This window comes from Vigna unguiculata, chromosome 7, assembly GCF_037176805.1.
Source record: "Vigna unguiculata cultivar grain cowpea cultivar isolate G323 ecotype 2 chromosome 7, ASM3717680v1, whole genome shotgun sequence".
NCBI classification, from domain to species: Eukaryota; Viridiplantae; Streptophyta; class Magnoliopsida; order Fabales; family Fabaceae; genus Vigna; species Vigna unguiculata.
This window is the reverse complement of record NC_140798.1, coordinates 29482342-29548177: the sequence shown is the minus strand read 5'-3', so window position 1 is coordinate 29548177 and position 65836 is coordinate 29482342. Positions and strand designations below refer to the sequence as shown.

Genomic DNA, 65836 nt, shown 5'->3' with positions numbered 1-65836 from the left:
ATTTCCCTCACCACAAGGTTAGCCCTTAATGGATTTCAGGCCTCCTGCTACTCTCACCACAGGAGTCAGTTCGCTCTAGGTGAGAGTAACTGGCTCCTCAGAGTGTCAGGATGCAACTTTACCTTGAATCCTTAACTAGTTATACAGATGGGGCACCACCATGGACACCCACTAACAGGGGCCATGGGATTACGTCCCGACCACTGAAGCGTAGCCCCGGAGGTCTCACCTAGAGACCCCAAGGAATTACACGCTGACACGGACCAACATTTATAAAACAGCAGTAGGAGAACATCAAAGATCATGTTTGCAATTCCATACCCTTCCCTGAGATTTTTTCCTCATACCCTCACATTTTGGATCCATGCATCTGATCATCACCACCCCATGAATCTAGGGCCTCATCTCATATCATTAACGTGTTCCTTTAGTTCCAAACCTCTCATACATTTCACATGCCAATAACATACCCAACCCGTCATACACAATTCGTGATTCATGCCAAGCACGCATAATACTCCATTATATACATGTTCCTCATCATACAATTCACACCCAAACCAATATCAATCATCCAAGAATAAACAAACACCCAAACAGCGCACTGCCTCGCCCAATCCCTCGCTCAAGCTGAGGGGTCTCGCTCAGGCGAGACGTGCTCGCTCAGGCGAGCCCCCCTTTCGCCTAGGCGAGGGCTCAAAAGAGGGAGCAGGGAGCAACGCGGGATCTCGCTTAGGCGAGACCCTTCTCGCCTGGGCGAGATGCTCGCTCGCTCAAAACGTCGAGCAGGTCGCCTGGGCGACCTTTCGCGTAGAATCCTTAGGCGAGCTCCCCGTTTCATCTCGCCTAGGCGAGACTGACTCGCTTGGGCGAGATTTACAAGTCTCGCTATTGGTTCATCTGGAACAACCATGTTTTCAAACCAACCAAACATACAGAAAGTTCTCAAGCATCAAATCGAAAGATTAAACCATACAAGCAGCAACCAACTCAAACACAGACCAAAACGACAGGAACTAAGCACTCTAACTCCCCGTACCTGGTAAAAGCTTGTACTAGACCTCGACACTGGACTACGGAGCACAGCAGCTCGAGAGGCGGACCTAAAAACTGGCGGAACAACTGTACAGTTGGAGGAATGAGGTTATTGACTAACCCTAAACAACGGAAATACAAAAAGGACTACAAGGGAGTAAGAACAATAAGTTTAGGGTCACTTACATGGAGTAGATAGTAGAACGTGAGCTTTGAGCGGCCAGTTCGAAACGGCAAGGCTAACCCTAGCAGAGCTCTAGTGCGGAAACAGGGAAGGAGGCGGCTGCGAAACTGAGAATGAAGAAAGTGTGAGTGTTAGGACAACTGAAACGAGTTCTTATCCTATGGGCCGGCCTTTAGGCCCAATACTGTAGGGCAGCCCACTAACTTTTATGGCAGGAACAAAATGGGGCCTTACAAAAACAACTTATTAAAATATGTTTTATGGCAAACTTTGTTGATAGATGTTACATATATAAAATAAACAGTTAATTTTCAATATAAACAAACACATACATACATAACTAAAAAGAGAAGTATATAAAAAATAATCATCATTAATAACATTCAAATTACAATATAAAAAATATTAAATTAATAAAATTTAAATATTATCTATAATGTATAAAACATAATAAAGGCATAAGAGAATTTTCCTTAATAGTTTTACGCACACAAAATCATCATTATCTTCATTTTATTGGCTTGGAATGTTAGAAACCATTTTAGAACACAAAATTTAATCAAATTTAATAATATAAAAAATCATGTAACTATTAAATAGAAAGACCCTCCATTATGGAACAAGTAGGATGCACCCTTCAGCTATTGTCCCTTAATTCGTTTTTTTTAGTGTTGCCTTAAAAACAAATATATAGAATTTAATTCTTGTTAAAGATAACTTCTATCATCTCTCCCTTTTAATTAAAAACCATTATAACAATCCTATAAGGGTTCTTTTTGTTATGAAATAAAGAATAATAAAGTGAATAATAGATAATAGAGAAGAAACAATAGAGAATAGAGAATAGGGAGCAACTCATGTATGTATTATTATTGATAGGAAGAGTCCTATTTATAGATACAATATGTAATCCATAAAGGAAACAAATCAACTTAGTTAATACAAATATTTACCATAAAGAGTAATGAATCATATGAGTAAATGTATCAAATGAATGGACAATCATTAATTCATAACACTTTTAATTTTCTCTACAATTTTTATTAAGGAAAAAAAGAGAAAAAACTAATGGGAAGTTACACAAAACACACTAAACAAGACTTGCCGATGTACCAAGAAGCAACATGACCTCCTCTAATATTAGTATTAGCTAGTATTCATCAAAATTGGTTGGTTTATAACAAGATAAGACTTGCATGTAACCAATCATTTACTACAACTCTTAGTTTTAAATTAAAAAAGAAATGCATTATGATCAAAAAGGAGGTGATCTTAGAGATGTCCCACTAAATGAATGAGCATTGAAGCTAAATACTTTAGATGGACAAAGATCCAAATCTAAACCCTAACAGATCCAAAATGTTCTCGGCTTCTGAAAGCATAATCTAAAGAATCATTAATTGATATTTTTTTGGATAAAATGATGAGGGTAATTCATATGTTTGAATTTTTTTCATACAAAGAACACAAAAATAATTTAATTAAAAATAGCACTAAGTGTGGTTTACAATTTTAGATTTCATTAGAATTATAGTTACACTATTTTCGCTCGCTTCATCACTTCAAAATGTTCTCCTCTACTAACTTTTGTGGCCACAATTTTTTCTTGTAAAATTGAAGAGAAAGTATATTGCAAATAAAGCAAGAAATTAGAACATAAAGTTTACATGAAAACTTATGTAGTATTACCATTTCATCCATTTTTCTCCCAGGGCTATGAGATCTACTTGAGTGAGCAATTAATTTTGCCCTATTCTCTTTATTTTTTAGGATATTGTCCTAATTATCAACATTAATAAATTAATTTGCCTATATTTTTCTAGCAAACTAACTTGCATTTTAGTTTGAGGTTATAATTTAATCCTTGTGAAATTGCTATTTTCCTCATATATGGTTAGCAAAAGATTTGAAGTTAAATTCCAATTTGGACTTCGGGTATACGGGAAATTAAAGCAAACAAATAACTCTTATAATTTCTTAGTATGCATTTGTTATTTGATTAAATGTTTAAATGTTTTATACCATATTTAAAATGAAGACAAGCTGCCTTTTGAATCTCAGACGTGAATGAACAAGAGTGAGACGTAAACCAAAGACAAAACCATGCACCAACTTAAGATTTTGATGTGACTAAGTTTTAAGACTTCAATATCACTAACTTTCCATATTTATAATTATTCGTGATCGATCTTTAAAATTCACTTATCCAATGTGTACCATTTTTAAAGTTAGTCTTTTTATCACTACTAAAAATAAATACATATTTTCTGTCAATTTTATTTTAATTATTTAAAAAAAAATACTTACAAATTTTATTATAAAACAAATTTATAACAAATTATTATCAATTTTCTTGTAAAATATTTTCATAAAATATTTTACACATTAAATTTTTTAAAAAATATTTAAAATTTTTATAATTTTGTAAAAAATAATTATTCCATACTCATTATTTCGTATAAATATGGATCATTACTTCATTTGTAAACTTGTTCAAAAATCACTTTTAACTCTTATTATTCTCAAAACCAAGCATCAAATAATTAATATATCGATATAGACTGTTCTCCAACGGTCTTAAACAATTTCGTTGACAAACTAGGAATAATCAAAGTTTATTCTTCGACTTAATGAAGAATATTAAAATAAAATATATTTAAGTATTGTATATTATAGATTTTATATGTAAGCCTTTTTTTTCTGTACTATAGAGTTTGGGTCTGGCCTTTTCGGAGGTCCAAGGCCCTGCCCTACAGAAGGACCCTATACCCTACCTTGTTCTCTCACTTTGGCTCTTGTCACCTTTTCAGAAGCAACTTTCCTCTCCATCCCACACCTCTGCCCCCTGCTAGGGCACATCAGCCACACGTCTCCCAGCTACCAAAACTCCTTTCGTGTTACAGGTAAGTGAACTTCGGAGCTTCTGGTCCGTTTACTCCCTTTTTCCTCTCTGTTTGAAAGCGTTGGTCAAGTTAGGGTTGAGATTCCTAACGTCGTTTTGTTTGGATCTTCACGTTTTCAGCCCTACTCGAGTTCCTGGAGCTGTGCTATCCCTTGGTTAAAGACTTTTTCTTTCTGTACCCAAAACAAAGGTAAGGGGAGCTAGATTCATCTGTTTTGAGTTATTCTTGGCTGTTTTTGGTCGTTGTCTGTTTGTATGCGTGCATAGTGTGCTTTTGTTGGTTGAAATGGAGTTGCATGTGGGTTTGGGAGTGGATCTGGGCAGTTTCCGCCATTGCATGTGGGTGGACAGTGGCGAACTCTGCTAATTTCGCCCAAGCGAGCTCGTCTCGCCTAGGCGAGAGTACCAGAGTGCTCCCTGCCACGGGAGCTCGCCTAGGCGGCCCTTTCCCGTTTTGAGCGACGCACAGTCTCGCTCAGGCGAGAAGGCCTCGCCTGAGCGAGATCTCGTGATGCCTCCACTGTCGCGCGTCTCGCTTGAGCGAGAATTCGCTGTTTCCTGTGAGGACAGCATCTCGCCTAAGCGAGAATTCGTGAATGGCCCCTTTATCTTATCTCGCTTGGGCGAGAATCCGCTGCATCAGGAAGGTCAGCATCTCGCCTGAGCGAGTGTGCGAATGGGTGCTATGTTTCCTTGGCTGTTAAATGATTTATTGCATGCATTATTTTGATTATTCCTCTTAAATATGACATGAGTGAATATGCTTGGGTGTTTTGGATTTTATGAACGAAATTGGCATGCTTGGTATGGGATTTATCATGGGTTGTGGTTTCGTGATGCTTTAACATGAAAATGGAATGTATGAGATGTAAGTGGTGGTTGTAGTATGAGAAACATGAAATTTGCATGTGATAGGCGTAATTCCATGAGTCTCGTGGGGAGACTTTATGGTGGCGTGTAGTGTATATATTAAGATAAGGATTCAAGTAAGGATCGCATCCCGAAACTCTAAAGGGTCAGTGAGTCTCAGGTAGAGAAATCTGACCCAAGTGGTGAGAGTAGCGGGAGGCCCTAGTCTCTGGCAGGATAATGGCCTTAGACGTTTAAAGGCTAACCTTGTGTGTGGTAGGGTGAAACCCATTGGCAATGGCTCTGCAGAGCAGTAGAGGCCACCACAAGTGCAGGCGTCCGGTGAATCCGATCTTGGTATATGTATCCGGATAATTGAGTCGTAGTGTCTTGCTTGTCTGCCATAACATGATCTATGTGTCTCTGTGTTGTATGCCTGTGGATGTTTATGCACTTATTCTTTTACACTATGATAAGTTTCATGTTACACTAGCTTACCCTTGCATTTCTGTTTGTGTCCTATTGTGTTTTCTCCTTTGCGATGATCACCATTGGTGGGAGCAGATGGGAATACTTCTGGAGGTAGGCCTGATGGTGGTAGCGGTGCAGTCTAGTGGGCCGTTGATATGGTTATCGAAGAAGTTCTATGGCCCTAGTGCCTTGTAGTTTCATGCTCTTAGAGCATTTCTTTTGCCCGACTGTTAAACTTTAGATTTGTTTTTGTTTATGGCATGGTGGCATGCCTAAATCTGTTTTCACAGTATACTTCTGGATGACTGTAAGAGTTACTTTCCGTATGTTCCATGTTTATTCAATTGGCTCTCGTTATCAAAATTTTATGACGCTTTATTTGGTAGATTAATCTATTAAAATGGGACGTCACACTTTTATGGTATCAGAGCCAGGTTCCTAAGTGTCTGTGGGCTATGTGTTTGCTTAGCTTTCGTCGTGTCTTTCTTGTAGTGTTTAGATAAGTTTCCAGTCTAACCCAGTTTCTAATGGTGCTTTCTGTGTGTCCAGTGATATGGCACCCCCTCGCGTAGCTCCTCCTCAACCTTCTCAGGGTGATGGGCAAGACCTAGCTAGGGCGATCGAGGCTATGGCTGCAGCCTTGACGCAACAGAGCAATGCTATGATGCAACAGCATGAGGCGGCGATGCAGCGCCAGGAAGCCTCTCTTGAGCAGCAGAACTTTATGATGCAGCAGATGGAAGCTGCTAGGCAAGCTGCAGAGGACGCTCAGAGGCAGCATGTGGATGCTCTCCGCCAGTTAGGGGAGAATGCTGCTGGTGCACCGATGTATGGTCCTCATCCCCAACCTCCACCCCCTGAATGGAGTTTGGAAGATTTCTTGAAGCACCAACCTGCTAAGTTTGACGGCAAGAAGAGTCCCGATCAGGCGGACCAGTGGATGAAAGATATGGAGCGCATCTTTGATGCCAAGAGGTGCCCGGATGAAAGCAGGCTTGCTTTCACTGTCTACATGCTCACTGGGGAGGCTGAGCACTGGTGGGCCAGCATGAAGCTGGTGATGGAAGAGAAGCACGAGGATATCACATGGAGAGCCTTCAAGAGGAGGTTCTTGTCGGAGTATTTCCTTGATAGCGTGAGGTACGCTAAGGAGGTAGAGTTCCTCCAGCTGACACAGGGGAACAAGTCAGTGGCCGAGTACGCCGAGCAGTTCAAGCATCTGGGGCGTTTCTATACCATGCCACTAGATGAGGAGTGGCGTTGCAGGAAATTTGAGAATGGTCTTAGAGGAGACATCCGCCTGATGGTAGCTCCACTGTCCATCAAGGACTTTGCGGCCTTAGTGGAAAAGGCCAGGGTCATGGAGCGAATGAAGGTAGAGGTGGAAGCTCAGCAGCAGCCACAACAGAGAGTTAGCGGACCATCTGGGTCCAGGCCACGAGTTGAAGAGAAGAGGAAGCCTTATGCTAGGCCCCATCCACAGCCACAGGGGTCTAGAGGCTTTTCTTCCCCGCCCAGCAGGATTCAGTGCTATCATTGCGGAGGGCCGCATGGGAAGAATTTTTGCCCGCAGCTATCAGGTTTTCGCAGGTGCAACCATTGTGGCAGGGAGGGCCACTTTGGCAGGGATTGTCCTACTCTGAGGAGGGCAGTAGCACGACCTTCACCACACACCCCGAGTCAGAGTTCAGGCCAGACTCAGCAGAGAGGAGGAGGCAGCAGGCCTCAGGCTACAGGCCGAGTTTTTGCTATGACTGGGTCAGAGGCAGCAGGTTCAGGTAACCTAGTTATTGGTTGTTGTGTGATATCTGGAAAATCTTGTTGTGTGCTTTTTGATTCTGGAGCGACACACTCATTTGTGTCAGAGTCTTGTGTGCGGGAGTTGGGTCTGCCGGTGTGTGAACTACAGTTTGATCTAGTGGTATCGACTCCGGCATCTGGGTTGGTTAGGACTTCTTCTCTGTGTTCTAGATGCTCAGTTGAGGTAGAGGGGCGCGTATACAAAGTCAATCTTATATGCCTCCCTCTGCAAAGGTTAGATGTGATCTTGGGAATGGATTGGCTCTCTGCCAATCACGTTCTCATCGACTGCCGGGAGAAGAAGTTGTTGTTCCACAGCTCGGAGGAGCCTGAGCTAATATCTTCTAATGAGGTTATGAAGGAAATCTGGGACGGTGCACAGTGTTATATGGTCTTTGCCAGGATGGGAGTCGAGAAAGAGGAAAGGATCACCGTGATACCAGTGGTCAGGGAATTTGAGGATGTGTTCCCCGAAGAGGTACCAGGTTTGCCTCCGAGGAGAGAAGTGGAGTTCTCCATAGACTTGGTACCAGGAGCCGGTCCAGTATCGATAGCTCCTTACCGCATGGCGCCAGCAGAGTTGGTAGAGTTAAAGAAGCAGATAGAGGAATTGCTTGAGAAACAGTTTATACGGCCGAGTGCTTCGCCATGGGGAGCGCCTGTTTTGCTTGTGAAGAAGAAGGACGGTGGCTCCAGGTTGTGTGTGGATTATAGGCAGCTGAACAAGCTGACTATCAAGAATAAGTACCCCTTGCCAAGAATAGATGATTTGATGGATCAGCTTCATGGGGCGTCAGTGTTCTCCAAGATTGATCTCCGGTCGGGTTATCATCAGATTTTGGTGAAGGCAGAAGATGTTGAGAAGACTGCTTTCAGATCCAGATACGGGCATTACGAGTATGTGGTCATGCCATTCGGTGTGACTAATGCCCCGGCTTTGTTCATGGATTACATGAACCGGATCTTCCGTCCGTTTTTAGATAAGTTTGTCGTGGTCTTCATAGACGACATTCTCATCTACTCCAGGACGCAGGAGGAACATGCCGAGCATCTGAGGATAGTGCTTAGCATTTTGAGGGAGAAACAACTGTTTGCCAAGTTATCCAAGTGTGACTTCTGGATGAGAGAGGTGCAGTTCTTGGGGCACGTAATATCAGCTCAAGGTATAGCTGTGGATCCAGCTAAGGTAGAGGCCGTGATACAGTGGGAATGTCCCAAGTCGGTGACTGAGATTCGGAGCTTCGTGGGTTTGGCTGGCTATTACAGGAGGTTTATAGAGGGGTTCTCTAAGATAGTAGCACCCTTGACACAGCTAACCAGGAAGGATCAACCGTTTGTATGGACTGATAGATGTGAAGAGAGCTTCAGAGAGCTTAAGCAGAGATTGACGAGTGCTCCAGTGTTGGTAATCCCAGATGTGAGTAAACCCTTTGAGGTTTATTGTGATGCCTCTCATCAGGGCCTTGGGTGTGTCTTGATGCAAGAGAGGAAGGTGGTGGCTTATGCTTCAAGGCAGTTGAAGGTTCATGAGAAGAACTACCCCACTCATGACCTAGAGTTAGCAGCGGTGGTTTTTGCTTTGAAGATATGGAGGCACTACTTGTACGGTGCACAGTTCCGTGTGTTTAGTGACCACAAGAGCTTGAAGTATCTCTTCGATCAAAAAGAGCTGAATATGAGGCAGAGGCGGTGGATAGAGTTTTTGAAGGACTATGACTTCGAACTCCTCTATCACCCAGGGAAGGCGAATGTGGTGGCAGACGCATTGAGTAGGAAGACAGTGCATGTGGCACACTTGATGATGAAAGAGTTAGAGTTGCTTGAGAGTTTCAGAGATATGAAGCTACAGTTTGAGTTGGAACCGGAGTTCATTAGATGTAGCACTTTGGTCATATCGAGCGACTTTCTGGGTTTAATCAAGGAGAGGCAAGCAAGTGATGTTAGCCTACAAAGGGTGAAAGAACTACTGGGATCGGATCAGGCCAAGGAGTTTGCCTTGGGCAGTGATGGTGTATTGAGGTTCAGAGGCAGGGTTTGCGTACCAGAGGATATCGAGTTGAGGAAGTTGATCCTTGAGGAAGGACACAAGAGTCGTCTTAGTCTGCACCCTGGCATGACTAAGATGTACCAAGACCTCAAGGAGAACTTTTGGTGGCAGGGCATGAAAAAGGAAGTTACACAGTTTGTATCCGCTTGCTTGACGTGTCAAAAGGCTAAGGTGGAGCATCAGAAACCCGGTGGAACGCTTCAACCCTTAGATATTCCGGTGTGGAAGTGGGATAGCATAGCCATGGATTTTGTTACCCACTTGCCTCGCACCGTGAGAGGACATGATGCTATATGGGTAGTGGTGGATCGTTTGACGAAGAGTGCTCACTTCTTGGCAGTGAATCTCAGGATGTCTATGACCAAGTTGGCTCAGCTCTACATCCGTGAGATAGTGAGACTTCATGGAGTGCCTAGTAGCATAGTGTCTGACAGAGACCCCCGGTTCACTTCCAGGTTCTGGCAGGCACTGCAGGAGGCTATGGGTAGCAGGTTGAGGATGAGTTCTGCTTATCATCCTCAGACGGATGGCCAGTCAGAGAGGGTGATTCAGTCCTTGGAGGACTTGCTGAGGACTTGTATCTTAGATCACCTTGGCAGTTGGGACGAGGTGTTACCGCTGGTGGAGTTTACGTACAACAACAGTTACCAAGCAAGTATAGGGATGGCACCTTATGAGGCTCTGTATGGGAGGAGGTGTAGGACTCCTTTATGTTGGTACCAGGACGGTGAGTCAGTTTTGGTTGGACCAGAGTTGTTGCAACAGACCACAGAGAAGGTGCAGTTGGTGAGAGACAGGTTGCAAGCATCCCAGAGTCGGCAGAAGGCATATGCTGACAGGAGGAGAAGACCCCTAGAGTTTGAGGCTGGAGAGCATGTGTTCTTGAGGGTGACCCGAACCACTGGCGTGGGGAGGGCTATCCGCTCAAAGAAGTTGTCTCCTAAGTTCTTGGGTCCGTATCAGATCTTGAGGAGGATAGGGCCCGTGGCTTATGAGATTGCATTGCCACCCCAGTTAGCTAATCTACATCCAGTCTTTCATGTTTCACAGCTACGGAAATACGTGTTCGACCCGTCACATGTGTTGGAAGCGGAGGATGTGGAAGTCAGGGAGAATCTCCAGGTAGTGGTACAGCCCGTGGCTATAGAGGATCGCCAAGTGAAGGAGCGCAAGGGAAGAGCCACTAGTCTCGTGAAGGTCATCTGGGACCGGAGGACAGGTGACTCTACTTGGGAGCTAGAGGAGGACATGAGGAGTTCATACCCGCATCTGTTCTGGTAAGTCTAATTTTTCGAGGACGAAAAATTTTTGTTGTTGGGGAGATATTGTAAGCCTTTTTTTCTGTACTATAGAGTTTGGGCCTGGCCTTTTCGGAGGCCCAAGGCCCTGCCCTACAGAAGGACCCTATACCCTACCTTGTTCCCTCACTTTGGCTCTTGTCACCTTTTCAGAAGCAACTTTCCTCTCCATCCCACACCTCTGCCCCCTGCTAGGGCACATCAGCCACACGTCTCCCAGCTACCAAAACTCCTTTCGTGTTACAGGTAAGTGAACTTCGGAGCTTCTGGTCCGTTTACTCCCTTTTTCCTCTCTGTTTGAAAGCGTTGGTCAAGTTAGGGTTGAGATTCCTAACGTCGTTTTGTTTGGATCTTCACGTTTTCAGCCCTACTCGAGTTCCTGGAGCTGTGCTATCCCTTGGTTAAAGACTTTTGCTTTCTGTACCCAAAACAAAGGTAAGGGGAGCTAGATTCATCTGTTTTGAGTTATTCTTGGCTGTTTTTGGTCGTTGTCTGTTTGTATGCGTGCATAGTGTGCTTTTGTTGGTTGAAATGGAGTTGCATGTGGGTTTGGGAGTGGATCTGGGCGGTTTCCGCCATTGCATGTGGGTGGACAGTGGCGAACTCTGCTAATTTCGCCCAAGCGAGCTCGTCTCGCCTAGGCGAGAGTACCAGAGTGCTCCCTGCCACGGGAGCTCGCCTAGGCGGCCCTTTCCCGTTTTGAGCGACGCACAGTCTCGCTCAGGCGAGAAGGCCTCGCCTGAGCGAGATCTCGTGATGCCTCCACTGTCGCGCGTCTCGCTTGAGCGAGAATTCGCTGTTTCCTGTGAGGACAGCATCTCGCCTGAGCGAGAATTCGTGAATGGCCCCTTTATCTTATCTCGCTTAGGCGAGAATCCGCTGCATCAGGAAGGTCAGCATCTCGCCTGAGCGAGTGTGCGAATGGGTGCTATGTTTCCTTGGCTGTTAAATGATTTATTGCATGCATTATTTTGATTATTCCTCTTAAATATGATATGAGTAAATATGCTTGGGTGTTTTGGATTTTATGAACGAAATTGGCATGCTTGGTATGGGATTTATCATGGGTTGTGATTTCGTGATGCTTTAACATGAAAATGGAATGTATGAGATGTAAGTGGTGGTTGTAGTATGAGAAACATGAAATTTGCATGTGATAGGCGTAATTCCATGAGTCTCGTGGGGAGACTTTATGGTGGCGTGTAGTGTATATATTAAGATAAGGATTCAAGTAAGGATCGCATCCCGAAACTCTAAAGGGTCAGTGAGTCTCAGGTAGAGAAATCTGACCCAAGTGGTGAGAGTAGCGGGAGGCCCTAGTCTCTGGCAGGATAATGGCCTTAGACGTTTAAAGGCTAACCTTGTGTGTGGTAGGGTGAAACCCATTGGCAATGGCTCTGCAGAGCAGTAGAGGCCACCACAAGTGCAGGCGTCCGGTGAATCCGATCTTGGTATATGTATCCGGATAATTGAGTCGTAGTGTCTTGCTTGTCTGCCATAACATGATCTATGTGTCTCTGTGCTGTATGCCTGTGGATGTTTATGCACTTATTCTTTTACACTATGATAAGTTTCATGTTACACTAGCTTACCCTTGCATTTCTGTTTGTGTCCTATTGTGTTTTCTCCTTTGCGATGATCACCATTGGTGGGAGCAGATGAGAATACTTCTGGAGGTAGGCCTGATGGTGGTAGCGGTGCAGTCTAGTGGGCCGTTGATATGGTTATCGAAGAAGTTCTATGGCCCTAGTGCCTTGTAGTTTCATGCTCTTAGAGCATTTCTTTTGCCCGACTGTTAAACTTTAGATTTGTTTTTGTTTATGGCATGGTGGCATGCCTAAATCTGTTTTCATAGTATACTTCTGGATGACTGTAAGAGTTACTTTCCGTATGTTCCATGTTTATTCAATTGGCTCTCGTTATCAAAATTTTATGACGCTTTATTTGGTAGATTAATCTATTAAAATGGGACGTCACATTATATATATATATATATATATATATATATATATATATATATATATATATAATATTATATTCAATTAATTATTTTATATTTTTTAAATATAAAGCTTTTCTCTAAATAATATATTTTCAATGAATTATTTTACTTTTTTTGTTTAATATTTATTTAATATGAAATTTTCAAGTCACGTGTTTATTTTATCATTGTTCTCGAAAGATAAAAGGATGAAATGATTCTGAACTTGAAAGAGTTTGTGTATTGTATCTTTCCACATATTATGCAAGGACTAGAATGGACCATAAAATTCGATTACAGACAACAGACGTTTTAACCTTTTCGTCTTATAAAATCTCACATTTATTTTATTTACTCTTTTAAATTTTAATTTTAAAAATATTTGTTGACAATTTTTGAAGATTAGAGAGAGAGAATTGCCTTGCACATCGGTATCGTAAAAAACGAGTCAAAAGCTTGAGAGAGAGTTGCCTTGCGAGAGAGAGAATTGCTTTGCACATCGGTATCATACAAAACGAGTCAGAGAGAGAATTGCCTTGCACATCGGTATCGTACAAAACGAGTAAAAACTTTTGTCCGAAATCATTTTCGTTTTTCTTTATACTCACATCTGACCATTTAAACCCATTTAACTTGTTTCATTTTATTCATCATTATCCTGAAACTGCACAGAACCAACCCATCTCTTATTTTTCAATGTAGTTTGGATAAATGCGATCAGGTCTGCATTTTTTCTCACTCCTGGTTCAAATTTCTCACTAATATGTTTCTTTCTTTATCGTGTCTCTTTCGATCCTTTTATCCATAGTACTTTTAATTTACTTGAGAAATTGTCTGAATTAAAGTTAATTTTCAAAAATTATTAACTTTTAAAATATGTTACATAATTTTAATATTAAATATATTTTAACAACATCGAAGGAATTCACCATTAATGGTTACTTAAGTTTATTTTGATTTAAGAGAAAATAATTTATTTTAGAAATACTAGTGAAAACATGTATGTGTATTTATTTATTTTTATGATAGTAAAAAATAATAAAATTAATAGGGTAAAATAAATAAAATAGTAATTTTAATTTAAAAGGTAAAATTGATAAATAAAAAAATATGGACATAAAAACGAGATATCCTCTTTTATTTAGCTAACTAGTGCTATATCGTACCCACGGGTGGTGAGTTTTCTTTATTTTTTTTTTAATTTTGTATTTGTAAAATAAAAAAATATTAATTATTTATTGTAATTAATATTTTTTCATATATAATTATATAATATTATTGTTCATACAAATAATAATAATAAATATTAGAGTTAAATATTATTAGAATTAAGATCAATGTAATTTTAATTTTTGTCGTTATGATTTTTAATGGAATAATTTAAAATTGGTTACAAATAACTTTAAATACTTTGTTACTTGGAATAAAAATATATTATATTTTTTAATAGATTATTTTAAAATTACTTACAAATAATCATAGATATTTTTTTCAGATGGAATAACAAAATTTTATGTTTTTTAAATTGCTTACTAATAAATAAATTGGTTACAAATAAAATTATGGTTATTATTATTGTGATATTTATGTATTAAAATGTCACATGATTAATGGTTATTATAATATTTGGAGGGATATATTAATTAAAAGTTTAGAATAGGTACAAAAGTGAGGAATTGTTTTTTTTTTTTTATATTTTGGAATACAAAATTACAAACATTGAAACATTGAAAGTAATATATGAAAAAAAGGATGTCCTAAGAGTTAAAAAGTTTGTTTGGTGGATTTGTTTGCCTTCAAAGAAAAAGTTTAACGCTGGGTGGAAAAGGAAAAGACAATTTCATGACTGTATCAAGAAGATTGTGCAAGATTTCCAAGATTTGTTACCGTGATTTGATCTGGACAAATAAGTTTATTTCTAAAATTCGTTATCGTGATTTCATCATAGAAAAATAAGTTTGTTTGTATATAATATAAAATGCATTGGATTGGAAGACGATCCTTAGTTCAATATTTTTATAATTATTATTATATTTAAATAGAAAAATTATATTAAGTGTTATAATTATGTATAATTATATATAATATCTAAATAAATAATTTGATAATATTTAGATGTAAATTTATTTGCTTTAAATTATAAAATTGATTAGTGATGTGTAATTAAAAGGTGGAGTTTACACTTTTACATATAAAATATAGACATAAGATATTTTAGAAATCCGAACAAAATAATAATAAGAAGAATAATAATCACAATAATAATAATGATAATTATTATAATACTAATATAAAATAATTATACTATTATTAGTAACATTAATATTAATAATAAAAGTAATAATAATACTGAGTATTTATTAATACTAATATTTACATTGATACTACTAATATAAATAATAATAATTCAAATAATAATAATAATATTATGGATCCCGTAAAAAGGAATAATAGTATGAAAACAATTAAATAACCAATCACAAGTATTCTTAATAATAAATAATATTTATTTCAGAAAAATAATAATAATAATAATTTTTAATAATATTGTTAATAATAATACTAATGTAATACAACTAATAATAATAAGTAGTAGATCGTATTGAGACATATGCATGTGTACAATTATTATTATTTTTTAAATTATATTAAGAAAATTAATATAATTACAAATAATATGATATTTTTTTACTAATATATAATCAAATAATGAATGTTAGTTGCGCACACATACATATATATAACTTGTAATTTAATTATATGTCTTAGCCTATGAAATTATTTTTAAAAGTATACTTTGTATGATCTATATAATATTTTATGATTAGATTAGATAAATTAAAGTTAACTCCTTTATACCTAAATCCTGTGCAAATGATCCTAAGAAAATTTCTCTGGTCAATTAAATGTCAGAAAAATTTCTTCGGTCAATTTTTATCCCGCAAAAGAAAAACATTTTGCATTCATATCTATCTTTTAATTGTAATTATTATTAGAACGCCATGAAAATATGATAATTTTGGAAAACATGTGACTTTGTCACTTTTCTTAGTAAAAGATTCCTATTACGTAATTCAAATACACTTTATTGTGCTATAATTAGATCTTCAATCCAGATCCGTATCTTTCATTATGCATGCTCTATAAAATATTTTTTAAATTAAATAGATCCACACTAAAGTATAATGAAAACAACACTTTAATATTAAATATATTCACAGTAAAGTACAGTAAAAATAGTGATTTAGGAGAGAAAAAAAAACTCCTAACCAACTTTAGTGAATGCCTTCAAGAATGCACCCACAGTTACATGATCAAGATTGATGGGTCGATTTATGATGACTTAATGATTGCAATTTATATGCATGGAAACGTAATGATAGTGTGGAATTTAAGGGAATTTGGCTTGAGTGTAACTCATTTTTGTTTTGTTAAACTTTCTTCGATCAATGAAATGTGCTTTAGATTATTAGGGAGGAATGACCCATGTGTTTGCATATTAGCAGGGAAATGTAGTCTAAAATCTGTCATATTTTTTTGTGAAGAAATTATTGTGATAAGTTAATCTTGAATAAAGTGTAAGTTTTTTTTTTTTTTTTTTTTTTCTCTATCATGATTTTAGTGTATTTTGCCATGATTTTGTTATTGTTTATTTTTTACTTTAACAAATATTCCATGTGATAGTAAATGAAATATAATTTCATAATGAAATTTCATTTGAGACTATAATTTTATATAATTTACTATTAAATTTAAATAAAAATATTGTAGCAAAAATTAAATATTAAATTTAAAATTTATTTACGAATTTATAAATATTAAATAAAGATTTAAATAGAATCAAATATGTTATCCAAATTTAACTATCAACATTATCTATATAACTTTTGCTATGTTGGCTTCTTGACACGTCTCATAATATCTCTAAGATTATTTACAATTAATGATATATAGGAATAGTTTAAACATATTAGTTTATTACTAATAACAATATTAATAATACTAATAATAATATTAATAAGGCCAATTCTAATTTCAATGTTGATAATAATAACAACAATAATCATAATCATAATTATATTAATAATAATAATAATAAAATACAAATAATGATTATAGTAATAATAATAATAATGTAAATCATCTTGGAACTCTATTGAAATTGTGGAGAAAAACCTATGATACAACAATCCACCATATTTCAAGTCCTTCAATTACTCACCCAACTTTATATTTTGGAAACAAAAGAACACATAGTGGAAAAACTTTTCCTAATCCTGACAAAATCTTTCAGATATAGATACTTTATTTCATTCCATACCTCTTGAAAAAAAAAAAACACATAGTTGGAACACTTTTATTGTATTTGATTTTATTTTATCTTAATTTATATTAAAATATTAATGTAATATTCTTATATTCAAATAAATAATTATGAGTAATTTTTATATATAAATTTTAATGATATGAGAAAAAGATAAGTAATTAATTATGAGTACTTTTTATATTATATATTAAATAAAATTAAAATTTATAATTAAATTTATAAATTATAAATTATATTAAAATGAAAGGTATTATATGGATTGTTGTTAAATTAAGATGTAAGCATATTATACAATACAACATAAAATTGATGTTTAAATTTTTCAATAGAAGCACACACGTGTGTGTATATATATATATATATATATATATATATATATATATATATATATATATATATATATATATATATAAACAATTTAAACCAAAAAAAAACATAGAAGAAGCGTTTGTTTAATAATAATAATAATAATACTAATAGTAATACTAATAATAATTATAATAATAATAATAATAACAATACACATAACAATAATAATAAAAATAATAATAATAACAATAATGATAATGCTAATTATAATCCTAAGAAAAATAATTTTAAATAATAATAATAATAATAATAATAATGTTAATATCAATACTAATACCGATATATACAATAAAATTATACCGATAATAACAATAAGGGTTAAATATGTTTTTTATCATTTTATTTTGACTGAAAATTTAATTTAGTTCCTTTTGAAAACATTGAACCAATATAGATTTAGTCATTTTAGCCAAATTTTATTAAGTTTATTTGACATTTCAAACACATTTTATTATAATATTTTAGTTTGTTTACACTGTTTGACATATTTTCTCTTCAAAGTTAATTGACAAATGCGTTTGAAACGTCAAATAAACTTCAAAATAATTGTTTATGTTTTAAAGACTGAATCTATGTATTTATAAAGATAAAGAACTAAATTGGTTCAAAGTTTCTAAAAGGGACTAATTCCAATTTTCACTAAAAGTTAAACGATCAAAAACATATTTAACTCTAATAATAATATCAATATTATAGGTAATAATAGCAATACTATTAATAATACAAATAATTATTAAAGATGATAGATGGTTGTTCTTTATTTATTTTTTGTTATAAATTAATTAAAAATAAATAGTAAAAGTAAAAGATGATAGATTATAATTAGTAATGCTGTTATGTAAATTAAAAGATTGAGTTTTGATTTTAAAATTTAACATATTAAAATTAATTGTGTTTAATATGATAGTATACTTAATGTTTAATATATTATATATTATAACGTACCGATATTTCAATTTGGATCATTTATCGTGTGCGATATATATCCGTGTTTGATACTTGAAAATATTTAATATGTAGTATCTAATCTATATAGCAGTAGTACTTTTATGATGACAATAATTTAAAAAAAAATGTTGACAAAAATTTAATACATACGATTTTAATTTAGATTCACATAATATCAATCATATACTTATCATGTTTTTAAGAATTATTTTACACTTTTCCATATCAATTTATACAACCATAGATCGTGTGGGAGTGGAAAAATCAAATATTTAATTAACATAAATATTTATTATTATTAAAATTTAAAAAACAATTTAAATTTTTGTATTGTATTTAAAAAATTAATATCAATCTACATTTAAACTTTGGTGTTTCGGTTATTAAAAGCATCATATCAATGGATTACACAACCATATATTATATGATAGTGTCTAGCATGAATTCGGAGCTTATTAGAGATCACGTGAGAGCACAAAGATATTGAATTATCTATCTTGTAAATTTCAGTTCATCTGATTAAAATTTTGTAAACTCACGACTAACTACTACTATAAAGAATTAGAGAAATTAAAATTGAAATTAATTTACATAGAATCCAACAGAGTTCAACAATTCAAGAAAAAAAGATGAGAAAACCAAACAATTCTACATCTATGCAAAAGTGGAATATAATCAAAATAATGAACTACCAAATTGGTTAGAATCTAAAATGAATTGCAATTAGCAGTTTCAATTGAAAATCTAGAGGTGTAGATACAGTATAAATGCAGAGATTATATGTAAATATAAATGAGCAGAAATATAATTAGGGGGTTATGTGTAAATATACAAAGCGCTCGATGCACTTTACCCTTTGGCACAAATGTAATGACAAATAGCTCTAATTACTATCAACCTAAATGTAGTACCAGCCTTCAGTGCACTTATTAATTCGATGAATAGTCATCAAAGGAAGCTACCAATCCCAAGACATGATTAGCAAGGTTGCACAACTTTCTATGTTGTCAGTGGTGGCACCTACCTAACCAAGATTTGAAAAAAAGTAATAACCTATTTTACCGTGTAAACATATCAATAAATTTAAAGATGCAATAAAAGGAAAATTAAGTTATTGAAATGAGTCTCTTAGTAATTTTAAGGAATAACCCAAGGTTATCACAAAACCTAACTAAAGTAATCATAGCCCACCCTAAAGCTAATCCTGCTTGATATTTCTCCGTACGCATATTGAGCATAAAAACTCAAATCAATTCAAATATATAAATTTTGAAAAGTTTTGTATCTGTATCCAATACTTCGTAATACCATTGTTTCTTGATAATGATGAAAATGAATGGACCATAAAGCTTGCCAAAGACAATATAAATCTTACCTACTCTAGAAAGATAAAAACAACCTTTAAATCCTACCTAGCTATAAACTGTCATGGTGTTTCCATATCAATGAGGTTTGTTTATTTATTTATTTTTAATGAAAGAATCCTCATTCAAGAGAAGGCTAAGGATCAAGGCTTTACTTTGTTAATTTCACGAAGAGCTTCTCGAACATCCTATCCTGAAATATTGCCTCATGTTATTAACGACATCAAAACAGAAAATAATGCAGTTAAGAAAGAACATCATATACCCAAATTCTCTAATTGTCACTTACTAATTGAGTTCAATTTAACTCTTGAGGTTGCATGTTACCATAATCTTAATTTAACTTTAAGATGATGCAATGGAAGCAAGGCAAACAGGTCAAAGAAGCCAGATCTCATAAGAGGTAACAACAATCTCAACCTCCAAGCTCCTCTATTGAAACACTCGTGGCATCAAGCAAGGGGTTACAACCCATTATAGACATAAGGATCATAAGGATGATGCTGAAATGATCTAACATAACTCCAATTCATTCAATATTGTTTGATTCCCATATATATATATATATATATATATATATATATAAAGAAAAATATACCATTTGAAGATAAGCACGATCAGATGATCTTGGTTTGGGACTTCGATTTATGGAATGGAACCAACATGGGAAACCACCTCAATCTCACTCTGAAACAAATCAACAATAACTCATCATTTGGAATTCTTGTTCACCATTTTAACCAAAATATGAAGACCGTTTTAAATATACACCATACGAACTTTGAATTTGCAATAGAGAACATATATTTCCTTTTCTTGTTGTCATACTACAAAGGCAAAAATAAATGGCCATCATGGATTGAGATAATAACTTTGACATGTCTTTCAAACTTGAAAATCATAACAACAAATTGTTGAAGTTTATAATTGACAAATGATCCTGCATATAAGCAGGATGAAGTAAAGAAGTGAAATGAATTTCAAATATGTAATTCAAGATATTTATTAAATGAAATGTAAGCAGCAGAACAAAATCATACATCACAAACTACGATTAGAAAAGGATTAGCAAAGGAAGGCTTTTTAGAGTAAAGAAACTTGGTCACAGTAAAAGTTTTAGTAAGTGAATCTATCAGTTATAATAATATTCCATATTATGGACATTTGAATAGATTAAATCATGGAAGAGATCAAAACTATCATGGAATTTGCATGACAATGGGTTATTACAATTATACTATCATCAAAGACCTTTAAGAGCTACACTATATAATCACATACTATAAAAAAAAGCCCATGGATAAAATAAATACAAAACAACAATGGTCTATGATGGTTAAAAATTAAAAGAAGGCACTTGATATAACTAAATGCAAATAAAGAACAACTAAAACAAAAACCCATACTATTACCTGATTCTCTTTGAGTTTAGAACACACAAATAGGATATTCTTATCTGAAATAAAAATCAAACATGAATGAAGAAAACACTTACTCCTAAGCTTTAAAAAAATAAACTTTTCTTCTCTGTGATGGTTAAAATTAAAAGAAAGCAACAAATTTTAATGTAACTAAATGCAAATAAAGAACAACCAAAAGAAAAGTCCATAGTATTACTATTACCTGGTTTTCCCAAGTTTAGCACATACAAACAGGATCCTCCTATCTGAAAACAACATAACTTAAAAATTGTAAAGGGAATAAGAAAACCTAAAGAATTGAATAAACATGAATTGAAATAACAACCCTATATTCTTGGAAGCCAACCATGCAAACATGTTGTTTCCCATCCTCCCCTCATGAAAAGTTTTCTACAAAATCATAAGCTAATCAACCAAATAACTCCCAAATTAGATACTTATTCCACTTCACATGATGATGACGACTTACTTTCGATCATCGGGGAGATAAAAAAGTTTTCCACCATATATTTCGAAATTTCGAAGAAACTAACAAACAATTAGAATTCCAGTAGGAGTGGTGCATTAATCTTAAAATATCTTACGAAGCTTTGAAAGGCAATGGTTGCATAGTATATGTCTTCCCACTGCCTATATGATAAAGTAATTTCATATCAGCTAAAATGTTAAGTATAGGAGAAAATCAAGACAAATGAAATGCTTGTGTTTACCAACCTATGATGTTTCTTTTGGAGGTACATGAGACCAACATTTATTTTATGGTTGTGGCTTTAAGTGATAACCAAAGACTACTTTTATAGAGAAGTGGTTCCCATGTATCATATTTATTCACTTCGAGAGATTTATGATTAAAAGCTAAATGAACTAATCAGGTTAATCAGATAAATATAAATGAAGCGTATTATATCAGATAATTATAAATTAATGATCTAATTTGTATGTAGATTTATGGTTTACACATATAAAAGCTAAATGACAAAAATGTTATGGTTAAAGTTGAGATTCACAAATAATGTGGATCAAAATCCATATTAAAATTATAAAGCAAATTGAATGCTAAAACCTTGTTTCATCATCACGATCCATAGTATTATGCAGTTCCATGATGTGATGTAGAAAATTTATCTCAACCTTAAAATGACAACTCAAGAGATTCAACACATTAATTACTATGATTATTTGTATCGTTTCAAATTTATATATTTTAACAATGAAATTAGAGAACTATGCAAGAAATAAGAATATGGATGTATGTGAAATAATGAAATGTTATTGAACAACCAACACCTCATGTCATTGACAATAAAAATTGAGTAGTTTAAAAAAAATATGGAGAAAGAATATTCGTAGATAATCTTAACATACATAATTATCTTGAACAAATGGCCTATTAGTATATAATAAAGGCAAAAAAATGTATGCCTCACCAATTTAAAGAAATTGTCTTAACAAACCTGCTAAACTTTCCAACTCATACAACATCAGCTCACAAATCATATTTAAACAAAAAGAAAAACTTATACTATTAAAAATGCATTCAACTTAGAAACAATTTTAGAACCTAAATAAATTTAAAAAATGTGAATGCGTACACATTTCTAGATGAATGAACTACAATTTTAGAACCCCAAATAACTCTAAAAAATTTAAATACATGTACATTTTTAGATAAATAAACTAAAATGTGTACAAAATAATAATATCAACGTCATTAAAAAGTATTTAACATTAATATGCACAATTAACAAACCTGCCCAACTTTCCAAATCATAAAACATCAGCTGACAAATCATATTTAAACAAAAGAAAAAACTTATACTATTAAAAATGCATTCAACTTAGAAACAATTTTAGAACCTAAATAAATTTAAAAAATTTGAATGCGTACACATTTCTAGATAAATAAACTACACGTTTAGAATCCTAAATAACTCTAAATAATTTAAATACATGTACATTTTTAGATAAATAAACTAAAATGCGTACAAAATATTAATATCAACGTCATTAAAAAGTATTTAACATTAATCACTACTAGAAATTTACGATTTAGTTGCAAAATTTACTGCGAAAGAAATCCATAAAAATTTCATGCAAAATTTACTAAGAATTTACTTATTATATGATTTTTTCTTACTGATTTTGATCCGCAGAAAATTTCACAAAACTTTCTTATATTTGTTACGATTATTTTTGCAAATTCAAATCAACAAGTGTATATTTAATAGATTTTGAAATTTGGCAGGAAACTATTATAAAAATTAAAAATTTCCTGCAAAAATTTACTTAATTTATTTTCGTTGGAATTTGATAAAAAATTATTGAAATCTATTTTACTTTATGATTATTTTCATACAAAGTCTTAATTCGCAGCAAGTTTATACTTTTTTTTATAAATTTCTTTATAGATTTATATTTGTAGGAAGTTAAGATTTGAAATTTCGCAGAATACAAAACTTTCTTATACTTATAGAATTTTTGAAATTATTCGCTATCTCCTCCCCTCCAACGACTACAAGTAAGTACGGTGGCAACCTTGAGGATTCGAAACGGAAAGCACCCCTTTATCAAGCTAGGGTTCGATTAGAGGTAGAGGAACGAGGGCTTTCGACTTCAACATCGCGCTCAACGATTTCGAGAAGTACGTTTACCGCGAACACGTGAAGGAATCCGGAAACTCCATCGCCGTCGAAGAGTATCAGATCGACTTATATCCTGCTGTCAACGCTTTCATCCATGGACAATGATGACGTCGACCGTTCCTCCACCACTTTTACCTCCTTTATCCACAACGAAATCAACCTTTGCAACGCCAAGGAGCAAATTCTGCCTTTGACCTCGATTCTTATGGTAACTTACCATTTCTCTCTGCTCCACTCTTCTTTTAGTTTAGGTTAGGTTTTAATAAACTGATTTCAGTGCGAAGTTTGTGCACTTGTCATTCCTCTGCTTTAGGCGGTTGCAACTCGAAGAAATGTGATAGAATGAATCTTCTTGAATAGATGTGATTTGTCATTTATGCACGCTGAAATTTGTGATTTATGCAAGTTTAAATTTGTTAGTAATTGAATGATTGAATATGGTGATATGCTAAAATTGGTCATTTATGCATGCCGAACAAAGTTTAGAGTTTCATATTTTCAATAAAGCTTATGATCCTCTTCCTTGGAAAACTAGACTTAAAAGAATACTTAGAGTAGCCCAAGGGTGAACTTATATTCATGAAGAATTAGAAATTCAGGTTAGAGTTTAAGAAATATGATTATAGATTATTCTTGCTGTCGCAACCGGAATCGCGACGGGAAGGCGAATCGAAAAAAGAAACGGGTTTAAAAAGATTTAGGAGTCGCCACCATAGTTATTCTGGAAAACTATGGAAAACCATAAAGATAAGACAAGTCTGCAAAAAACCATATTTTGGATTTGGGAGTCGGTTACACGTAGGGAAGGTGTTAGCACCCTACCGCGCCCGCCCAAGGGCGGTACCTTTAATTAAAAAAATGCAAAGTTGATGTGGTTTTCAAAATATTAATTTTCCCCAAAAATAATAAGACAAAAATACTAAAAAGAAACAAAAATAATTTTTTTGTTTTTTGGGCCCGACAAGGATTGACCTTGGTCCTACGTATTCTCATTAAAAATGAGAAATCAGGGTTACGTAGTTCTTAAAAAGATATTTGAAAAAAAAAACAAATGAGAAAAATATTTGATTTTTTTTAGAGGTGAACCTGACAAGGGCTGACCTTGCTCCTACGTATCTCACGGTGGAGAATTAAGGATCACGTAGTTCTATTCAAGGACTCTTTGTTTGAAAATGGTGATTTTTTTTTTTATATTTTAAAAATTTTATATATATTTTTTTGTATTTTTTGAATTACTTGAAAATACGTGTCACACGACGCGGACGGTCGGACAGACACTAAAAGGGAAAGAAAACTATTTTTGGTATTTTTTAAAAAAAGAGTGTCACACGGTGCGAGCGACCGGACAGACACAATAAAGTGAAAGAGAGTATTTTTTCGTTTTTTAGATTTTTTCTATTTTTTTTGTAATTCTTAATAATTTTCGAATATTTGGTTTTCTAGGAATAAAAATAAAATAAAATAAAATAAAATAAGAAAAAACGAAAATAAATAAATAATAAAACAAAAATAAAACAAAATAAAAATAAAAAAATAAATAAAAAGAAACAATTTAATTAAGAAGGATGAAAGTGGAAAGCAAAAATATGAGGGTACATGAGTAGTTAGTGGGGGTGCACAAAATAGATACAACAACGGGCCCAAAGACAATAAACAAAGACGAAGGAGGTGCAGGATTATCACATGTGGGAGTGCACAAAGTAAAAAAAAGGAAAAGTATAATGAGGTGTGTTTAGTAGAGATGGGAGTGCAACAAGTAGAATATAAAACAAGCCCAAAAGTGACAATAAAAATGCAGAGGGAGTGAGTTCAGTAAACATGATGCTGCAGGAAGTAAACAAAACTAAACAAAAAAAAAGCGCACAATGACATAGGAGTGTGGGTTAGTAAAAATAGTGATGCCATCAGCAAGGAGGTGCATGCATAATAAAACAAGGGCTGAAAAAGTAACAACAAGGGTGTGAGAACATTAAAACAGTGGTGTAGAAAGTTAATAGAGGGTCCAACCCAAAACAACTCTTAAACACAAAAAGCAAAACCCTAAAGAGAGTTTCTTCTCCTCCACACCACTCTCACTCACGGCCAGAGAGCCTCACCCACTCACAACACCAACACCCACCTGCGTTGCACCATTTCGGCGGGCCAGGGACGCCGGTGACGACGCCGACCATCACCCATCGGTGACACATCTCTTTCTCCCTCTCCAACGCGCACGAGACCCTTCCTTCTCGTCATCGCCCCCCATCTCTGCTTCAACACGCCGCCGCGCAACTGGCATGCCGGCGACGCCAACCGGTGCCGGAGACGTCGACCTCCTTCGCGAGACGCAACGACTCCATTCTCGCACACCACAGAACCAGTCGGCTAGTGCGACTTTCGCGACTCTGACGATCAACCAACGCCGCTGCCACCAACTCCGTTCCACACCGAAGCCGTCATCGAATCGGCCACCGTGATTGGGACACGCGAGCACCATGGAAACCCAACCCCTGGCCTTTGCGACCCAGATCGCTTCCGCTGCGCCCCAAGCCTTTCGTTCTTCTTCTCACGCGAGTCACCAAGGTTTGGAATCCGCATCACAGAACCCCACTACAGTGCTCCCAACCGTGACGGAGTTGCCCTCATTCAGCCCACTCAAAGTCCGACTCGCCGGCGGCACTGTTTCTCTGTTTTGGAATTTGGATTTTTTGGGTCGTGAGACGCCAGGGTTTGGTGTGTTGTGAAAACGTTGGAGCGATGGCTAAGGATAGTGAATTTGTTTTTTTTTTTATTTTTGTTTTTGTTTTTTTTTATTGATTTTTATGCAGGTGAATGTGAGAATGATGATGGAGGAATCTTGTGTTTGTGTTGCGCAGAAATAATGGGGGTGGAGTGAAAATGAAAGGATGAGTGGACTACGAAGGATGATGGAATGTAGTGTGTGAGTACTGCTTTCGGGTCAATGTTTTATTTTTTATTTTTATGCATGTGTGACGAGAAAGTTAGTGAAATGTGTGAAAATGTGTTCTGCAGAATATAACTGTTGGTGAAATGTTTGGGTTCTGGTTTGGTAATTTTCAGCACTCATTCGGACAGCAGTAACACCAAACAGGAACATATCTTAACAATCAAAAAAAAATGAAAAAAAAGAAGAAAACATTGTGCTCTGTTCTTTACTGTACCCAGGTGCGATGGGAATAAACAAAATGAATAACAGATGTAACTATGCTCATCTCAAACCATCTTTCATCTATACATTCATGAACATCAATATCAAATCAATATCAAATCACGTGTTAACAGAAGCTCTAATTCATACACCCATGAACATCAACAGCAACATCAAGTCATGGTAACATAAGCTAAGGAGGAGTTAAGAACACTTACCGTGAAAATAAAACTTAATGCACTAACAACTTTGCTTCCGTTTTCAAATTTAACTCCTTCTCTCCCTCACTGATTTCTAGTGCCCTCTCCCCTCTCTGTAGTAAAAAAAGCCCCTTCCTCTCATGAATCTTCCCCTTTTTATTATGTAACCCTCTGCACCTTCCAATTTCGAAATTTGGGACAAGGCTGAGAGCAGATGTTGCTTCCTGCTCCTTTAGCCATCATGACCATGCCACAGACCCTTCCCAATACAAAACCATGATAGCATAGCATGCATGGGTCTGACAAAAGAGAGACCTTACGTTACCTCTTTCTTTCCCCTTTCCCTTCTCTCGTTTTTTTCTTTTTTTTTTCTTTTTTTTTTATTAAACTAGAATGAGAGACGTAAAATAAAAAAAAAGGAGTTGTAATAATAGAAAGAAAAATAATGTAATAATCAAAATAATAAGCCCAAATAAACAAATAAATAAATAAAACAAAACTAAAATAAAGTAAAATAAAAATAAAAAAAATAAAAAAAAAATAGATAATTATTTTTTCTCAAACCAAAACATATTTTTTTTTCTTTTCTTTTCTTAATTATTTATTTATTTATTTTTCTCAATTGAACTTTAATTAATTAATTAATTATTTTATTTTATCATTGTTACCCGGACGAAATTGGGTGTTGACAGCTGCCCCTCTTTACTTAGATTTTACTTGATAGTATGAAATTTTAACTTTCATAGGTTATCAAAGTAAAAGATGAGTAAAGATAAAAACACTAATTTCGTTTGGGTTTTAAAGGAAAAGAGGAAAAAACAAAATAAGCATATACAAAGACCAATTCAAAGAAAAGGGTCGTGATCAAAAGAAGAAAACAAACTCGACCATTCTAAAGGAGAGGATCATGTTGTGACAAAGAAATCAATGACCATTCCATCGGAGAAGGCCTTGATGTAAAGAAAGAAAATCAATGACCATTCCATCGGAGAGGACCTTGATGTAAAGAAAGAAAATCAATGACCATTCCATCGGAGAGGGCCTTGATGTAAACATAAGAAAATCAATGACCATTCCATCGGAGAGGGCCTTGATGTAAAGAAAGAAAATCAATGACCATTCCATCGGAGAGGGCCTTGATGCAAACATAAGAAAATCAATGACCATTCCATCAGAGAGGGCCTTGATGTAAAGAAAGAAAATCAATGACCATTCCATCGGAGAGGGCCTTGATGTAAAGAAAGAAAATCAATGACCATTCCATCGGAGAGGGCCTTGATGTAAACATAAGAAAACTAAGGGGAGAATGTCCATATATGAAAGGAGAACCCGAAGTTTGATTTTGATGTGTCAGTAAACACTGCTTGAATGCTTAACCGACAAGATTCAATCTTTAGGCAAAAGATGTAATGCGGTGAGGATGCATAAATGCATGGATGCATGGATAAAGTTCATATGAAGCTTTATTTTTTGCCTTTTTATTTACTAATTTTTTCCACGACACCCTCCAAAAATGAGTCTACTCTTAGTGAATGTACCCGTGATGCCTCGTTAGTATGCACATACTTTTATTCCCTTCTTTTTTATTCATTATTCTCTTTATGAACTCAGCGTGACATTCATTGCTTTAAATTTATGGAGAGAAACAAATGGTGTTTATTGAATGAAAAACAAAGCAGAATACAACAAAATTTGGAGACAATGTCAATATCCCCTAGTAGCACTTCCTATTAAGGAATCATCATGTATAAAACTTTTTGACCGCATCAGAATTGACCGGTAACGGTAACTCCTCTCCATCCATCCTTGTGAGAATTAGTGCCCCACCAGAAAATGCTTTCTTCGCCACATACGGGCCTTCATAATTTGGAGTCCACTTGCCCCTATGATCCTTTTGTATAGGTAAGATCTTTTTCAAGACTAGCTCGCCTTCATGGAACTCTCTAGGGCGCACCCTCTTGTCGAACGCCTTTTTCATCCTTCTTTGGTATAACTGTCCATGACACACTGCTGCTAGCCTTTTTTCCTCAATGAGATTAAGTTGGTCAAATCGGGCCTGAACCCATTCTGCATCTTCCAACTGGGTCTCCATTAACACTCGTAGGGATGGGATTTCTACCTCGAAGGGTAGTACTGCCTCCATTCCGTACACCAGAGAAAAAGGTGTTGCCTCAGTTGATGTACGTACTGAAGTGCGATACCCATGCAAAGCAAAGGGAAGCATCTCATGCCAGTCTTTATACGTGACCACCATTTTCTGTACAATCTTCTTGATATTCTTATTACCAGCCTCGACTGCCCCATTCATCTTTGGACGATAAGGAGAAGAATTATGATGCTGAATTTTAAATCCTTTACACAATTCGGCCATCATTTGATTGTTCAGATTGGTGGCATTATCAGTGATTATCTTGCTAGGCAACCCGTACCTACAAATCAACTCTGTTTTTATAAATTTAGTCACAACCTTCCTAGTCACACTAGCGTAGGAAGCAGCTTCCACCCATTTAGTGAAATAATCAATTGCAACTAGAATGAAGCTATGTCCGTTTGAGGCTTTTGGCTCTATAGCCCCGGTGACATCTATCCCCCACATTGAAAACGGCCATGGTGCAGACATTACGTTTAAGGTAGTGGGCGCCATATTAATATTATCTGCATACTTCTGACATTTCTCACACTTCCTCACATGCATGCAACAGTCACTCTCCATGGTCAACCAAAAGTAACCAGCCCTCAATATCTTCCTGGCCATTGAGTGCCCATTCATGTGTGTGCCGAAGGTACCTCCATGAACCTCCTCCAATATTGACCCGGCTTCTTTTGCATCCACACATCGAAGGAGAACCATGTCATGATTTCTCTTGTACAACACATCTCCACTTAAAATGAAACTTGTAGCCAACCTTCTTAGTGTCCTTTTATCATTCTCAGATGCTCCTTCGGGGTATTCCCTGGTTTTTAAGTAGCGTTTGATATCAAAATACCAAGGCTTACCATCTGATTCTTCTTCAATGAAGTGACAATATGCTGGCTCTTCGTGGCTCTTCATTTGGATCATTGGCAATACCCCATCTCGATTAACCTCGAACATTGATGACAAAGTGGCTAAGGCATCTGCCAATTGGTTATCTTCTCGCGGAATGTGTTGAAATTCAATGGAATCAAAATACTCCACCAACCCCATGATATAAGCTCTGTACGGAATCAGCTTCGGATCCCTAGTCTCCCATTCCCCTTTTAATTGATGGATGGCCAACGCTGAATCTTCATATACATTCAAAAATTTTGCCTTTGACTCAATTGCGGCTTGGATGCCCATAGCGCATGCTTCATATTCAGCGATATTGTTTGTGCAATTAAAACACAACCTTGCTGTCATCGGAATGTATTGGTTTTCTGGAGATATTAGTATTGCCCCTATACCATGTCCCATGACGTTAGAAGCCCCGTCGAATAATAACGTCCATTTCTTTATGTTCTCATCTTCTTGGTCATCTTCAAACAAGGTCATGATGTCCTCATCTGGAAATTCGGGTTGCATCGACTAGTAATCGTTAACGGGTTGTTGGGCCAGATATTCAGCCAAAGCACTACCCTTGATGGACTTCTGAGTGACATACACAATGTCGTATTCTGACAATAGCATTTGCCACCGGGCTATCCTTCCAGTGAGAGCGGGCTTTTCAAAAATATACTTGATAGGGCCAGTCTTGGATATCAACCAGGTAGAATGACTCAACATGTATTGTCTTAGACGATGGGCAGCCCATGCCAATGCGCAACAAGTTCACTCTAAAAACGAGTATCGTTGTTCACATTCCGTGAACTTCTTGCTCAGGTAGTATATGGCATGCTCTCTTTTTCCAGTTTTGTCATGTTGACCCAACACACAACCCATTGACTCATCGAGTACCGTCAAATACATAAGGAGTGGCTTCCCCAGTTCGGGTGGGCGTAACACAAGAGGATCTTGTAGATATTGTTTGATTTTATCAAAAGCAGTCTGACAGTCTTCATTCCACTCAACAACCTGGTTTTTACGCAATAGCTTGAATATTGGTTCACAAGTGGCGGTTAACTGGGAGATGAACCTAGCAATGTAGTTCAGTCTGCCCAAGAAACCCCGTACCTCCTTTTCTGTACTGGGAGCAGGCATTTCGATTATCGCACGCATTTTGTCGGGATCGACTTCTATCCCCTTTTGACTGACAACAAAACCCAACAACTTTCCAGATCTCACACCGAATGTGCATTTTGCTGGGTTTAGTTTAAGTTTAAATTTCCTCAATCTCTCAAATAATTTCCTTAGGTTGAGGATGTGTTCTTCTTCTGACTCAGACTTGGCGATCATGTCATCTACATAAACCTCAATTTCTTTGTGCATCATATCATGAAAAAGCGCCACCATGGCCCTTTGATAGGTGGCCCCAGCATTCTTAAGCCCGAAAGACATCACCTTATAGCAAAATGTCCCACACAATGTGATAAACGTGGTCTTTTCCATATCTTCAGGTGCCATCTTAATCTGATTATATCCCGAGAAGCCATCCATAAACGAAAATAGCGAGAACTTGGTTGTATTATCCACTAATGTATCGATGTGCGGTAATGGGAAGTTGTCTTTTGGGCTCGCCCGGTTCAAATCTCTATAGTCAATGCACATCCAAACCTTCCCATCCTTCTTGGGCACGGGTACAATATTTGCCACCCATTGAGGGTATTTTGCCACAGCTAGAAATGCAGCGTCAAATTGCTTTTGCACTTCTTCTTTAATCTTTAATGACATTTCTGGTTTCATCCTTTTTAGCTTTTGTCTGACTGGAGGGCATTCCAGTTTGAGTGGAAGCTTATGTTGTACTATATCAGTATTTAAACCAGGCATATCATTGTACGACCAAGCGAACACATCCCTAAACTCCTTTAGCAACACACACAATTCTTCTTTCACTTCTTTCTTCATACTCGTGCCAATTTTCACTTCTTTCTTTTCATCCCCCTCACTTAGGTCAAACACTTCAACATCTTCTTGATGGGATTTTATTTCCCTAGATTCTTGTTCCACTAATCTCATTAGTTCAGGGGAGGGTTCCGAGTCACCTTCATAATCATCTTCCATATTATTGACAGGGTGCTCGAAGTTAGGGATATCGACATTGTTATTTTTAAAACATTCATTATCATATCTGCATTATTTGAGTTTATAAAAAAGATAAATAAACAAACAACAGTGAAAAATGCAAACAAAGATAACAAAGGTAGCAAACACAAATTGATTATCACGCTGAGCATAAAGGAAAAGGTGTCATCCCGTTAAGTCATGAATCCTAAAGCTCCGGGTAAAGCAATAGGACAAATTAAAAATATTACATTTTAACCAAATTAAACACCACGGGTAGATCCAAAGTCTCCCAATTGTTGAGTAGCGCATTTGGAGCACAAGGCTGCACAAAAATCGAGCTTTCAGGTTCATCTTCATCTCTGACAGCTGCTATCTGACTAGTGTTGATCCATCCCGCGCTGCGGAAGCTATCTTTGATGTCGCAGATGTGAATCTTTCCTAACCCCAGTTCTTTTCCTTGGATTCGAGCCACACCGCGCTCTCTCCTTTCTTCCGACAGCCTCCTCTTATCCTCTCTAGTAGGCTTGTATCCAAGGCCGTATTTATTCTTTTTCTCAGTGACTTCTAAAGGATACATCAATCCTTGCTCGTACTTGCCTAGCCCCTTTCCGTACTCATATCCCTCTTTCAACATGACCTTGGCCGTCATAAGGGAAGTACGCGACAAGTGTGGGTTCATTGGAAAGGGCTCCACATAGGCATTTCCCACAATTTCCAAAGGTTGGAAGGCTGTCTCGAGGGCTTCCTCTGCTGCTTCAATATAGCGAGAAGATGAAGGCCCACTTACTAAAATATCTTCCTCCCCTGAAACAATCACTAATTTGTCACCCATGACATATTTTAACTTTTGGTGCAAGGTTGAAGGTACTACGCCCGCTGAGTGAATCCAAGGACGACCCAACAAGCAACTGTATGCTGGAAGGATGTCCATCACTTGGAAAGTTATTTGAAAGACACATGGCCCTATTTGGATTGGCAATTCTACCTCTCCCATTACTTCTCTTTTACTCCCATCGAAAGCTCTCACTATCATTGCGCTTGGTTTCATGTGAATACCTTCACACGGTAGCTTTCCCAATGTTGTTTTTGGCATTACATTCAGGGAAGATCCATTGTCGATCAATACACGTGCTATGACATGATCCAAGCATTTTACAGAGACATGGAGAGCCTTGTTGTGTCCCCTCCCTTCAGTAGGTATCTCCTCATCGGTAAACGTGAGGTAATTGTTAGCAGTGATATTGTTAACAATTCCCTTAAAACTGTCCAGAGAAATATTTTGCTCCACATGCGCTCCATTGAGTATCTTCATTAACAACTTTCTATGAGAGGTTGAATGCATGAGTAGTTCTAAAAGTGAGATTCGAGCAGGCAGGCGATTCAACTGTTCGACCACTTTATACTCGCTTTGTTGTATGAACTTCAAGAACTCGCAAGCCTCCTCATCAGATACTTCTTTCCCATTGTCTTTTCTTAGACCCTCGTCGGTTTGGATGGTTTTCCCTTTCAAGAGTTCCTTAGCCTTTTTGGTATTCGTTGATTCACTATTGCCAACTCCATCTTTCATCAAGTTTGGAGGCGTAAAGATTCGACCACTCCTCGTAATTCCACCGATGCCTGATATATTTTTCACCACTGACTCACCACTGCTAGGTTGACCACCTACCCGTTGTTCCTCACCCAACACGTATGCACCATATTTCCATGGGACAGCTTTCTCACTTTTGTAGGGAAATGGGGAGGGTGTTTGGATAATAATAGATTGTCTTTCTTGAATTGTCGGGGTAGAGGTGGATCTAGTGAAATGAATCACCAATGGCTCTGGCAAAGTCACACCGGGTTCCGCACCATCTTGTGCAAATACTTCATCCTCCATGTGTCCGTGACATACTTGCACAAAGTTTCTGTCTATAAGATTTTGTAGAACATCCTCGAACTCTGTGCATTCATCGATAGAATGTTTAGCACTCAGATGGAATCCACACTTTTTACTCAGGTTATATTCTCCTTTTAACAAACCTAATTTTAATAGTGTCTCAAAAAAAAACCGCTTGGAGTTTCGAATTTCATTCACATCCCTCACCAGTTAGTGTTTCTTAACCTCAATGGCATTTGTCGAAGGGTTCCCAAGACCAGAAAGGGGATTAGCCTCAACACTAGGTTTGTCTTCATGGAACTTTATCCATCCTGAGTTGATTAAAGCTTCCACCTTGTGTTTAAGGGACACACAATTCTCAATAGAGTGACCAACTCCCCCTCCGTGATAATCACATTTGGCATTTGGATCATAATTCTTGGGGAACGGAGGTTGCACAGGCTTCATTGGACAAATGGCCACCAAACGCTTTTGGAGGAGATGAGGCAACAATTCCGTATATGACATAGGAATAGGAGTGAAATGAACGAAGTTCCTCTCTTGATTCCTCCTTAGATTAGCGTTTTGTCCCGCGTTTCTGTTGAAATTCGAGTTAGGTTCGGTTTTCCAAGCATTGTTTGGAGCACGTTGTGGTTGATAAAGATTCGACGGTTGATAAAACCCTTGCTGCTGAGGTCGTGTTTGATGAACAGACACTGCATTGGCCACATAAGGAGGTTGGTTCAAGTGTGGTCGATAATTAATCGTAGGAGTCCGACTTTCCCACACAGGCATCACTGAGGCCGCTTGTACTTCCGCTTCTTTCTGCTTTCCAGGAATAAAATTAGGTTTCTTAGGAGTTGCAGCCGCGAATGGGCCATATGCAATCTTTCCACTTTTTAACCCGATTTCTATTCTTTCCCCTATGATGATGATATCAGCGAAATTGGAAGACACATTTCCCAACACATGCTCATAAAATGGTGATTGCAGCGTGTTTACAAACGTCGCCACCATCTCCTTATCAAGTAGAGGTGGCTCAACCTGAGCAGCCAACTCTCTCCACCGTTGTGCATATTCCTTGAAGGACTCAGTATCCTTCTTGGCCATGTTTTGCAATTGCAATCTATCTGGCGCACTATCTGTGTTGTATTTATACTGTTTCACAAAGGCGTCGGCCAAATCCATCCAGGAATGAATTCGAGATGGCTCCAAGTGTGTATACCAATTCAATGCTACCCCAGCCAAACTATCTTGGAAACAATGTATTAGCAATTTTTCATCATAGGCATAAGCAGCCATCTTTCTACCGTACATTGTCAGATGGCTTTTAGGGCATGTGGTGTCGTGATACTTTTCAAATTCTGGGACCTTAAACTTGTGTGGTATCATCACACCAGGAACCAGGCTTAATCTCGCCACATCACCGAACCCATAGCTTCCACCACCCTCAATGGCACGAATCCTTTCCTCAAGAATTTCAAGCTTACTCTTAGCCCCATCAACAACAGTGGATATTGCTTGGACTGTAGCGTGTGGTGCAGCTTTAGTCGCAGCATCTGCATCGATGAATGTTTTCGGAGGCTGGGGCGCCACAGTCATCCTCGGTCCTGTGAATGTGATTGTCTCATTCATCTCCGCTCCTGTCACGGGTGTCGAAGCTAACATCGGTCCTTGAGTACCGTTCGATAGTGTGTTGTTAGCTGCAGGAAAAGAGAAAGAAGTTTGTTCTGCATCTGAATATTCTCCAACTGGAGGAGTGTATCCCGGAGGCAAACCGTACATTGGGAACGGAACTGACGCGCCTAGAGGCGTACCATAAGAATGAGCATTCTCCTCGACCCTAGCGGATGAGGCCTCCCCTGAAGCCTTCAGTGACTTCAAAGCCTCTAGGATTTGGCCCACTTGATCCTTTAGCTCGTTAATGTCAGCCTTCACAGCTTCATGGGCTTCTTCCCAATCTTCCATGCTTCTATGGTTAGCTCGTGTGCGATAAGGGTGTCGTGGAAATTTTGCCGTCGTATTTGATTTTGCTCTATTATTTCGTTAAATGAAATGAATTACGAAGAATGAAAAGAAATAAAATGAATGCAAAACATTTATTCTAGTCGGAAATTTTAAAGCTGTGAGAACGTTAAGGTAAATATATCATAGAAATTAACACGAAACTGATACAACCCAACCATTAACAAGTCTTCTACATTCATTAAACAAGAAAAGAAATAAAACCTATTCCCTAACCCTGACTATCATGCTTTTCATCTCCCTCATCAACTTCTTGCAATGATTAAATAAGGCTTCAATCTCCCTTGGTGGATTGAAGATCGGTAGTGCAGCCTCTGCTTCAACTAATAATCGTGGGATTTCTTCAATTGCTCCATTCGCCAAGGAAGCTAGCTGTGAGAAACATCTCTTCCAATGTTCTATAGTCATTTCCTGCTCGGCTGTGTACTCATTCATCCGACTGATCACCTCTCGATGTTCCTTTTCCAATTCAGCTCTATGCCAACGCTCCTCGTCCATCTTCACCTCATAGGTCGACACCACCTCTCTCATTTGTTGTTCAACCTAACTAATTCTCATTTGAGCATTGTGCAACCGTCTCAGTGCTTCAGTTTTCTCTCTCTTAAATTCTTCACACAACTGATCCCTTTGGCGCTTAGATGCTGCTGCTGCATCTCTCTCTCGGTCCCTTGATTTTAATGCGGTGCTTGCTGCGGCCAAATCCTGTTTCACTCTGAAAGCATGATCTCGTTCTTCTCTTTGTTGCCTAAGAATCCCTTCATACGCTTTTGTCATTTCCTCATTATCACGCCTCAGATCCACATACTCATGTCAGAGACTTTGAAGCTCGTTAATTAATTTGGCATTTTTTAATTTCATCTTCTCGATCTCTTCTTTTAGCCCTTTCACCTCCTCAAACTCAGCAGGTTCCAATCGCCCCGGAGCAGGAGAGTCCGATTTGAAAGGTAACTTGATCATATTAACCCTATCCAGAATCCATCGTCGGTAAGATATTTTCCCGTCCATTACCCATGGCCTTGGGTCTTTTTCTGCACGCAAAACCTCACCCCAGGCACTCCTAACTCGTCGAATTAGATCTTGAGAAATTCCTTCTTCATAATAAGTCCATATGGCGACCAGAGATTCTGGAGTTGGAGAGCTCTTAATTGGACACCCAAACTGCCGTTGAGCCAGAACAGGGTTATAATTCACACAACTTCTGGTACCTATCAGAGGGACGTTAGGGAAATCCCCACAAGAAATGACATGCGACTTGGGCAGCCCAGGGACACACCATCTAATCTTTCCCCCATTCAAACCTGCACAGAATTGGGCCCATTCTTTCGCCCCTCGAATTTCAACGTCGCCATGTGGCAATTCCTCAATCTGACATTCAGCATTTACTGTACCCAAGCGGACTCGGGATATAAACCATACATACAATATAGGTACACAACATAGCATCTTCTTCCTCTTGAGTGCGTAGCACAAATTCAAACCCCCGTACACATCAGCTAGAACCGCAATGACTGGACTTTCTGAATGAATCTTGTAAGCAACAAACACATCGATGGCCGCTTGATCAACAAAATTCTCCATGTTAGGGAAGAGCACGACTCCATATAGTGTGAGAGCCAACACATCCATGAACGTCTCCCCTATCTCTTTCTCAGCCAAACGACGCAAGTGCCCTTCTAAATACCTTTGGGGGATCCCCTTCGAGTTGCCCTTGGAGGCCATTTTACTCTCTAGCTCAGCAGGGTGTACCTTCAAGATTCCTGCCAACGTAGAGATAGATGCTCGTTGCTCAGAATATCTGTAAGGGACTTTATCTTCCACCGACAAACCCAAAATCTGCTCGAACTCTTCTACTACTGGTGCCAACTGAAAATCCTGGAAGGTGAAACATCTGAGCAACGAATCATAATATTGGGCCAAAGCGGTGACTGCCGACGCTTGGACTTCCACATTCAACAACCTCAATAAGTTCCCATACCGCTTCTTGAAAGCATTCTTCTGTATAGTCTTCATTTGTTGCACTATTTCCCTTAAACCATTCAGATTGCTATCTATAACCCTGATAGGTAACTTCTTCTTCAAGGCATCCGACCCTAAATTCCCTCCGACTTGAAATCCCATGTTAATTTCTTGTGTTTCTTTTTTTTTTTCACAAACTCAATCACAGCCTTAAAATTTCTGACCTAGAATCACAAGAAATGTTATGGCATGGCATGACAAAATACATGTTATGCATGAACAAATAATCAAAATGCATGTATGATGATGCCGTGAAAGAAAGTACAGACACATGGCTTCATTGCTAATTCGACTAAAGCGAGCAAAATAAGATGAGAATTAAGGTAATGCACATGTCTTCCCTTGTGCCTTATCAGAGGTTCGATGCCTAATGGTCCTAAGGTAAAATATATGCGCTCGCCAGGATAGTTCCCTAATACTTAAGGATCAAGGTCACTAGAGCTATGGCCTACTTCTAGGCATTTCCCACAATAGTTGGTAGACAACAAGATGTGGGAGTACCAACAAAGTAAACAAACTCTAGCTGGGGTTCTCACAATGACAACTTGGGAAGTTCATCCACTGTGGCACTGCTACATAATCCCCTCTAACGCTAAGTTACACAGACCCGGGTATAGGGCCCCCCTCATGATATGCACAAAGTGTGTGTGTGGAGGGAGGATGATGCATATCATAACCCCCACCTGCAAAACAACCAGAAAACTTCCCAGGCAGATATATAGCAAAATATGCGAAACAATTTACACACAATCATTCCAAGAGATAGATATAAATAAATTAAAATAGAGACAAGAATATACAAAATAAAAAAAGAGACAAAATAATAATAATAATAATAATAATAATAATAATAATAATAATAATAATGAAATAAAAGAAAGGGGAAAAAAGAAATAAAAGAAAATAAATAAATAAAAAAGAAAGAAAAAAAAGGAAAACCACATTCAGTCCGCATATCTAATTAAAAAGCTTGACTCTCTAGCGTCCCCAGTGGAGTCGCCAGCTGTCGCAACCGGAATCGCGACGGGAAGGCGAATCGAAAAAAGAAACGGGTTCAAAAAGATTTAGGAGTCGCCACCATAGTTATTCTGGAAAACTATGGAAAACCATAAAGATAAGACAAGTCTGCAAAAAACCATATTTTGGATTCGGGAGTCGGTTACACGTAGGGAAGGTGTTAGCACCCTACCGCGCCCGCCCAAGGGCGGTACCTTTAATTAAAAAAATGCAAAGTTAATGTGGTTTTCAAAATATTAATTTTCCCCAAAAATAATAAGACAAAAATACTAAAAAGAAACAAAAATAATTTTTTTGTTTTTTGGGCCCGACAATGATTGACCTTGGTCCTACGTATTCTCATTAAAAATGAGAAATCAGGGTTACGTAGTTCTTAAAAAGATATTTGAAAAAAAAAACAAATGAGAAAAATATTTGATTTTTTTTAGAGGTGAACCTGACAAGAACTGGCCTTTCTCCTACGTATCTCACGGTGGAGAGAATTAAGGATCACGTAGTTCTATTCAAGGACTCTTTGTTTGAAAATGGTGATTTTTTTATATTTTAAAAATTTTATATATATATTTTTTGTATTTTTTGAATTACTTGAAAATACGTGTCACACGACGCGGATGGTCGGACAGACACTAAAAGGGAAAGAAAATTATTTTTGGTATTTTTTAAAAAAAGAGTGTCACACGGTGCGAGCGACCGGACAGACACAATAAAGTGAAAGAGAGTATTTTTCGTTTTTTAGATTTTTTCTATTTTTTTTGTAATTCTTAATAATTTTCGAATATTTGGTTTTCTAGGAATAAAAATAAAATAAAATAAAATAAGAAAAAACGAAAATAAATAAATAATAAAACAAAAATAAAACAAAATAAAAATAAAAAATAAATAAAAAGAAACAATTTAATTAAGAAGGATGAAAGTGGAAAGCAAAAATATGAGGGTACATGGGTAGTTAGTGGGGGTGCACAAAATAGATACAACAACGGGCCCAAAGACAATAAACAAAGACGAAGGAGGTGCAGGATTATCACATGTGGGAGTGCACAAAGTAAAAAAAAAGGAAAAGTATGATGAGGTGTGTTTAATAGAGATGGGAGTGCAATAAGTAGAATATAAAACAAGCCCAAAAGTGACAATAAAAATGCAGAGGGAGTGAGTTCAGTAAACATGATGCTGCAGGAAGTAAACAAAACTAAACAAAAAAAAAAGCGCACAATGACATAGGAGTGTGGGTTAGTAAAAATAGTGATGCCATCAGCAAGGAGGTGCATGCATAATAAAACAAGGGCTGAAAAAGTAACAACAAGGGTGTGAGAACATTAAAACAGTGGTGTAGAAAGTTAATAGAGGGTCCAACCCAAAACAACTCTTAAACACAAAAAGCAAAACCCTAAAGAGAGTTTCTTCTCCTCCACACCACTCTCACTCACGGCCAGAGAGCCTCACCCACTCACAACACCAACACCCACCAGGGACGCCGGCGACGACGCTGACCATCACCCATCGGTGACACATCTCTTTCTCCCTCTCCAACGCGCACGAGACCCTTCCTTCTCGTCATCGCCCCCCATCTCTGCTTCAACACACCGCCGCGCAACTAGCTTGCCGGCGACGCCAACCGGTGCCGGAGACGTCGACCTCCTTTGCGAGACGCAACGACTCCGTTCTCGCGCACCACAGAACCAGTCGGCTACTGCGACTCTGACGATCAACCAACGCCGCTGTCACCGAATCGGCCACCGTGATTGGGACACGCGAGCACCATGGAAACCCAACCCCTGGCCTTCGCGACCCAGATCGCCTCCGCTGCGCCCCAAGCCTTTCGTTCTTCTTCTCACGCGAGTCACCAAGGTTTGGAATCCGCATCACAGAACCCCACTACAGTGCTCCTAGCCGTGACGGAGTTACCCTCATTCAGCCCATTCAAAGTCTGACTCGCCGGCGGCACTGTTTCTCTGTTTTGGAATTTGGATTTTTTGGGTCGTGAGACGCCAGGGTTTGGTGTGTTGTGAAAACGTTGGAGCGATGGCTAAGGATAGTGAATCTGTTTTTTTTATTTTTGTTTTTGTTTTTTTTTATTGATTTTTATGCAGGTGAATGTGAGAATGATAATGGAGGAATCTTGTGTTTGTGTTGCACAGAAATAATGGGGGTGGAGTGAAAATGAAAGGATGAGTGGACTACGAAGGATGATGGAATGCAGTGTGTGAGTACTGCTTTCGGGTCAATGTTTTATTTTGTATTTTTATGCATGTGTGACGAGAAAGTTAGTGAAATGTGTGAAAATGTGTTCTGCAGAATATAACTGTTGGTGAAATGTTTGGGTTCTGGTTTGGTAATTTTCAGCACTCATTCGGACAGCAGTAACACCAAACAGGAACATATCTTAACAATCAAAAAATAAAAAATGAAAAATAATAAAAAAAAAAAGAAAACATTGTGCTTTGTTCTTTACTGTACCCAGGTGCGATGGGAATAAAAAAAATGAATAACAGATGTAACTATGCTCATCTCAAACCATCTTTCATCTATACATTCATGAACATCAATATCAAATCAATATCAAATCACGTGTTAACAGAAGCTCTAATTCATACACCCATGAACATCAACAGCAACATCAAGTCATGGTAACATAAGCTAAGGAGGAGTTAAGAACACTTACCGTGAAAATAAAACTTAATGCACTAACAGCTTTGCTTCCGTTTTCAAATTTAACTCCTTTTCTCCCTCACTGATTTCTAGTGCCCTCTCCCCTCTCTGTAGTAAAAAAAGCCCCTTCCTCTCATGAATCTTCCCCTTTTATTATGTAACCCTCTGCACCTTCCAATTTCGAAATTTGGGACAAGGCTGAGAGCAGATGTTGCTTCCTGCTCCTTTAGCCATCATGACCATGCCACAGACCCTTCCCAATACAAAACCATGATAGCATAGCATGCATGGGTCTGACAAAAGAGAGACCTTACGTTACCTCTTTCTTTCCCCTTTCCCTTCTCTCGTTTTTTTCTTTTTTTTTCTTTTTTTTTTATTAAACTAGAATGAGAGACGTAAAATAAAAAAAGGGGTTGTAATAATAGAAAGAAAAATAATGTAATAATCAAAATAATAAGCCCAAATAAACAAATAAATAAATAAAACAAAACTAAAATAAAATAAAATAAAAATAAAAATAATAATAAAATAAATAGATAATTATTTTTTCTCAAACCAAAACATATTTTTTTTCTTTTCTTTTCTTAATTATTTATTTATTTATTCTTCTCAATTGAACTTTAATTAATTAATTAATTATTTTATTTTAGGTTTAATTAATTGTAAGGTACCCAGTTTGGTACTAGAGTGTCAAATTGGTACCCGCTTTTAAAAAAGTGTCAATTGTATCCCAACTTTTGAAAATTGTTTCAATTAGGTCCTTTTCAGACAGAGTTGACTAACGCCGTTAGTCAACGTGCCACGTGTCAATCTGTGGTTTTTTTGATTTTTTTTTAAAAAAATTTAATTTTTTTTAATTTTTTAATTTTTTTTTAAATTTTTTTTAAAAAAATTAAAAATGCCACGTGTCAAGTCCCTGTGTTGACACGTGGCATTGTTAGTGCCACGTGGCATTGTAATGCCACGTGTCAGTGTCACTATTAGATGTCATTGTGTTGATTTCGATTTGGTCCCCACATATGTCTTTTTGTTTCAATTTAGTACCTAAGTATGTGTATCTGATTCAATTTTGTCCCAATTTTTTTTTTAATAATTAAAATATTTTTGTAATCCATTTTTTATAAGATTAAAAATAATTAAGTATAAATATTTTTACAAAATTAAGTACTAATATTTATAATGTTTCTCTCAATTTCAGACCAAATTTATTATTTGTATGAATGTTATGCTATTTATAAGTACTAAAATGACTTTTACTACTAAATTTTAATATAAATATCAAATACTTAATTTTTTTTAAACTTTTATACTTAATTACTTTTAATTTTATTAAAAAATATTTTAATTATTAAAAATTATTAGGTCAAAATTGAATCAAATACACATAAGTAGGTACTAAATTGAAACGAAAAAACATAAATAGGGACTAAATCGAAATCATCACAATGGCATCTGATAGTGACACTGACACGTGGCATTACAATGCCACGTGGCACTGACAATGCCACGTGGCACACACAGGGACTTGACACGTGGCATTTTTAATTTTTTTTTTAATTTAAAAAAAAATTAAAATTAAGAAAAAATTAAATTTTTTTTAAAAAAAATCAAAAAACCCACAGATTGACACGTGGCACGTTGACTAACGGCGTTAGTCAACTCTGTCTGAAAGGGACCTAATTGAAACAATTTTCAAAAGTTGGGATGCAATTGACACTTTTTTAAAAGCGGGTACCAATTTGACACTCTAGTACCAAACTGGGTACCTTACGATTAATTAAACCTTTATTTTATCATTGTTACCCGGACGAAATTGGGTGTTGACACTTGCTATGATAATTCATTGCTCAAGGGTGAACTTATACTAGTGCAGAAATGGTATATTACAACAAGATATTACAACATTTACATGCAAACCGATGTAGTACAGTGCGCGGTGGCATTTTTGAAAATACTGAGACTATTATTACATCGGTTATAAATAAAACCGATGTAACATTAATTTTTTTCGAGAAAAGTAATCAAAAAACCAAATTTTAAACACTACTACATCGGTTCTCTCTAATAACCGATGTAGTACCCGAATTAATTTCACAACACCCGCTGCTTTCCCTCTCATTTCTCGTTTTCTTCTTCGTGTCTGCTACTTTTTCCCCTGCTCCGCTCCTCTGCTCCACCACTGTAATGCAAATGCGAACTGCTCCTCCACCTCTCGCCGTCGAAGCAGCCGTTGCCACCGTCGTTTGTTGAACCACCGCAAACCCTTGCCCGCGCAACCCTCCGTTCGGCCACCGTCGTTCTCTGGTTTGGAACTCTGCTTCCACCGCACGGCCACGCCGCTGGAGCTCCGTCTGCCGTTAGTCGCCTCCATAGTCAGACCAATCGCGCCTCCATCCGCCGCTTCTCTGAGGTTGGGGTTTGGTCAGAGTGTCGCGGCCGTTGCCGCTGTTGCTGGCCCTCGCGCTGCAGCTCTCCCGCCACCGTAGCACCGCGTCGTCGAGGGGTCTCCGACGTCATTCGTGAAAAACGCTGCTGCCGCGACTGCCACTTGTTGCTGCCACCCTCTCCACGCCACTGGAGCTTCGTCCGCCGTTAGTCGCCTCCCGTAGTCAGACCAGTCGCGCCTCCATCCGCCGCTTCTCTGAGGTTAGGGTTTGGTCTGAGCGCTGCACCAGTTGCCGCCGCTTCTCTAAGGTTGGGGTTTGGTCAGAGCGCCGCACCGGTTGCCGCCGATTTCTGCTTCTTTCATGTTTCCTTGCTTCAGATTAAGCGATAGCGAAGAGGTTAACCTAAACGAGAATGTGAAGAGGAAGAAGGGCGTGGATTTCCATTTTTTGGTCAAAGAGATCGTGGTGGGTCGGGAACACACAGCGACACTGCTTTTATTTTGTGAGTTTCCTCTCCATCATTTCTGAATATATGAATTAGAAGGCACTTGTGAAGCACTGATGATACCAATTTTTAATCAAGCCTTTTGAATATTGGGTTCACTTATGAATATATGAATTAGATGGTTTGGATTCACTTATGAATATATAGCTTTTTTTTTCTCATTTGGCTTCTAACTATAATAGGATTTTGGCTTGTGAAACTTTTGGATTGTAGTATTATATAGTTTATGGTGAAATGTGAACCTATTTTAGCCAGCAGAAGCAAGAAATTGAGACAACTTTTCTTTTGTCACTTATAATGGTTTAGCAAGTTAGTGAAACGAATGACCAAGGTTTAACAAGAGTCAGAAATTGAGATATTTTTTCTTTCCCATGTTAAGAGCAGCTGGTTTGTATTCTCTGGTTTGTATTCTAAATGAAGTTATTGGTGCATGGTGCCATTTCATAATTAGATTTGCAAATCCAATTTTTAGATGTTGGATTCTGGAATAGGTTTTTATTCAAAATTTTTTACGAGTTAGAGAATATATATTTCTTCCCCTATGTATATGGTGTTGTTGGATAAAAATGAATTATTCCCTAAGCATTTTAATGGGATGTTCAACATAGTCTTTAAATTTGTAGTAGGGTCTAACTGTTCTAGTGTTTGAGCATGATGTTAATTTTCTAATTATAGGCTAATCACTTTCCTTTTAATTGTGTTTTAAATGCATGCCATTTGGTTTGCAGTTTCTACAACTCTTGATTGTGTTGTTGAATCTAACAATGCATAAAAGTGATCAAGTGGCAAGGACTTTATTAAAAAAATTTAAAACTAATGTAACCCAATGGATTCATTTGAACATTCAAAAAAATAGGGGCATGCAGATTCATTTAACAATGGTTTTTCAAAATAGTTGCGTGCCACCAAAGTGCTAATTAATTAGCTTTGTAAGGTGGTTGTTAAGGAAATCATGGCTTCTAGAATTGGTAATTTGGACAAGAGGCATATATTTGTAATAAATTTAATGTTGATGATTGTGGGTGTTATGTGTTTTTTATGCTTTTTGTTCTTTTGTTGGCGTTAAATAATATGATTAGGAAAAAATGAGGAGATATTTATGTAAGAACTTGTTTTACAGGTGCTAAAGGAGAGAGGTGATAACACATCAGGACACGGAAGGCTACGTTCTCTGTTTTACTTTATAAATTTGTTAATTTTACAAATTGCTACTTAGAGTGAGTGACATATACCATTTTATTAATTTCAATTGAAGCGGATGATGTTACGGCTTGTAATATGCTAGTGCACATGATTTATATTATCAAGTACTGTCTGCTTTGGAATCTATTTAAATTTGCAAGTTTTGGTTTAGAAAGTAGAAAAACCGATACTGTATTTAAAAACAAATAGTACAAGATATTACATCGGTTCCCATAAATAACCTATGTAATATCTGCTTTCTATATTACATCGGTTCTAACAACCGATGTAATATGTTTTCTACTTATTACATCGCCTGATATAACATTGGTTATAAAATCGATGTAATATGCCCAAAAAAACCGATGTAATATCCTTTTACTGTATTATATCTTCATGAAGAATTACAAATTCATTGTTATGATCATACAAATAGTGAAATACAATACGGTTTCAGCCTTGAAAAATAGTCAAACATATTTTTCCTTGTGAGTTTCTATTGAAGTCATTTATAACTGTCATTTGTTAGACAACTATAATTGACCTCTTGGTTGATATTCTGCAGTATATAAAGGCTTTGTAATAGAAGTTCCTCATTTATGAAAATTTTTCCTTTGATACAAAGTAATAGATGGATTTTGGTTCCTTTAGTTAGCATTATCTGGTTGGATTTTGAATTTGGTGTATTTCTATTTCCTTGCTATATTTTTTTTCTGGTGGTTTGGCTATACTTATGTTTAGTTCTTTTATAATTTATCAAATTATAACACTTAGGAAATGCAGAAGACAGTATAGAATACTTTGTCTCTAAACCAATACTTGAAAAATATTAAAGTGTATTGTATTTAACAAATGTTTGATGAAGTTGTTCTATTAGTGCTCAATTGTTTCTGTTTTATTAATGACATGTTAAACTCTAAACCTTTCTACGTGAAGGGAGTTGAACAATTTCGACAAGCTTCGGAGATTTGACTACAGTGTGTTCCTGCACAATATGGACTTGGTTTGGCAAAAGACTACATAATCTAGGAGCATATAGATGGGTGGTTTCACTGTTAGAGGTTTTTCTTTTTAATTTTTTGATTTTGATAACTATTATGTTGTTTCTTATTAAGTTAGACACTTCCATTTTTACAACATTTAGGAAACATCATTGAACTGATTGTAGGAAGCATATGAGGTTGCAAGGGCAACTGCTTATTTTTTTCATATACTTCTCATGCATTTGGAAACTACCTGCTAATATTTTTCTTAGTAATATGTATGATGACATGGATTTTTCTTCACTTGATGTATTATTCAATTTTATTTTATTTTGGAATGTTGTAACTTGCATATGCTAGATGTTATCCTTGGATTGATGATGTTCTACAATTGAAATCTAATAAGGAAGCTTTCAGTGCTTCTATAAATTCTTGGAGGAGGACCTGCTTTTTTGTTGCAAGACATTCCAAATTTTCATATCAAGAGCCAAATTTTGATACATTGTGCTATTAGTTGCTTATTTTCTATTCAGGATTATGTCTTTCTTACTATTCCCCTAAAATATGAACTGGTTCGACATCATACTTGTAGCTAGATATTTTTTGTCTTAATTATATTTCAATTTGAAAACTAACATATAAATACACAAACTATGACACAGTCAGGGAAGCTGTGAGTTTCTCTTCTCTTATCCCAACACAAAGTCAAACACATATCTTCTATCTTGTTCCGCTCAGGTTGCTATAATTGAGGAATGACCATTGAAACCAAATAGGGGAAAGAGTTCATTTCCAGGTCCAAGCTTACTGATTCCAAAATTTGTGGGATAGTCTTTACCCCCATGAGAACGGTCTACAACTACTCTAAATTGTTGTCCGGATCATGGCCAAGATTAGGCCATATTAATTAAACTAAATAAAATATAATTATATATTATCTTCATGAAGAATTAGAAATTCAAGTTAGAGCTTAAGAAATATAATTATTATGGCATTTAAATCTAAACAAATTTATTCGAATATATATATATATATATATATATATATATATATATATATATATATTATTGTTTAGGGTTTAGGCTAATCATTAGGTTTGAGATGTGTATACAATCTTCTTCTTCCTCAGGTAATTAGATGTAGAGTTCTTTTCCCTTTGGTTTTATGGTCTTTATCATGTCAGAATGATTTTCTTTCAGTAATTTATGTTTATGCTTTTCATAAGGACATAATCTAGGATCATTCTCATATAAATTTTTACTCCTATAACACTATAAATTTATACTCATATAAGTTTTTTCTCTTCTTGGTGCAAGTCCTTTCCTTCCAAGAGCATGTTGAGTTACTTGGCATTGGCTGTGGATTAGAGGTACTTGCTTTTTTGCTTACTCAACATTTGAATTTATTTTTTGTAATGATTATCTAAATAATGCAAGCGTATTGACTGTTATCTTTCGCATTAAACTTCAATAACATTATCAATTACCTTCGATTGCAGATTTATATCTATACAAAGTTTCAGAGAAAACTTTTTGTGGATATTTGAAGAGAAGAAACCTTGCACATCACTGTAATTATTGGTGTTATATATTCGCAGTGTAACTTTTTAGTTTTATTAAGAATTCATACTCCAAGTCCAACATGTTATCATTCCTCAATATAATTTATTCTAGTTATGAAAGTGAATTGTTTTCTATATTATCTGCAGAAGCCTACTCTCTTTTTTTTATTATTGATCTAAAATATTTAGATAACGTGTTCATAAATTGTAAAATATAAAATATATTTTATTTTATACAAATTAATGTGTAAAAGTTATTTAATTAAAACTACAATAAATATTTTATTTAATTAAATTGTAAAATATAAAATATATCAACATATACAGAACTCAAAATAGAATAAAATTACATTTAACATATATATATATATATATATATATATATATATATATATTAAAATAACATCATTAGGTCCCCAAAGAGTAATTATATTTTTTTTTAAATTTATAAAAAGTTTCTTGCAAATTTTCTTGCAAAATTATTGGTAAAAAAAATATACTTACAAATTACTTGCGAATTTAAAATACGTAAAAAAATTACTTGCAAAATGTAAATTTGCAAGAAAAAGTACCTGCGATTTTTTAGATTGATTTGTTTTGCAGGAAAAATTGTTGCGAATATTTTTCATAAAAAAATTTGCAAGAAATTTCCTGCAAATTTTTAAATTCCACGGTAATTAATTACCCACGAAGGTATTACCTACCGATCAAAATTTGTAGAAAAAATGGCAAGAAACTCTTTTCCTGCGAATTTTTGTAAAAAATTTGCACGAAAATTTCCATATAATTTTGAAAATTCTAGTAGTGAATATGCACAATTAAAAAGTGAATAAAATTGGAAGTAAATAACAATATTAATATAGCTAATAAAAATAAAACAAACAATCAAAAATTTGAAAGTATAGATTTTTCTGGAAAAAAAAAATATTTATTAACTTAACAAAATAATTGTATTAAGCATTCTCTCAATAAAGTAGATAATGTTGGAGTACAATAACATTTTCTTGATTCTACACTGCTTGCTTCCAATTATAAGCACTCGCAATATAACACTAAAAAAAACATTTCAATTCAAAATGGTGGAGTGTAAAACATATATGAAACCTACACTTGTATATCATTTTTTTTTTTAAATTAAACATTCAAAATGGTTTGTTCTAATTTGTTGTGCAGTCATACAATGTTGTTTTCATAAACTAAAAATTAAACAATTTTACCATGCCACGTATGCTAGTTGCATCTACCTCTCAGTTTCAAATTCAAGGAAAAACATGATAGTGAGGAGCTCCTGTCACTACAACAAAAAGTAAACAAATTCAAAATTTAAAAGATTAAATCTCATACCTTAACAATAATATGACTAAAAGAGTGAAAAAAGATTTAATAATGCTAATACTATACAAAGGAATGCAATTTCTTAAAAAAAATTAGCAACACATACCCAAGCTTTTAATTTGATCTAATATGAAGCTTTTAATCTCATGAGGTTTCAAAGCTCAAACTTTGGCTTGAGGAGCAAAACTTTGGCTTCTGGTGGGACTATTTCAACTTCCATGGATGAGTGTGCTTGACTATTTCAACATGGAAATTAAACCACTTATGCACTCATCACCACATTATGTCAACAACAGATAACAGATGCTTTGTTTCTTTATTACTATATATTTGTTAATTCTTCAATCAAGGAAATAAAGAGTATTTGAGGTTGATTTATGAACCAAATGAAAAAAAAAATTAAACATAACCTTCACTTTCATCTTCATCTGCAATGAAGATCTGGGAAGGGAATCAACCTAGTAAAGGAACACAACTTAGCCGATATTTGAAGGAACTAATACTAAAATTCAATGTGATAGTCATGTACCCGAATCAAACACAAACACTAAAATCTTACCTGATGAAAGTTTAAAAGAACTTTGCACTTGAGCCTAACATGACATCAATATGCTATCACATTCGTGCTTGAGACCAAAGAAGGAGAACAACTAAGCAGAAAATGGAAAAAGATCTAGCAATGTCAGAAATCATAATACCACATGACATTAGTAGTACGAAAAATTTTGTTTTCTTTCTCACAAATCATAATTTTTTTTTTATATTTCTAGTAACAAGAACACAAATTAATTTCCTCTATTTCTAATAATAGAAATCCAGCCCTGAAAAGAACAACAATCTCTACAAAGTTAAGCTATTACAACCTTCAGAAAATAAGAAAAATAAAAATAAGAAAAATAAAAACTGAAACTTTAGAAAACCATTCAAAAAATGAAGTCATTTCAATTATACAAAAGAAAATAAAAAAATTACAAAAGAGTAAACAAACCATACTTTAACAAAAACATTTTAAGAAAACTTTACCATTAAACCAGAACAACACCATCAAGCCAAAACAATGGCGGAAATGGAAAGAAAACAATCATCCCATGAACAAAAACAAAACCATAACAACAAAACCCATAAAGCTAAATAAACAATGTCCAAATAAAAAAAAACCACAAATCAAAAACCCATTTCGAAGATGAAAGGACAAACGATAATAAGACATGCAAAAAAAACAATCACAGTAAAATAATCAACAAAGAACTAATAATTCAGAAAAGGAAAATAAAAATGACAAAAATAGTTACTTGCATTTTGGCCTGAACAGTGGAGAAGAAAAATTAATTTGAATGTTCTTATTACATACATACAAAAAAAAAATTCTTTCTAAATGAAGAGACGAAAACTAAATCAAGAAAACCTAAACTTTGATGAAGAAGATGTAAAGCAAGAACCTTTAATGATGAACAGGAATAAAGCCTTCGATGAAGAAGAAGAAGAAGAAAACATACAAAAATAAACTTATTTCCGAATGAAGAGACGAAAACCAAATCAAGAAACCCTAACCTTTGATGATGAAGATGTAAAGGAAAAACCTTTGATGATGAAGAAGAATAAATGGAACATAACAACCCTCCCAAATGCGGTTATGCACTTAAAGAAAAAAATCAACATCAAACCATCTAAATCCCCCCGATAAACTATATGGTAAATGCTAAAACATCAAACCACAAAAATTGAATGTTAAACACTAAAACCCCAACACAACGCAGATTCACAATCCAAACGATAAAACGCACATTTCAACCATACCACTTACAAACACTAAAATTTCTTCCAGCCAAACAACACTCCAAAACCAAAAGTAAAAAATAAATACCCATTCACAAAGACAAAAAAATTTTTTTCCATAGGAATAATCGAGATCAAGAACCAAAATAAAAAACTCCATAGCAACAACAAAAAATAGAATCCACAACCCACAACCCTCAACCCAAACACGAAATCACAAACAACACAAAAAACAGAACCATAAATTCTCGCAAACCCTTAATCAACATACGAAGGGAACTCCAGATTAAACAAAACGATCAAAACCTTAAACCCTTAAAAGATCAATCAAAACCCTACACAAAAAATAACTCACAACTCATAACTCAAAACGGACACACCTTCTACAGAAGCACTGCACGACAACCACTGTCCCCAAAAAATGCCTTTAAAAAATCAACAAATGTAGTGGATAGAAGAAGAAGTAGAAAAGAAGAAATGAGACGAAGCAGAGGAAGAAGGAGGAAGAAGGAGAAAGGAAAGCATAAATGTGATTTGAAATTTGAACATGCATAGAAGCTTTGAAAGAGATCCATCACACGATGCAATGTTTTTGCATTTAAAAGTTGGTGAAATTACCAAATACCCAAACACAAATTCACTACGGAGGAGAAAAGAGGAACAAAACAATAATAACGTTTTTAGCTGGTTAAACCATTCCAACAGGGTACCCAAATGATGAAAAAACCTATTAATTGGACACGTGTCAGATAATTAGACAGGGATGTCATGGTAATATCCCTAATATTTTGTTTTCTTAGTATTTAAGTAGAGGAGAGAAGTTTCAAACTTGAGAAAAAGAAGTGAAGGTGATGGAAACGGTAAAATTTTAATTTCAACTTGATGAACTCAAGAAGTGGGAGAAAGACGTGAAAGTGATTGGAAGAGTAAAATTTTAATTTCAACTGCAACAACTCAGTTAGTTGAAAGGCGAAGGCGATGGAGAGGACCACTCAGTTTTGGCACAATCATTTCCGCTTCCAATAAATGTTATCCATGGCGCGTCTAAACTAGAAAGCGAGCGCCAAATGTGGAGTGAATCGATGGAAACACCACACACCAACGCTTTCATCCTCTCTTTCTTACTTCTAAACTTGGCTTTCGGAAGAGTTGCCGGCGCCGACACCTACAGCAGAGACGATTTCCCCGTCGATTTCATTTTCGGTTCAGGCACCTCTGCTTACCAGGTTCCTACTGAATCCCTCTAATTATTCCTCTCATTTCATCATTTTTTTTACCTTTCTATTATATATATGTTGCAGTAACAAGAAATCGCTAATCTAAACGTGTTGTTGCTGTTATTATTGTAAACAGGTGGAAGGAGCTGTTAACACAGAGGGAAGAAGTAGTAGCATATGGGATACATTTGCGCACGCTGGTTCCTTTCTTTCGCTCTTCACTTTTTTTTTTTTCAATCTTCTTACCGATTTTATATAAATATAGATTTATTATATTTTTTTTAAAATTCCGAACAATAAATCAAAATTAAACTAATATTTATATATATTTAACATGGCGGAGCATATGGGAGTCAGATGCCCGGACTAGAGATGACAAATAAACTCGTCCTCGTGGGTATTGTCCGAACCTGTCCCCGTTTTGACGGGAATCCCCGCATTGACTGGGTATGGGTATGGATATGGGTATGAATCCCCGACTTTTTCAATTGGGTATGGGGATGGGTATGAGGATGTACATATCCCCGCCATATTACCAATCCCCGTTTAAATTATTAAAATATTACTAATTAATTAAATAACCACATATATATATATATATTATTTTTTATTTATTCTAATTATTTGGGTTGTCATGAAACTCATTTGCATTTCAATTATATTTTTCATCTTATCATAATCTTTATGTAATTATGTTTAAAATATGTATGTTAATTAAAAAATTTTATGTCTCACATTTGAATATTTCTATTATTTTTTAATATTTTTATTTAATGTATATTTTTCTTTCACATGAAAATGTTTAATACTCTCAATTAAGTATTTAATAGCACAAACATTTCGTTTACTAGGTAATATAAAAAAAATCATTTACTTATTATTCTTATTATTAGTTTTTGTTTCATTTGAATAACTTTTTTATTTCACTAAAACATTTTTTGTTATTTCTCAACTATTGAGTATGTATGTTGATATTTGAAAAGTTTTCTTAGATTTATAAGATATTTTTTAACTTATTATACCCTTAATTATACATTTGTTTTCTTTTGTGCGATTTCTTTCAATAGTCTCTTAAATTGTTTGTAAACATTTGTTAACTTTTTAATATTTTTATTTCTTGTTTATTTTCATTATGTATAATACTATTTCGATATATTTTATTTAATTATTTTTTATTTTTTAACTCATTATCAATCATACTGTAATTTTTTCACTATAATTATATAAATAACTTTTATTTACTACAATATAAAAATTTAATGTAATTGTCACTAATATTTTTTTATCACCATCCAACATAATTGAAGTTCAAAAGATACAAGATCTATGTTAAAATTTTATTATTATGATTATTATTTGTTCTTTGTATCATTTTGATTAAGTAATGTATTATAACTTTTATTAGTGTATAAAAAAGAGATTCATTAGAATTTAAAATATTGAAGTAAACAAACATTTAAAATATATTTTAATTTGAATATTTGTTTCCTTTTATATTTTTTTAAAAGTATTTTTAAATTTCATCAACTAGGCTTCATTAATGTTTGCAAATTTAATAAATGTGTTGGTTCTCATGAAATTTTATTTGGTATTATAATCTAAAATGTAAATAATTATAATTTATTTTAAACTTTTATTATGATTATTATTTGTTCTTTGTATCATTTTGATCAAATGATGTATTATAACTTTTATTAGTATATAAAAAAGATATTCATTAGAATTTAAAAGATTGAAGTAAACAAACATTTAAAATATATTTTAATTTGAATATTTGTTTTTCGCTTATACTTTTTAAAAAATATTTTTAAATATTATCAACTAGGTTTCATTAATGTTTGTAAATTTAATAAATGTGTTGGTTCTCATGAAACTTTATTTGGTATTATAATCTAAAATGTAAACAATTATAATTTATTTTAAACTTTTATTATGATTATTATTTGTTCTTTGTATCATTTTGATCAAATGATGTATTATAACTTTTATTAGTGTATAAAAAAGATATTTATTAGAATTTAAAAGATTGAAGTAAACAAACATTTAAAATATCAATTATGTTCTTTGTATCATTTTGATCAAATGATGTATTATAACTTTTATTAGTGTATAAAAAAAGATTTATTAGAATTTAAAAGATTCAAGTAAACAAACATTTAAAATATATTTTAATTTAAATATTTGTTTTTCTTTTATATTTTTAAAAAAATATTTTTAAATTTTATCAATTATGTTTCATTAATATTTGCAAATTTAATAATTGTTTTAGTTCTCATGAAATTTTATTTGGTATTATTATATAAAATGTAAACAATTATAATTTATTTTAAAGTATTTGATATGGAAGAAACAAATCATTCTAATATTGAATATTTGATAATATTATGTTTCCTTTATCACAAAAATTTTATTATTTTATAAAAATTAATTAAAATTAATATTGAAGTAGTAAGAAAATGGGTATGAGTATGGGTATGAGATTATACCCGTTACCCGGTGGGGATGGGGATGAGTCAAAAGTTTAATACCCGTTGGGTTTGGGTATGGGGATGAGATGAATTTTTTTTACGGGGATGAGTATGGGATAGCGAAACCCGTGCCCACCCCGCCCCGTTACCATCCCTACCCCGGACACCCTAAAACTCTTAAAATTATGTGTATGTAATTTTTTTTTATAAAACATATCATTAATATTAATAGATAGTAAAATATAAAATTAAGTATAATAAAAAATGAATTTTTTTTTAAGATATTTCTTTTTTTTTCTTTTTGAGTTGGTCAGCTTATTTTTCATTCTCACATAATGAAGAAGAAAAGAAATTAAATACTTATTCATTATTTTTTCACTCAATTGTCACCTATTTTGCTTATTTTTGAAAAAAAAAACTCTTATCTAATGTTAGTTTTAATAGTATAGTATTTTGTTTTTATTCTTATTCTTGTGTTTTCTTATTATTTTTGGATCCAACATATATTTATTTTTCAATGAAATCTATTAAAAACAGAAGGTGGGGTAACTAATCAAATTCATTGTAGTTTTTACTAAAGAAAAAAATTTGTAAAACTTAAAATTTGATAGAAAATAAACTGCGGGGTGATGTATTTTAGAATGTTGAAATTTTGTTTAGCTTGTATCTTTTTTTTAATCTTTAAGGATGCATATTCGGCAAAGTTGAAAATATAAGAGTTAAATATGTTTTTGGTCCCTCAAGTTTGAGCGAAATTTGGGTTTAGTCCCTCATCAAAACTTTTGACCAATTTAGTTCTTCATCTTCCAAAATGCGTGAATTTAGTCCTTTTAACCAAATTTTGTTAAGTTTATCTGACATTTCAAGCGCATTTCATGATAGTATTTAAATTATTTATACTGTTTGACACATTTTTGCTTCAATGTTAACTTAAATACTATCATGAAATGCGCTCGAAACTTAAGATAAACTTAACAAAATTTGGTTAAAAGGACTAAATTCACGTATTTTGAAAGATGAAAGACTAAATTGGTTAAAAGTTTTGATGAGGGACTAATTCCAAATTTCGCTGAAACTTGAGGGACCAAAAACATATTTAACCCAAAATATAATTAACTTGAGGGAATTAAAATCCAACATAATATGACAATTTAAAAGAATAAATTCATAGATATATGTTTATTTTAATTTAATTTAATTTAAAATACATCGAGATAACTTTAATAGCGTATGTATATCATTATTATTATTTTAATAAAATATTATTTATATATATATATATATATATATATATATATATATATATATATATATATATATATATATATATATATATATATATATATATATATATATATATATATATATAAATGATGTGTTTTAATCGGGGTTTATTACAAGAAATTATAATAACTTCCTCAAATAAATACTCATACGCAGATTTATTTCAACGTTAATGAGAGTGATGAAAAACCAGGGAACATAAATGTACTAATCTAGTTTTGCATTCTCAATTACATACCAATCATTATTCTAAAATTTCAGTCTCATGCAATAATTTTTAATGAACAGGATATATGCAGGGTGAAAATGGAGATGTAGCATGTGATGGGTACCACAAGTATAAAGTGAATACGCTTATCCTTAATATTTTTTTATTTGCCCGTCATAGCATTATTCATTGTGTTGTGATTCTCCCATTTCTGGGATATTAGAGAATGTTGAGGCATAAACTGCTCAAATAATAGAAGTTTAGTCATTGTTTTGTTCAACTGTTAAAGCGTCACTGTAGCACCGTTTGATTTTAATTGTTTTATGAAATGCAGGAAGATGTGAGGCTAATGGTGGAAACAGGACTTGAAGCCTATAGATTTTCCATTTCTTGGTCCAGACTGTTACCAAGTATCATACTCAACACAAACCCTTCAATTTTATTTTATATATCTATATATGTTTGTAGGGTAAAACCTTTCTCAACATTTTTTGAAAAAGCTTTTATTTCTCCGCAGATGGTAGAGGACCCGTCAATCCCAAAGGATTACAGTACTACAACAATCTCATCAATCACCTCATCAGCAATGGTTACACTTAAATTCGGGTTTCTTAAATATCTTGCAAAGTTAACAAATTTGAAATAAATAAACAAATTTGAAATCTATTCTATAATTCTACAACTGATATAGCTGGTTGCCCTATTTCCCCGGAGCAGGAATCCAACCACATGTGACGTTACACAACTATGACCTTCCACAGGTTCTTGAAGATGAATATGGAGGATGGCTTAGTCGTGACATCATGTATGCTTCTCATCTCTTGCTCCTTATAGCGAAATTCTAACTACTCCTTTACAAATTAGTACTTTTATTAATTTTTTATTTAATAATTTTTATTTCATTACTATGTCGAATTGTTAAATTTTTAGATGGACGTAAGAGAAAATGTCAGTTGTCAAATTAATTTTTTGTATCCATAAAAACTAATACATAAGTTACTTGGATGTAATTGCAGAGGAGACTTCACATACTATGCTGATGTATGTTTTAGAGAGTTTGGCGACAGAGTCTTGTACTGGACGACTGTGAACGAACCCAACGTTTTTGGCTTATGTGGTTATGATCAGGGAACCTGCCCACCTCAACGTTGTTCTCCCCCATTTTGTGCTATAAAGAGTAATAGGGGCAACTCCACATATGAACCCTACTTGGCAGTTCATCATATTTTGTTAGCTCACTCTTCAGTAGGGCTGCACAAAAATAACTTAACTGTACTGTACTTAAGTTAATTAAATTGTTTTAAACCAAAAATAACTGAATTATTAATAATAAAATTAAACTGTATTATCTTTTAGTTAAAGTTTGAAAAACTTTACTATAAACAGTTAACTGCTCGCACTAGTGCAGTGAACTGTGTAATTTTTTCCTTTCTCTTAAATCCCGGTCTACAAGCAGTGAAGTTGGATTTGTATGTGCATAACGTCACGTGCCTCCAGTTACTTTATAATGAATCAAAACTTTAAAATTATATTTATACCTTTTTTCTATAACGCAAAGTTTTGTAGGTTACGAAACCAAACCCTGGACAATCCTACACTGAAAAGCTTCTTAGCAGATTGCCAATCTGACTAGATTTTTTGTCATATAAACAAATTTAGTAAATATACTTTTTCTAAAATGGTTATTAATTATTACTTGAAAATTTTCACTTTAAAGTAAATGTTATTTTAATTACGTTAGTATAAAACTTGTTGAGTAAAAGTAAAATATTGAGTGTTATAAATTATTATAGTTGCAAATGAATCTCTTATTTCTTAATTAGATCAGCCTAGATTTCGTTTTTACTTCGTTGTAGTTAATATTTTTTAAATTTATTTTAAGTTTTCAAAAATGATAGAAATACTATTTTTAGATATAATCTCTCAAGGCGAAATGGGACCTTCAAGTGTAATTAATTTAGATGATTAAATATGTATTAAAATGTATTCATATTTTGATATTGTTTATAGGAGAACTTACGGGAGAATCTATGTATTAATATTTTGATTTTAATATTTTGATTTTAGTGTATTGAAGTATGATGCATATTTCAAATATTATTTCCTAAGTGCTTTCAAATTATAAAACAGTGCAATTCGATTAAAAAATAGTACAATTTGATTAAAAAACAGCGTAGTTGATTTAAAATCAGTGCAATTCGGTTCAAAAACAGTGCAATTCAATTCAAAATTAGTGCAATTAGTTTCAAAAACGGTTCAAAAACAGTGTAGTTAAATTCAAAAGTAGTACAGTTTAGTTCAAAAATAGTGCAGTTCAGTTCAAACTTAGTGCAATTCATAGAACAGTTCAGTTTATAACAGTTCAGTTTACTTCATATTATAGTGCAGTGCAATTCAGTTCAGTTCAATTTATTAGAAAAAAAAAATAGTGCAGTTCAGTTCGTCTGAACTGTTTTTCAGTTCAGTACAGTTAAAGCGAACTATTTTTAAGTTCAGTACAGTTATTGATAGTGCAGTGCAGTTCAGTATATTTTGCCCAGCCCTACTCTTCAGCTGTCAAATTGTACCGGAGAAAATACAGGGTATGTCACCTAATCTTACATATATATGTTTAAATGGAAAAATTTTCAGCAAATACACTTTGCACTGAACTTAAAAAGATTAGTCTACAACGTAATACATCACATATTTTGTATTCTTTATTAGGGTGAAAAGTTTTTGAATTATTATCTATTCAGAAATTGTTATTACCTAAAAGTTATACCTAATGTGGTTCTATGTTAATTGACCATTTCAATGTTGTTTACTAATAATGCATAAAACTTAAATTCTTAAACTTAACATCCTTATCTGATTTTCAATCTCTAAATATGGACTCTTTTTCTTCTCACATCCAAACTTTGTTAGCAAAGAATGCTCTCCTTTTCTGAGAAACTCATTTAACATTGCAGAACAAACAACATGGATTTGTTGGTACCACTGTCTTCTTGTATGCGATTTCACCTCAAACAAATACAGAGAAAGACAGGGCAGCAACTGAACGAGCTCGAGACTTTTTGGTTGGTTGGTAAGCAACACACCCTAAAATTTGTTCGTTTTACTTATTTTTTCCACTTATTCTTAAGTTGTTTCCTTAAGATAGGTGCTTATTTATGACTGAAGTTCCGTCGTTACCCTTCTTATGCTATTCTAACTTCTTAAAGATTGGTTTCTTTAATTGGGCATACCAATATGTCAAATAATAATAAACATGGCAGCTTTACAAAAATGCTTCACTATATGCAGGGTTATGGAACCCTTGCTATATGGAGACTATCCAATTTCCATGAAGACAAATGCAGGTGTAAGAATTCCGGCCTTCACACCTCGTGAATCTGAACAACTTAAGGGTTCATTTGACTTTATAGGAGTCAATTACTACACCGGCATCAATGTCACAGATAATTCTGACAGCCTTAAGAATCAACTGAGAGATTTCACCGCAGACACGGCTGCAATGTTTTGTAAGTACCTTGTTAGGCTTCCTTAGAAAGAAGTGATAAATTTGTACAGTATATTATGAAAAAAAAAGCTTATAAGCACTTAATCTTAATCTTTTAGATCATAGGTGGTAATACCCCTTACATAACCTAATGATCTATTTGATATTATAAAAAGAATAATATAAAGTTTGGCACAGTTGTACAATGATTTAACATTATAAATTATTGGGTAAACTGAAATGTTAGAGTGTTGCATTTAATAGTATTGGTAGAATTAAGTGTCTTAGGAGATTGCAAAGGTTAGTAGTGCTTCTAGTAATGATTGTGACATGCAATAGAGTTCATTAAGTATGGTTTAGGTAGTGGCTGTATTTAATGCATGTAGTTGGAGGGCCATGTCTAAGGGCCAATAAATAATCCATGTACTTCTCATTGTGTGATACAGCAAGTCATAATATTAGAGAGTATTCCAGAAAGACTTGTCAACAAATTGGCATTTGAGTGCTTAAGTAAGAGTGTTTGAGAGCTAGAGAGTTTGAGCGAGATGACCAACCTTGCAAATTACTTACTTGCCTTTGCCTAAATTATCAAAAGGTGTCAACTGTGACAACTGGAGTGTGCAAATGATGGCCCTCCTTGATTCTCAAGAAGTATAGGAAGTAATTGAAAATGGACACCAAGAACCAAAAGATATTGAAGAACATACGATTGTCCAATTTGCTGCGTTGAGAGCAACGCGAGTGAAGACAAAGGAGCCATGTACATGTTGTACCGAACTTTCAATGAGTCCAACTGAGAAGATAACAAATGCTAAATCTTCAAAAGAAGCGTGTGATATATTGAAGAAGACATATAAAAGAGATAATCATGTGAAGCAAATCAAACTTCAAAATCTAGAGACGGGCTTGAATGCATGAGGATGAAAAAGGCTGAAGGAGTTGTTGAGTATGTCTTTCGTGTTAAGACCGTGGTGAACCAAGTGGTAGAAAAAATCATAAGGTCGTTAACCGATGAATTTAGGAATATAGTATGTGCTATAGAGGAGTCCAATGACTTGTCAATGGTCTCGGTTGAAGAGCTTATTGTCGGGTCGCTTGAGGCTGAGTAGCGGAGAAGGAGGAAAAAAGAGGAGTTTCTCGATCAAGCACTTCAAGCTAAGGCAAGACAACCATAAAGGGAAAAACTCAAAACATGCAAGGGAGAGAACGATACCAAGAAGGTGTAAAAGGAGTCCTGGTGATAGAAGTCGTGGACAGGAAGAGGAGAAAGAGCACTGCAGTCAACAAATTTGGCGTGGCCAAGGACGAGATCCATGGAGAGGAGGGTTGAGCAACTCAAGCGTTGAGTGCTTCAAGTGTGGCAAGTATGGTCATTATGCAAAGGAGTGCAAATCGGTTAAGTGCTTCAGTTGTGATAAGGTCAGACATTTCGCAAAAGATTGTCGATCTACAAATGCAAGAGAAGAGATGGGATGTAGCTCGGGGGTCGAGTACTAGCAAGTGGAGAATTCGGCAAGAAGGTCGCGTATCATAAGTCAGAGTACCATGGATAGGTCGATAAGACATGCAAATAGCCTGGAAAGGGACATAAAGAACTCAGTGCAACATGTGGAGAGCTCGGTGGAGCATGAGGCAAGCTCAGTTAGCTCAGTGAGACATTTACATAGCTTGATTAAGTTAGTGGAGCAAGTAAACGTCTCAAAAAGCTCAATGGGGAGCCTAGGTAGCTCGGTAAAGCATGTAGATAGATTGGATAAGTTGGTGGAGCAAGTGGGAAGCTTGAATAGCTTAGTGGTGTATTTGTACAGCTCGAATAGCTCGAACATGTACGAAAATGAGCTCATTATCCAAAGGTTAAAGCTTGCAAGAGGCATTTTGCAACAAAGAATTGACAAGGAAATTAAAGGCAATGTAGAGTTACATGCAAGCTTTGAGAGAAGAAAGCAGGTTTTGCAAGAGAGAGATCTTAGAGCTGCATTGGAAGAGTAAGATGAGAAGTGGCGACTCGAAATGAATGATGATTTTGGTGTGAAAAAGGCGTGGGAATTTGGAGGTGTGTTACCACTCTAATTCATGTAATAAATGTATCACAATTTTTTTAATCACTTCCATAGGAATTCCTTAAGTTGGTTGACTAGCTTTTGTTTATGATTGGGAATCTAAATTATGGGTAACTAGTCTATTGAACCATACGGTTTATGACTATTAACGAAAGGAACAAGCATCGTGTGGGCTGCATTTGGCAAAGTCGGAATGAAGGGAAGAAGATGAAAGACAAAAGAAACATTTAAAGGGAAGAAGATGAAAGAAAAAAGAAACATTTAAGTTTACGGGGATTTTGTTGGATAAACTTAAATGTGAGTTGTTGCATTTAATAGTGTTAGTAGAATTAAGTGTCTTATTAGATTGCAAAGGTTAGGAGTGCTTCTAGTAATGATTGTGTCATTCAATAAAGTTCATTAATTATGGTTTTGGTAATGGATATTATTTTATGCATGTAATTGAAGGACCATATCTAAGAGTATATAAATAGTCCATGTACTTCTCATTGTTTGGTTAAGCAAGTAATAATATTAGAGAGAAAGAGTTGTTGTCAACAATCATGACTTGCCGTTTTTCTGGTTTTGCAGCAGGAGTGGATCTGTTTTCAAGTGAAGAGGTAACAATAAAATAAAAAATCACTTAAATTGGTTCTATTTTTTAATTATCCATTGTGCAAATAACTGTCTTTTCACTTTCATGATTCAGTACCCTATCATACCGTGGATTATGCTGGAAGAATTGAATAAATTCAAGCTCCTTTATGGAAATCCTCCTCTATTCATTCATGAAAATGGTCTCTCTCTCCCTCTCTCTAAGATTACGTATAATTGCAATGAATATTTTGTAGCAAAATCAACACGTGATGTTATACGGTTGAATATTAAGCTTGGGGTCATAGTTCTGTTGTTGTAGAGAAATGAACTCGATTACATTAAGCAGTTTTGTTTCAATCTGCTCATTCCTGCTTATACTATTGACACATTTTATTAATACACCCGACTAACAATGTCATTGATTAATGTCATACTGCGCTTCACTTGTATTTTTCTATATAAACCACCTTTAGACTTAGTTGTGTGGAAATCCTGCTGATGATATGCAGGTTACTCATGCGAATCATGATAAGTTTAAATGAGTTACTGATAAAATCTTGGGTTGTTAGGTCAACGGACACCAAGTAATTCGTCACTACAAGACGTGTCAAGAGTGAAATACTTGCATGGACATATTGGTGGAGTGCTTGATGCCTTGAGGTATGTTACCACTGCTCTAATTCATGTAATAAATATATAACAATTTTTTTACTGTAAGTGTTCCCATAAACACCTCTGATGCGTTCTCTGGTATTCTCCTCTCCCCAAAATTTCTCAGGGACGGAATAAACGTAAAGGGGTATTTTGTCTGGTCTTTTCTGGATTTGTTCGAGTTGTTGGATGGATACAAATCTAGCTATGGCCTATACTATGTTGATAGGGAAGATCCAGAGTTGAAAAGATATCCAAAGCTCTCTGCAAAATGGTACAGCCGATTTTTGAAGAATAGAAACAGTTCTATAGTTGGAAGTGTTGAACTTGAGAAGGATCCCTCGCTCGTTTCAATTGGTCACTTATTTGAGTAAGAGGTTCTTTGTTTGTTATCATGAAAATACATAACATAAGAATAAACTTGGAGAAAGCATAGAGAGAGCTGGCAAGTAAAGCCCCATAGGTAATGGGGTATGATATGCCATGCTAAAGACAAGGGATTTCAAATAACAGTGTAGTTTTTGGCAGTGACGTGTTTCTATGAAAAAATGGTCTAACCTATTGGTAGACCAGTAAGAGTTTTTTTTTTATATATTTTTATTTATCTATTATAAAAATATAATTATACTTTACTTATTGCTCATTAAGATTCTCCTTATTTTTTCAAATACATAATCCTCCAAAATAATTTAATAGATCTCTAATTTACATAATATAAAAGGTCTCTAATATTTTTAGTATATAATCATATTTCTCTCTCTATATATATAATAAATTATTAATCTAATATTATTTTGTTAAATCTTTTGTGCATATTCTTTTTTGGAAACTTTGAATTTCAAAATTTATGCAAATATATAGTACTCGTGAATATATACATATCAGAATCTACTATTACAGTCATCCATGAAGGTACATGAAGATACTAAACATAATGCCATGAACTAAACATAAAAGCTAACACTTTAACAGTTTGCAAAAGAGGTTGCTCCTAAAGCAAGCTATTACAAAAAGGCACCATGGCCATGAAACTGCTTCTAAGAGCCACCACTAACAGGATGATCTAAACTTCATCGTTGTTGCCATTAGATCCACCTTGAACATTTCTCCCATCTGCTCCCACCAAAAGGTGATCATCGCAAAAAGAAAATAAAGCAAGAACAAACACAAAAATGAAAGGGTAAGCTAGTGTAAAATAACTTTAACATGTTACAGTAGGCAAGTACTTAAAACAATCCCAAACATGCAATAAGCATTCAATCATGTTATAGCAGACAAGTAGGACACTATGACTCAATTATTCATATACATATAATAAGATCGGATTCACTGGCCTCTACTGCTCTGTAGAGCCATTGCCAATGGGTTTCACCCTACCACAGTGGCACTATGCGAGCTCTCGCTTGGGCGAGATCATCACTCGCCTAAAACCAAAGACCCTCGCCTGGACGAGGACACGAGTAGAGAGCACAATTGGTTTCCTCGAGAGCTCGCTTGGGTGAGCCACTCTCGCTTGAGCGAGACGGTGTGTCGCTCAAAACAAGAGTTGGTCGCCTGAGCGAGAAGCTCGAGCAGAACCAGGGCGAGTTTCAGCTACTCTCGCCTAGGCAAGACGAGCTCGCTTGGGCGAGAATGACAGTACTCGTCACCATTACGCGTATGCAGCAGAACCACCACTCAAAATAACATACAAGAATGCAAGCAAGCCAGTTTCATACGATCCATAATATCATTCAAACATCCAAAACATTCAACAGACCAAAAACATAGAGAATAAACTTTAAATCGTTAAAACCTAGCTTCGCTTACCTTTTTGGATGCTAACACAAAGAACGGTAACCCAAGCAAGAGTAATAGAGTACTGGAGCAAGCTACAAAGTTGAAAACAAATACACCTAGAGTTGAGAAATGAGGTTCCAGGAGGAACCCAAGACAGAACTAGAGCCTCTGAACTTGAAAAGGAGAAGAGCAAAGTTGAAGTTCAACTTACCCGAGAGAACAAATTAGTTAAGCTAGCCGATATGGAAAAGGGTTGATGCCCTAGTAGAGCCTTTTTCTAAAGTCAAGAGTGTTTGAGGGAGGGAGACAGTTTTCTGAAAAGGAGACAAGTGTAGAATAAGTGAGCTAAAAGGGGTATTGGGATTCCCTGGTGGGCTGACCTTGGACCTACAAAAAGGCTAGGCTCAACTCTTATAAGTTGAAAATTGGGGTTTACAAAATTAAATATAAAACAATCACATTTGAAACTGACATGTAACATTCATATTGACATATGATACATCATGAACTTGATATATGGATAACAATTTCTTTTTAATAATTAATTAAAAAAATAAGAAAAACTACATCTATTTTATCCTTTTCTATTAGTCCCCTTGACTTTTTTTATATTTCTAATTCCTACAAAATAAAATTGTATTGTTTTAATTCTTATATTGAGTGTTAAACTCTTAAATAATATTGTGAAAGATAAAATGTAATCAAAATAATATATA

General features: G+C 35.0%; 2 protein-coding genes and 1 pseudogene across 2 annotated transcripts; 1 reads left to right on the top strand and 2 right to left on the bottom strand.

Annotated features, from left to right (window-relative positions):
• Positions 1-27538: 27538 nt before the first annotated feature.
• Positions 27539-36266, bottom strand: LOC146884764 (uncharacterized; annotated as a pseudogene).
• Positions 36267-36798: 532 nt separating this feature from the next.
• On the bottom strand, positions 36799-38819 carry LOC146884763 (uncharacterized). The gene has a single exon (XM_085676020.1). The coding sequence runs from the start codon at positions 38104-38106 to the stop codon at positions 36799-36801; it is 1308 nt and encodes a 435-aa protein (XP_085532146.1). The 5' UTR covers positions 38107-38819.
• A 13582-nt stretch (positions 38820-52401) lies between these two features.
• LOC146884762 (hydroxyisourate hydrolase-like) lies at positions 52402-63931 on the top strand. Its single transcript, XM_085665061.1, has 14 exons — positions 52402-52622; positions 52750-52813; positions 56654-56709; positions 56908-56983; positions 57091-57162; positions 57291-57378; positions 57590-57818; positions 59114-59155; positions 59525-59640; positions 59859-60076; positions 62685-62713; positions 62803-62890; positions 63260-63350; positions 63469-63931. Exons 1-14 carry the CDS (start codon positions 52464-52466, stop codon positions 63713-63715), a joined length of 1575 nt encoding a protein of 524 aa, XP_085521187.1. The 5' UTR covers positions 52402-52463; the 3' UTR covers positions 63716-63931.
• Positions 63932-65836: the final 1905 nt, after the last annotated feature.

Bases quoted from the DNA above. Each gene is read 5' to 3' on its own strand.
- LOC146884763 (XM_085676020.1), bottom strand. From the start codon at position 38,106: ATGGGATTTCAAGTCGGAGGGAATTTAGGGTCGGATGCCTTGAAGAAG.
- LOC146884762 (XM_085665061.1), top strand. From the start codon at position 52,464: ATGTGGAGTGAATCGATGGAAACACCACACACCAACGCTTTCATCCTC. The intron at 56,710-56,907 runs GTGAATACGCTT...TATGAAATGCAG, and splicing joins ATGGGTACCACAAGTATAAA to GAAGATGTGAGGCTAATGGT. The intron at 62,714-62,802 runs GTAACAATAAAA...TTCATGATTCAG, and splicing joins ATCTGTTTTCAAGTGAAGAG to TACCCTATCATACCGTGGAT.